At 39.1% G+C, this 71,032-nt stretch overlaps 10 protein-coding genes across 13 annotated transcripts; 8 read left to right on the top strand and 2 right to left on the bottom strand.

Annotated features, from left to right (window-relative positions):
* Nucleotides 1–469: 469 nt before the first annotated feature.
* Nucleotides 470–9,278, bottom strand: RB195_004499 (uncharacterized protein; the record flags this gene model as incomplete). Of its 2 annotated transcripts, none has more annotated exons than XM_064182365.1 (5): nt 470–602; nt 3,699–3,794; nt 3,904–3,979; nt 4,067–4,234; nt 9,257–9,278. In XM_064182365.1, the coding sequence occupies 5 exons, from the start codon at nt 9,276–9,278 to the stop codon at nt 470–472; spliced, it is 495 nt and encodes a 164-aa protein (XP_064033631.1). The 2 variants fall into 2 exon arrangements, with proteins under 2 accessions (XP_064033631.1, XP_064033632.1); XM_064182364.1 differs by lacking the exon at nt 9,257–9,278 and adding an exon at nt 6,736–6,793.
* Nucleotides 9,279–12,822: 3,544 nt separating this feature from the next.
* RB195_004498 (uncharacterized protein) lies at nt 12,823–18,865 on the top strand (the record flags this gene model as incomplete). The annotated part of the gene is made up of 5 exons (XM_064182363.1): nt 12,823–12,850; nt 12,912–13,050; nt 13,301–13,445; nt 18,659–18,737; nt 18,786–18,865. 5 exons carry the CDS (start codon nt 12,823–12,825, stop codon nt 18,863–18,865), a joined length of 471 nt encoding a protein of 156 aa, XP_064033630.1.
* RB195_004497 (uncharacterized protein) lies at nt 18,684–19,317 on the top strand (the record flags this gene model as incomplete). The annotated part of the gene is made up of 3 exons (XM_064182362.1): nt 18,684–18,737; nt 18,786–18,853; nt 19,206–19,317. 3 exons carry the CDS (start codon nt 18,684–18,686, stop codon nt 19,315–19,317), a joined length of 234 nt encoding a protein of 77 aa, XP_064033629.1.
* A 3,140-nt stretch (nt 19,318–22,457) lies between these two features.
* On the bottom strand, nt 22,458–28,367 carry RB195_004496 (uncharacterized protein; the record flags this gene model as incomplete). 2 transcript variants are annotated; one of them, XM_064182361.1, is made up of 8 exons in its annotated part: nt 22,458–22,650; nt 22,722–22,820; nt 23,589–23,667; nt 23,734–23,883; nt 23,944–24,170; nt 26,591–26,671; nt 27,506–27,560; nt 28,346–28,367. In XM_064182361.1, 8 exons carry the CDS (start codon nt 28,365–28,367, stop codon nt 22,458–22,460), a joined length of 906 nt encoding a protein of 301 aa, XP_064033627.1. The 2 variants fall into 2 exon arrangements, with proteins under 2 accessions (XP_064033627.1, XP_064033628.1); XM_064182360.1 differs by lacking the exons at nt 23,944–24,170; nt 26,591–26,671; nt 27,506–27,560; nt 28,346–28,367 and having other exon boundaries at nt 23,734–23,875.
* Nucleotides 28,368–29,850: 1,483 nt separating this feature from the next.
* RB195_004495 (uncharacterized protein) lies at nt 29,851–35,589 on the top strand (the record flags this gene model as incomplete). The annotated part of the gene is made up of 19 exons (XM_064182359.1): nt 29,851–29,893; nt 29,967–30,145; nt 30,410–30,607; nt 30,665–30,853; nt 31,301–31,438; nt 31,496–31,572; nt 31,708–31,831; nt 31,894–31,989; nt 32,045–32,188; nt 32,322–32,458; nt 33,609–33,678; nt 33,732–33,840; nt 33,915–34,006; nt 34,070–34,144; nt 34,286–34,337; nt 34,493–34,593; nt 34,673–34,840; nt 34,925–35,014; nt 35,455–35,589. 19 exons carry the CDS (start codon nt 29,851–29,853, stop codon nt 35,587–35,589), a joined length of 2,217 nt encoding a protein of 738 aa, XP_064033626.1.
* Nucleotides 35,590–41,528: 5,939 nt separating this feature from the next.
* RB195_004494 (uncharacterized protein) lies at nt 41,529–57,881 on the top strand (the record flags this gene model as incomplete). Its single annotated transcript, XM_064182358.1, has 33 exons — nt 41,529–41,563; nt 45,646–45,703; nt 45,802–45,995; nt 47,251–47,335; nt 47,418–47,551; nt 47,608–47,709; nt 47,763–47,846; nt 48,050–48,160; nt 48,215–48,331; nt 48,422–48,479; nt 48,532–48,645; nt 48,703–48,813; nt 48,907–49,032; nt 49,864–49,938; nt 49,994–50,086; nt 50,207–50,306; nt 50,373–50,479; nt 50,603–50,683; nt 51,443–51,557; nt 51,636–51,772; nt 51,834–51,980; nt 52,072–52,173; nt 52,244–52,405; nt 52,554–52,706; nt 54,160–54,308; nt 54,792–54,932; nt 55,037–55,193; nt 55,310–55,399; nt 55,625–55,729; nt 56,219–56,422; nt 56,481–56,627; nt 57,609–57,735; nt 57,802–57,881. The coding sequence occupies 33 exons, from the start codon at nt 41,529–41,531 to the stop codon at nt 57,879–57,881; spliced, it is 3,801 nt and encodes a 1,266-aa protein (XP_064033625.1).
* A 1,821-nt stretch (nt 57,882–59,702) lies between these two features.
* On the top strand, nt 59,703–60,249 carry RB195_004493 (uncharacterized protein; the record flags this gene model as incomplete). The annotated part of the gene is made up of 2 exons (XM_064182357.1): nt 59,703–59,721; nt 59,783–60,249. The coding sequence occupies 2 exons, from the start codon at nt 59,703–59,705 to the stop codon at nt 60,247–60,249; spliced, it is 486 nt and encodes a 161-aa protein (XP_064033624.1).
* A 270-nt stretch (nt 60,250–60,519) lies between these two features.
* On the top strand, nt 60,520–60,786 carry RB195_004492 (uncharacterized protein; the record flags this gene model as incomplete). Its single annotated transcript, XM_064182356.1, has 1 exon — nt 60,520–60,786. One exon carries the CDS (start codon nt 60,520–60,522, stop codon nt 60,784–60,786), a length of 267 nt encoding a protein of 88 aa, XP_064033623.1.
* Nucleotides 60,787–61,956: 1,170 nt separating this feature from the next.
* RB195_004491 (uncharacterized protein) lies at nt 61,957–66,971 on the top strand (the record flags this gene model as incomplete). Of its 2 annotated transcripts, XM_064182354.1 has the most annotated exons (16): nt 61,957–62,019; nt 62,072–62,132; nt 63,224–63,292; nt 63,375–63,422; nt 63,540–63,629; nt 63,755–63,808; nt 64,217–64,270; nt 64,679–64,732; nt 64,833–64,886; nt 65,293–65,346; nt 65,482–65,517; nt 65,616–65,669; nt 65,769–65,822; nt 65,922–65,975; nt 66,045–66,124; nt 66,708–66,971. In XM_064182354.1, 16 exons carry the CDS (start codon nt 61,957–61,959, stop codon nt 66,969–66,971), a joined length of 1,143 nt encoding a protein of 380 aa, XP_064033622.1. The 2 variants fall into 2 exon arrangements, with proteins under 2 accessions (XP_064033622.1, XP_064033621.1); XM_064182355.1 differs by lacking the exon at nt 64,833–64,886.
* Nucleotides 66,972–69,681: 2,710 nt separating this feature from the next.
* Nucleotides 69,682–70,280, top strand: RB195_004490 (uncharacterized protein; the record flags this gene model as incomplete). Its single annotated transcript, XM_013450021.2, has 3 exons — nt 69,682–69,684; nt 69,741–69,770; nt 70,002–70,280. 3 exons carry the CDS (start codon nt 69,682–69,684, stop codon nt 70,278–70,280), a joined length of 312 nt encoding a protein of 103 aa, XP_013305475.1.
* Between the last annotated feature and the right edge of the window lie 752 nt (nt 70,281–71,032).

Below are 71,032 nucleotides of genomic sequence, written 5' to 3'. Positions count from 1 at the left end.
CCATCGAAAATCCTAGAAAGGAAATCGCCTGAATTAAGAATAGTGGTAATAGTGCTCAATTAAGTGTGATATTTCAGGACTTTGTACTGTTATGGACTGTTGGTTTCTATTATGGAATTTCAAACAATATTTTGGTGGGAGTTCTCGGATTTTTAGTGCAGTAGTTAGTCAAAAATTACTTTTTTCACAAATCAATTTTAACATTTGTAGTAAAATCCACTATGCAGGACAGATGGAGTTTTTTTTTCGAAAACAAAATTACAAACGAATCTTTGCTGAACAATGTATTGCACAAAGTTCATTAACTTGAATTCTCATCATAGATAACTTGAGGCAGTACATATTAGCAGTAATAAGTATAACGTGTACGAATTGGAAAGAGTAGTATCATTATAATGGTATATTACAACGTGACACTAAGATTGTTCAGTTAACACAAGAGGGTGTCGAATAAAAAATAATGAAAATGTTAGGGGAAATCATTCTTCAGGAAGAATATCCCCATCACTTCTGCTTGATCCAACCATTCATGTCTGCACAGTGGGCATTGTCCGTGGTGTCTTTCACCAATGCGAGCCAGCAGATACCAACGATTCACACACCTTTAAGCACTTTCCTTAGACAGAAGATTTGAAAAATTAAAAATGCTATATCGTGTTCAATATGGTTGCTGTAGGATCAGAAAAGCATTATTCAAGTTAGCTGCTAAAAGTCTCTGGCGTATTCACATGAGATGTGCCAACGCGTCCCACTGCAATTCGTAATCGTTGAGGTTTTTGGGACGCGTGTTGGCCTATACAATGATTTGCTGCGGCCATTCGGTGATCAAGTCAGTGATTTATCCTCCCAGAGAAGTCTGATACGAATCTGTCGATCCCAGAAGGATTAAAGGCTCGGTCGGTACTAGCTCGGTTTCGAACCATCAAACAACCAGCTCAAGGGTGACGCGTTGCGATTGAAATCGCCGTAAAAAAGGCGTCTTCCACTCCATTTTTCACAAGGATTAAGGAGGGATGAGCAAAACCACCCCAGATTCCGCAATCTACAACCCCATCTCCAGATTTTAGCTCTTTCACCACGTCGTGGCATGCTGTTTAAGCAAAAGTCACGACAACAGACAACAGACTCGGAAGAAAACAGACTCAAAGTGGAAAACAGATTCTTCGGAAGAAACCGTAGCCCCTTAGCAAGTGAACGAAGATTGCTTCACTTTCATCTAAAGAGTTACTTCATATTTGTTCAAAAAGCGTGCACCTGTATTTGAGAACAAACTTTTTTCTAGGTCCACATGTCGAAATGATATTCTGTCAGTATAATGAAATCACAGAGCAAATATAGCACATTGTCAGCGGATAGAAAAAAGTGAACGGCGTCAAGCAATCACTATGGAGGTGCGCCACCACGTTCGACTTCAATTCATAATCGTTTGAAGCTTATGAACGCGTGTGCAGCCCTACAATGACTAGCGGGGACCAGCCGCGATGTGTAAAATCAGTGTCTTTATCCTCTCAGACATGTCTGGTACGAATTTATCAATCCCGGAGGGGAAATTCGCGGGTTTTGAACCATCGATCATCCACCCACGGTATGTGTTGTGCTTGGCACGACTCACCCAGCCGACGTGATGTCGCACGGGAACCGTCTTACAGTAGATTTCGCGCGCCAGCGTATATAAGGGCTGGTTATCAACGTGCAAGGTCAGTTCTTTTTGGTTTCTGATTGGTGTACGTTCCATTTCGTGCTTAATTCGGCACTTCTGCATTGTCACGGTGAAGAGCACACAAACAACCGCGTCAACCACGGATGTATGCACGCGGCGGGGACCTAAACGCTAACCTACCACTCGCAAGCCGAGAACCATCAGAACCATCCGTCTGACCATCATTACATGACTTGATTGGTACCATTTGTTTTATGTTGTATTGTGTATATGTATCTTTGCCTTGTATTGGTGCTTCAAGGATAAACCACATTGTAATACTCGTGTACCATCGAACACCACATCCCATTTGAGTTAGAGAAGAGGATTAGGTAGGCACAACTAGGGCTTCCGAATGGCGATTGATGAGACGTGATCTTGGGTGCGACCCCGCAGTGTGGTGGTAGCCACACTGTGTGTGTAGCCGAGTGCGAGTTCCTCCGGATGCAACTAGTCGGCTCCGGGTCCTGTCCAGTGATGCCTGCCGCTCCTCTCGGGATTGGGCCCAAGGTACGACAGTGTGTGTGTGTTAATAAGAACCTTTACAATTCTGAATTGAAATCCAATTTTTAATCAAATCCAAGCGACTACTCGCAGCACTGTCTGCAATTACGACGTAACTTGAACATTGCTTGAGGCATTTTTGATGTGATATTAACTTTTCCTCTCATGCACAATATTTCCTTGCTTAGTCCCGCCTGCGCCCCTCCGAGTCTTTCCTCGAGATCAGATTTCATCTATAGCTTACACAATGGTATTAACAGTAACACGTCGCGCTGGCGATCATTAAGCATCGTTTCGCTCACAAGATCCAGAATGCCTCCGTTGTTTTTCTCGCTGTGATTCCAGTCTTATGCGCCCGTATCGTACATGCCACATTAAAGGCAGCATACCACGAATCTGGGGTGGTACGGATTTTTCAGGTGGAGTATCCGTACACAGGTCGTGGATTATGGAGGGCGGGGTGGTTCCGCTCATCTCTTCCTGAATCACTGCAAGCAGCCGGCTCCTGAATGCTGTTTTGTACGATGCCTTCTATTGCAGCGCGCCACCCTTGCACGCGTAGCGTCCCTTACTGCCTATCGGGGCAGTCCGAATTGATTTTTGACGAATCGCAGGGCTGAGGCGGCGCTAGGGGTGGGGCGTTGCAATAGATGGCGTCGTACAAAACAGCATTCTGGAGGCGGCTGTTTGCAGTGATGCAGGGAGAGATGAGGGGAACTACCCACGTCTCCATAATCTTCGATCCCGTATACGGATACTCCACCTGAAATTCGCACCACCTCAGATTCGTGGTATGCTGCTTTTAAAGTCACTACCATGGTGGTTTTCACCCCGCCACTTTCCGACCGCCTAGATTTGATTTCCTTTTCCTTCACTGTCTAAATGTTTTTTGCTTCATAATCTTGGTTCACGTCCTGTTACGACAACACATAACGCTACAGCTCAAACACTTGACTTGGTACATCAACTGCATCTCTTGTCATAAAACAACGGATGCAGCGCAGGAAGTTCAGCTGGCACGATCGATCGTTGATTCAAAACCACTCTATCAGGCCTTTCGTCGTTCCATGGTCAACAAATTGTTGACTTGATTCATCCGCTAGCCCTGCAAGTAGTTCGCGAACCTCAAACGATTCTGAATTGAAGTGAGCGTCGATGGCGCATCCCATGCGGATTAATTAACGCCAGACAAATTATCTTTTATCTTTTGTTACTTGCTGGATACCATTGTTCTCGTTGTTTCTTTATGTATATTTACTAGGATCACATCGAAGTTTGATTGAGCTTTCGCCAACCAAACAACTTCATAAATATTTCAGACGGATGGATGGAATTTGGTCGGATGAAAAAAAAGACAAAGCGTGAGCTTGCTCATTCGTAAATCCTTCATCTTTTCTATGTTATGCGTTAATTTTCGACTCATATCCGTTATTTTATGCGATGGCTAATTGTACTGACTTTTATACAAAACAGTAGAGTTAAGAAAAAGACTAGCCTGCGACAACCGACTAGCTGCTGACAGTAGATGCATCCTACTGGATCCAATGGTTCTTCGTCCAAGCAAATTGAACATTTTCCGTAAGCGGAACTCCTAAGTATCAAGAATTGGTTCTAAATGTTTGCTTTGCTTTTCTTTCTTTTCTAGGAGGATGGCTGAAAGGAAATCATGTGTTGTCTAACATTCAAAAAAAAAATCCTACCTTATCAAAGACTCATTTTCTTTGCTCTCCGCACCAGCTGCAATCTCACTAAGATGTAGTAGTCTTGAAATTCTTACTAAAATTGTTGATGATATAAATAGGATGACTGGGGAGCAAAGATACGCATGTAGGGTGCTTATATGAAAATGATATAGAATCTTACCTCGAATAGCTTCCTCTTCTACTTCCCTTAGTCGAAATTCTATTAGTCGTTGAAGCACTTGAAGCTCTTCGGTTCTCCTCTCAAGCTGTTCAAGTATATCAGCAAAGCGTTCATGGTTTCTTTCCTGTCTCTCTCGTTCCTCGTCCACAATCACGTGATCGGTTCTGTCTAAGATTACGAGGTAGCAAAGATCGAAAACATTGCAATAACAAAAGTGCGTCTGATTGATAGTAGCAAAACTAGTCTGAACTCTTATCACAAACATAATATTCATATGAAAAAGGTTGGTGATTTTCGCAGTCAATTGAGGTTTAATCGGGCTGTTGACCACAAATATTTTATTTATTCTGAATTGTAACACTAATTCTGAACTGCAGCTAATAGAATCCCATGGAAGTTAAAGCAGGAGATTTCAGAAGATGCACAGAGATTTGTGGAATGCAATGAGAACCCGTCGCCAGACAAAAAAGTATACTTTGCCAATATTATACTCTTTACTTTTACCACAAGTAATACCGTAACACCACAACCTGGATGGAGCTGACCTAAATCTTGAACAATGTTTCGATTGGAGCTGTGCTCAACTGCTCAAGAAAATGCGCTATTCTCTATAAATGGCAGCTTCGGCTGAATTTTTCTTAAGATAGCGGATTTCTCGCTGCAGGAGATACGATTTGGGACATACAATGCAAATATCACATATTGAACTCGAAAATTTTAAAGATCCAGGAATACATATGGAACAGAAGCACTAGATTGACCAATTTATCGAACTCTTGACACTTATAAACAAAAAGTTATTTTGTTGTATAATTGTTGCACATTCATTTCACAACATCTTCAGGGGGTAAAGAGTTGCCTCGTTGGATGAGCTGAGAGCTCTGGGTGTGCTTTAACCATACCGAAAAACCCAACATCGAAAATTTCCTCTGACCCCATCCTTAACCCTTACAGGCATCACCCCACGAATCTGAGGTGGTACGCATTTGAAGTGGAGTATTCGTATTCGGGATCATAGATTATGGAGAAAAGGGTGATTCCGTCCATTTCTTCCTAACTGCCGTAAATATCCTGGGCGCTATTTTCTACAACGAGTTCGATTGGAGCGAGATAGCCTTTTGCACACGCCACACCTCCCGGGCCGTTTTTTACGGCAATTAGGAAGAAATCGACGGAACCCCCCCCCCCCTCTTCATAATCTACTATCCCGTATACGAATACTCCACCTGAAATCCGTACCACCTCAGATTCCTGGGGCGATGCCTTTGATCTAGTATTCTGGTGTTTTGAAGATTGGATTCGGTAGGTGCTACACTTCGCTCACATGCTTACGTTACAACCTAAATCTTTTTCTAGTCCTGCATTGTTTGAGCACCGTTGAGCGCATCTAAACATCACCTTATGGATGTTTGTAATTACGTCATTAATTAAACCATTACGAAGTGAAAAATCCTCGAAATTGATAATTCGATCCATAGCGTGTTCTGCCAAGAAATTCCTTGCGAAATCACACTTTTAACATCATAAGCCCCTAAATAAATAGAAAAAAAATAAAGATTGAACGCTCTTAAGTGGGTCGTGATTACTTATACGCGTACATATGACTTTGATAGTCGTGTCTTTATCAGTAACTGTATTATTACAGCTGTCATTTAGAGATGTTTTTTTTTTCGCAATTTTATGGATGGTCGAATTACTGGTTCTTCAGATCCACAGCTTTCTCTTTGAACTTGTCATCCCATACGTAACGTTAACCTTCACTTCGTGGGATTCGAAGCTCTGTCCTTCATTAGCTGTTCAGGATTGCGGACGCCGTCGCATTTTCCAAGATCCGTCAGCCAACTTAGTTAACATTTTTAAAAAATGAAAATAAAAAATAAAAGTTAGAGCACAAAAAGTGCGCTCGTTCGATTGATACCGTATTTAAATGTTAATTCCGTAAAATATGACGGTGAAATAGATAGATACTGCTTAACTATACCCACTTGGTTCGACATTTTACGTAATCCCAGATGTCGTGAGCTTTTTTTAAATGGACCATGTGATGTAGTCACTAACAAAATTAATATAAACTTCTAAATGTTTGCTTGTGACGCTCAGGGAGGAAAACAAACGCTTACAGCCAAATCAATGGCTGTAAGCGAAATCAAATAAATCAATCAGTGTTGAAAACGCCCCCCCCCCCCCCCCGTCCGATCTGGCTAGTTAAAAATGCAGGGAAATCATAATAAGGTGGTCCGAACACGTGATACATCTCAGCTGGGCCACTTGTTTTAGCATAGCTGTGAGCGACTGGGTTCCGCTTGGCATCAAACGCACTACAGGGAGGCTGTCGAATCGAATGATAGGTAGGCATCTTTCCAGAGTTCTTTGAGCAAAACTTTTAACGCTCACGAAAAACCACTGCCCGATTCCCTTGTACGCGATCGGTACGAAGCGAGAAATTACTGGCGCCTCGCTCGATCAATTCGAAGAACAACGAAAAATCAAAGTATGACAAGCGAGATTCAAACACTTATTTAATTGTTTCTCGGATGTATTAATTCCTTTTAGTAACCTATTTTGTACATTTTTTTTCTTCTAGAACTTGTACAAACAGCGACAGCGATACGACATTTTTTTTGGACGACCAATTCCCTTTTCAATACAATTACCTGTCCTGTACCTACCAGAAGCAACAGCAACGACTCGTTTCAAGGCCACATCGTGGCCAGTCTTTGGGAACATTTCTGGATTATCAACAGGAAAAACTGTACGAAAGGGGTCTGACCGAACTTAAGAAGGTTTAAAAGGAAAAGTACAAAATTCTGCTGTTGAATTTCTGCTCACAAATAAAGATGAGAGAGTGAGAAGAAAATGTAAAAAAATATTACTTTGATGAGAAGTAGATAACGTATCGCTAGTACTAAAACTGTCGTTAAACAAATACAAAAAGAAATCTGAAGACGTGTACGTTCTTTTACTTTCCTATACCTTTCCTATACGTCACAATTCAATAAACCGAAAGAAAAATCTAAACCGTTCACGACCACCGACAATTTATGCCAACTAATGCGGATATGGGAAATATTAGGCAGAATTGTGCTTGGGAGGAAAGGCTAGAATAAACAAATTTTTCAAAAATAAGCATAAATAAATGCTTACTCCTACCAGTTGACTCCCGGTGGGTTACACCGTGTCAGCATTCTGAAAGGCTTCCATATCTGAAAAAGACATAGAAAAAAGGCAAAGAAAATGTTTTAATTACAATACTTTTCGTTAAAGTACCCATTTCTCCATATGAAAAATCATATCAAACACTTCTCATCTCTGTTTGCGAGTTCTTTTTTCTTTTTTCAACATCTTTTTGGTGAAGACACGGCCTTTAACCTCTTAGTTGCTGTTTGGACGGATTTTTCCAGAAACGAACAGGAGACTACGGAATTAAAAGGCGGAACAGCGCGCAATTTGTGATAAGTGTACTAACCACGCACCGTAAAACACAATTCAGCATTTCCTCAAACTTGAAGAAGAAACGTCACGGAAATATGCCAGTATTATCGTGTTTTCTGTATAGTAACACATTAAGCTCGTCACAGACACTGAGATGACTCAGAAACTTCCAGTTTTATACATTCATTTCAGTGCTGCATCCGGTTTAGTGCAGAGGATTTTTTGTTAGAAGAATAGAGCGCATACTGAGAACAAGTAAAGAACCTGCAATCATTGAACATCACGAACAAATTATAGGAACTTGCTCCTGTGATGACAAAAAAAGTGCCAAAACACCGAATAAATTCGCTCAATTAGAACTTATTGAACATTTCAGATGTTAGAGAAACATTCTTCCAATGTTGCATATGAATCATAAACAGAAATGATTTCAGATACTGTAAAGAATGCAAAGTATATGATCCTAGAAATCTTTGTTAAAAATAAATGAAACTGAAAAATATTCATAAATCAGAAAAGAGAATTTTAGTTGCTAAAAATCGTGTTTAATGTGTATTTCATCTCTAAACGACGATGTTGGGAAAATATTTGAGTACTGGACATCAATTACGAGTTTGATTGTGGTCCCGGCTAATTATCCCTAATCGTCCTTGGAAGAAAACTAGCGTTTGTTCCTTCCTAGAACGCACCACATTTCCACACGTGTCGCATCCATGAGCGAAGCGGTTGAAAATCAATAAGGTCTCCTAGTCAAGAGATCGTCCAAGTAAAACCAGTGAATAGGCTATGGAGGGATCCGTAGAGTGTGCTGCAGAGGTGGCGCATTTCAACGTAGAAACGAACAAACGTTTGCGACGCTGTTTTTCTGAACGACTCCGAAGAGGGGGAGGGGGAATGAAAAAATGGATTTGCTGATCACTCCTTCTTTTCTTTTTTGTTTCTTAGTAGCTGGTTGCAGTAATTTATTGCAACCAAAAAAATAGAGATTAGAGTGAATAGCTCTGAAATATTAAAGAAAATAAAACATTTATTACTATGAAACTTGAATGACTTATACGAAAACCTTATTGACGTGGCCTCTGAAGGAAACGAGAATGTGCGGACGGAACCGCTCTTCAAAAATGAGCATGTCTTTTTTGATACGTTTAGCCTTTACTAATTAATTTCTGGAATAGATTTACGTATCATTCCTGAATTTTTAGTTTCCAAGTTCTAACGAAAAACTAGGAGGGACAACTCTCAATTTAGATTTTTTTAAACATTTGATATTGATTTCTTCTCTGATTGCACGTCATACTTGGCCATTTATACAAATAATAAAACTAAATTCTGTCAAAAAGTTACCACAACGGAGAACAATACAATTGTTTTTTTTTTCTCAAAGAAAGCTTATTATTTTGTTATTCGACTAATCGAGGACACTCATTAAACACCATCACATGCTTACAACTGGCTTAGGGAGACTGATAACCAGACTAATGAAAATGATTATAACCGTACAAGGGTTCGTACGTAGGATATGAAGCAAAATTATATGAATAAAAATGCTAAAAATAAAAAAATAAAGGTGAAAATAGTATTTCATGGGTAATTTTCTTTCCTGTCTATCAATTCACCTTTTTTTTTCTTCAAACTTATGCAATGCATTACATGTATACAAATCAATACCCTCTCTAATAAATCCTGGAAATTTCCTTTAATTTCTGTTCAAAGGATTTTTTTTTAAAGATTTAACGTAAGCAATCTCTAAGAACTAACCGTCGGAAAGGCGTCGTGACATTGACAGAAGTGCAATAAATGATTGACCAAAGTGCGTATCGTTTGCAAACTGCAGTCTTATTTATACATCAGAAAAATGAGTGTTTCCTGAGTGACGACCGCCCATTGATAAGCACAGCAGAGTTTTACAACAGGAAGACTGGAAGCTATAAGGTGTTTGCAAAAGATCTTTCGGTTCTTTTTATAATACAAAAATGCACAAAATTAACGAAAAAAAATAAAGTAATGAGGGCAATGATAGTTCATGTTACGAAATATTACTGTAGAAGTGTCCCGAAGAAAAACTTATTTGAAAAACAAAACGCTATGGTTAGCTATATAGGCCAATACAATAAGAAGAAAAGTATACCTTGTCAAGGTTCTCGTTCCACCGCTCGCAAGTGCACGAATTACGTCGATCGATCGATTGAAACTGTGCGTATTGATCTCAGCGCGGTCACCAACGGGGTGAAAACGATTTTAAACGCAGCATATCACGAAATTAACGACGTTGACATCTCTATCAGAGACATATAGAGGTCGGTAGATACGTAGATTACGTGCACGTGTCCGTGCCATGCTTAAATCCCCCTAATCGTATTGAAAAATGGCGTGCGAGACGGTCTTAGTTCGTACGAGGTACGTTAGAACCCGCCATCCCTGTACACCGATCCATTTACGAGCGGTCAAAAACTTGAATGTTCGAAGTAAAACCAATGAATAGGCTGCTGAGGGAACCTGAACACGGGTGGCGCGTTCTAACGTATCTCGTAGGAAAGAAACCGTTTCCCACGTTGATTTTTTCCCCCGGGACGATTATGAGGAATTAACCACGGCCACGCTCATACTCATAACCCTCGTGCGTGGAACCCTAAACAAGTGGATCAATCCCAAAATCTGGCACTGGCCATCGTTGCCGAAAACTTTACCTCCTACAGTACACCTCTACTGTATGGACAGAACAGTTACCAAGTCCTATGACTCTCTTCGATCCTAACTGCGACTGGTGATGACGAAGTTGAGCCGCACGATGCAGACGCGTTATTTTCGTTCGAGAATCCTCTGGAAGAAATGTAAGCTTCAACCTCGCCAAAATCATTTCCTCGAGATTTATTCCAACTCCTAGTTCTATTTCTAGCCTATCGGGAAGATTCAGATCGGTCACTACTAGTAAGGACTACTTCGGGTAGTTTATGCAATCAAAGGAGCGTTCAAGAAAGAATTTATGAAAATTTCACAACTACTGCAATCCCTGAGGTGGTCGATGCAGCAGAGTGGACATAGTTGACGCCAAATGTTTTCAGCCGGGTAACCGCGACGCATCTGCGGTAAAACAAGCACGCTCGCTGCTTCACGCCCACATAATCCTCCTCCATTTCTCATGCATCCCAATCGAACACGCACCGTCATCACGTGGCTGGAGATATCTGGCGGCAAAAGATCAATCAAACTTCATATATTAATCAAATGAACGTGGAAACTCTGCCGCTTTCTTCATCCAATATTTACTTACTATGAGGCATTCGCATTGTTATCAACCAATGACTGATTCGTCATTCCTTAATGCCTTTAAAGCCCTGTTATGGTCACAAACTGAAGTACCGGGTCATTAATCGCATATGTTGAGGAACGGTTATCGAAACATCCTGGCTGACTCAAAATGTGCTATTTAAACTCGTCACTCATCAAATAGACGCTTGTTTGTTCAACACTGGTCATATAATACAAAGATTTCTGAGTGATGGAAACAATCGAAAGTTGCTGCTCCTCAGAGTTTCGAGGGGAATAGAAAGAACTTTGGATTTTGATTTGGAATGCAACCGAGAGGAAATCCAAGTAACGAAGTAATGATGTGAAATATTTCTACTGGGGCAAGAAAGAAGTCCTACATTAAATTCTCTTTTTTTCTTTGGAATTTTTCAGGAGCCCAATTAAAATAAGTTCATACTAGAATAGCAGAGACAGAAGGTTCCCAGTATTACCTTAAAGGGTATCTAATCGTACGCCTGTCAGTGTAAAACAACCATGACTTCGATTGACGGAAATCATCTATCAGCCATCTACTATGAAATCCTAGAAAGCCATATCCTGATAACCGTCGCCGCCGCCAACATCTGTGATGCATCATCTCTCAACCCATGATGGTTCATCGTTGACATCAACGGTTCCAGTCAAAAGAAAAACCATTCGAAGGATGACCTGGACGCCCCACTGTTATGGATAACGAGACTCTGCGTTTTGAAAGCAAAGCCAATGCTCAGCAAAGCAATACCTTGTCGATGATGCTTGAGTACAACCAGAAAACTATAGTTAACTACCTTCACGATTTTCACTGCAGTAAAGCTGTCTTGACATCGACACCACACGAATTACATGAGAGGAAAAAGTAACAAGGATCGATGTTTGTGGATCATTGCCTCCTCTCCCCACAGAGAAAAGCTTTTCTCAAGGAGATAGTTAATGGGGACGAATGCTGAGTCCTGTATGTACACGCAACCGCGCTACAGGCGGTAAACTACCTAAAAATGTTTCAAACATGATCTACACCAAAGAAAGATTCTGTTTTGTCGTTTGGAATCCCCAGAGAATGCTCTAATTCAAATTTCTTCCTGCCAGACCCGAAAATTATTCAAAAAATTGTAGAGGGTAGGCAAAGAAGGGGCAGGTTTCGGTCAAAGGCATCGTGTCACGGAACAGACAGTGTTGGGATCTCTCCACGACAAGGTGGATGTAGGAGTATAGTTCACGACTATGAGCGTCATCACGCTCATTTCTCTTCAGTGATCTACAAAAGGCATTTAAACCGACAAGAAGTTTGGTGCAGTTTTTCGAGCGGTTCGCTCGAAGCGGCGCGATGAACCTAACGATTGGGATAGATGTGGGACCCTAGTGGACTGCAGCGATGAGCGTGACTAGTAGGCGTCCCCTTCTGCTGCGCTAGCTGCTGCGCTTCAATACAGCGCTTCGAACACCGATTTAGCGATTGTATCGAGCTCTGTGTCGTTTTGATCCGACTATAACCCAAATAAGCAGTAAAAGTAAAGTAAAAGCTGCTCTACCCGCACAATCACAGACCCATCACGCACAGCTCTCGTTCTATTATCCGTAAGAAGTTGCATCGTTGGTAAGAGGAGAACACATAAGGCTGTATCTTTCTTTTTTCGCATTATTACGTGAAGGAGTGTGATCACACGTTCATAACTGTGAACACATCCGTACCTTATTTGTTCGCCATGAGATCCCAGCACAGTCAATTTCCTTATACGCTGTCTTTCATGGAGAGAAATTAATGAAAGCATAGAATTGAAGAATTACTGCGCTCGAATTTGGACTTTGGGAGCATCGAAAATTTTTATCAGTTACCAGCGTAACTGTTGCACTAATATATAAGGAAGGTGTGACCTAAGCGGAAACCCAGTACGGTCACACCATTCATCCAGTCAGTGCCACAATGTCTACAATTTATGTAAGTAAAATACTTCTCAGTTTATAGTTTAGCTATTTTTCAGTTTATAGTTTAGGCAACCTTATACTAAACGTTCTTAAAATTCAATTTACAGATTCTAATGCTATGGCTGGGCGCAGTGGCAGCACGTAAAACTATTATCATTAACCGCAGATCTGTCATATTCAACGAAAATGGTATATATTTCAGACTACAACTGTGGAGGAATAATTCCAGCTCCGATGAAAAAACAAATAGTTGATCTACATAATGAATTGCGTGGAAAACTTAAAAATGGTGAGGTAGATGGCGAGAAGAGAAAGTTACCTCGGGCAAAGAATATGCCTCAGTTGGTCGGTGAAGTAAAGTGTTTTTATCATTTTTGAGTTGTCTCAAGCAAGCATTACACACTACAGGAATGGGATTGCGGGCTGGAATCGGAGGCGGTGAAAAGGTGCAGCAATGGACGTATAAACGTTAATCTTCTTGGTACGGCTGGATACAACGATGATACCATCCTCAGGCAATCTTAACCGTTTTTTTCGTCATACTCAACACGATATATCACATAAGCAAATCACATATACATATTTTTTTAGGCCTTTCTGTTTCCAAGAAGCTCTTTCATTTAAACAAGATCTTGAAAGACCAATTAAAAATTGGTGGAACGAATCGAGAAATGTCACTGAACAACAACGAGCAGAAGTCCGCCTAATGGATAATAGTACAATACATTTTGCACAGGTAAATGGAACTATTTTAGCAAGAATTCAGCTCATAAATAATGAGGATTTCCTTATTTCATATGGCATTCGCTAATGCCACAAAAATTGGATGCAATTTTGATAAATATGGTCGATTTGCATTTGTTTTATGCTTGTACGACAGGTTTGTTCCTTGTAATTTGCAGGAAATCATTCGTATAATTAAATTATGCTTCCACATTGCAGACGCGTACGAAGAAACACCGCTATTTACGAGACTGTTTGAGATCTCGTTCAAGGATAATTTCATAAACACATGCACATCACATCGCAAGAAGAAGAAACGAAAGAATAAATTGTGCTGTAAATTTGTGTGCACAACATACCAGGATTTGTTATTTCAATACTCCACTCGTCTCGAAAATATTATACAGACACGCCGAAACTACCTTAAGCCTAGTGCGCGTGCGGTTGCGCTCAAAACGACGCGATGGGGGACCCTTACTCATCTCTCCCATATGATTGGAGCGAGCGAACGTCCCAAATCCAGTGTAACTGCTCACAAAATTCCACTACGCTTCAGATCGTTTTGACCAAACTATAGATTCCTGAGATTCCATCTGCTCAACTGAGGTAACCTGCATGTTATTCACTGAGGTTCTACTTCCACAAAAAAGCACAGAAATGACCATAAAGTTCTAAATAACAATTGGCTAATTCAATATTAACTAACGTTAACATTTAGAAACCGCTAGTCTAGTAGGTTAGACAAAAGAAATTGAAATAGTACTGTAACCTCAGACCTTAGAAAAAACGTACAATTCGGGTAGTATATTTTGGAAACGAGCGGGGCTCCGTTCATCTGCTCCTAATCGTCGTAAAAAAAACAGCGCGCAAGACGGAGTTTTTTTTCTACGAAATCAGTTGCAACGCGTCACGTCCACGAGCGAGCAGTCGAAGATTAATGAGGTCTTCTCATCAGCCTACTCAAGTTACACCAATGAATAGACTGCTGAGGGAGGGGACAGGTGGGGGGAGGGGGTATTTTAATGTAACTCGTAGGAAATAGAACGGTTCCCAATTCGTTTTTAGGATGAGTAGGGAGAATTGAGCGGGGCCACGCTCGTTTCCATGATATACAACCCAAGGTCTATGTTTTCCCTGAGTTTCCGTAGCACATCAATCTCGTGATGCGCTGCCTTAAAAGTAACGAATTATTCTCTTTTCGACAGCACGGGTAAAAGCAGCAGAAGTTAAGCAACATGTCCCTAATACATTTTACTTTTCCCAAAAATGGAATAGACAAAAGATGATTCGACGACAACAGATGATTAAGTTGGAAAAGTCCAGAATACTTCCTGGACCTAGTCCTTTGATTTTATCCTCATAGCTTTTACAGAGTGTAGAGTGCAGTCTGGAATTGTCAACAAAGAAAATTCACGAGCGCCTTAGACGATGTTTGTAGACGAAGAGGAATCCAACCAGTATCTCTGTTGACTTCACTTGATTGCTCTAAAGGTTTTTGAACCACTGATCAAGGTGAATTAGTCTTTCCTCGTATTCAATAAAAATAAATAGGACTTGAATATCTATTTTCAAATAAAATGTCATTATCCATAATCATTGGCCATCTTGAACGATAATGAACTAAGCAGATAAAAATCTTCCGAACATGGTTTAAGCGAATCACTACTGACACTTATGAGATACTTTTAAATAAAACCACAAATGTTAATGTACCGATCAAGGGATCTCGTGACGATGGTAATATTTAGTCCGAACTTATAACGATACATTCATCCTTATCTTGCGCACTTTCAATTCAATATCAGCCTTTTTAAATGTCAATTGACTATATCTAAGCGTAAAAACAGTTCCCCTATCGATCACCACTGCTCGTTTCATCTTCTGTAGAGATTCAGAAGAAGGCATTCAGATAGATTCTGTAAACCGTGAGAAACTACTTCAGATTCTGAATAAACCTGAAATATTCTTTGTACCGGTTACAAAAAAGCGCGTTTCACCCTACTTAAAGGCATCACTCCACGAATCTGAGGTGGTACGGATTTCAGGTGGAGTATTCATGTACGGGATAGTAGATTATGAAGAGGGGGTGATTCCGCTCATTTCTTGCTAATTGCCGTAAAAAAACGGCCCGGAAGATACGAAATCGTGCGTTCTGGCGCACTATTTTGTACAAGGAGTTCGACTGGAGCGTGCCAGCCTTGTGCAGCGCCGCATCTTCCGGGCCGTTTTTTACGGAAATTAGGAAGAAATGGACGGAATCACCCTCCTCTCCATAATCTACTATCCGTTATAAGAATATTCCATCTGAAATCTGCACCACCTCAGATTCGTGGGGTGATGCCCTTAAGCTGCTTTTAATCCTGAAAGTAGTCGCTCAAAGAGTCTCCCGAAGGTTATCGTTTGCAATATTCCATCCTCGAAAATTGATCAAGTGTTTTATATGATGAGAGAAAATTAAAAATTAGAAGATGACTAAGAGCGGCAAGCAATATTCGAATACGGTCCACAAAAGTCCACAAATTAAAACTGACAAACTCGAAACAAAAACTAAAGAGATTCAGCAAAAGAACACAGATTTCATCGGAAGGGAAAATGAATTTTCTATCAAGCAGAAAACTTTGAAGACCACTGAATTGTATTGAGGAATAACGAAGAAGTTGGACGCAGATCACATAACTCATATCTCGAATTAGAACTACGGGATTTAGGAGAAGATTTTGAACAGAGGTGGAAGCGCCAGACATGAAAGCAATCAATTTCGACTGTAGTCCAAAAAAAAATTCCGTAACAGTGAACGTTATTTAGGTCACTCACACTCAGTCAACAACTATGCCAATGATAAACAGCACCGTGGACACAGTAAAAAAGAAGAAGGGATTGACATGAATTACGAAAAAAAACCTCTTATCTGCAGTACAGGAATAATTTATCTCCAACCGTTTCAGTGGAATATAGTTCAGCGAAATGAGCGCTTAAAATAAACAAGTGCAACAGAGAAAAGGAACACCTTTCTTGGAGGATAACTGTGACATCTAGGCACAAAAATTTGTAGTGCCACTGAAGATGTCTGCTAATTTGCGACATCCACCCACTGGCCTCTAACAGACACATTCGACGGGATCGACTGGTTCGCCGTCGAGGCAAATCGCCCAGGAACCTCACTCAGCACTCTTTCTATAGTATGCGGAGCAACTTTACTAGAGTTGATGAAAGCGGAGGGCTGGTGACACACATTTCAAGGTTCTCGTGCTCAAAATAAAATATTTTTGAGGCTGGCCATTGATTTCTGAATAAATGTTGTACTGGCTACAAGTCACTTTCAAAATTATTGTCCCGCATATTACTATTCCGTCACACTTCGAATGTCTGTCATCTACTGATCCCACAGATCCCACAGAACCGCATCCTAAACGGAGTAACAAACCAAGAAATCACATCGCAGGTGAGAAATATAGCTGCAACCAACAAGCAAATTCGAATGCCGTTTTTCTCAGGAACTCCAAACGAATGGGCACACATGTTGACAAGAATAAAAGACAAGATGGTAGTAATTGTAATCGCAGCCATCACAGTCAGTGATCCACAAAACAGTAAACAACAGATCATATCGAGTTTTCAAAAAAGGGTAGAGATTGACATAGTATGTCTGAACCCATGTTGTCATCAATAAATTCTTACTCCCATTACTCTCTTATTAAATACTGCAGATATCTCCGGATTCGATACTCGGTAGGCGTCAGGGCCTCACTAAGAGATTTACCTGCTTTCGATACGACAACATAGAGATCTACAGAATGTGTTCATATTTCATGAAAAACAAATGTCGAAAGTATTGTAAATTTCCCTTCCTTCTCTTCCATTCTCTCTCTTGTTCCTTTTTTTCACTGCCGTGATAAGACTTACCTGAAAATTATGTTCAGTTCAGTAATGCACAACTGTGGCTTGGATTATACAATCTCAGCGTCCTTTGTAACCTCCTCTATAGTAGACAGCCTTCCTTCACGACAACAATGCTCACAGTAATTGTTAGCCTCTCCATTTGGTTGCGCTTTACTTCAATCAGGATGATACTGCTTTTTCAGGATCACATTACGTCAGTACTCCGCCTTTAGGCGGTCATCTGATAGGTACACTGTTTTAAAGAGGCATGGAGCACAAGAATGGAACCTATCTTCACATTCCCGTCCAGGTAGTACTCTATTACCAACGACGCAGTTTCGCCATGAATGAAGCGAATGTCATGAAAAATGAACGTCATAATGATAATGATAACGATAATGACTTACTTGACTTATTACTTCGTCGCATTTATAACTTGTGTATTACTGTTACTCACTTGGAAGTATCTCGTTATGAACGCTTATATTGTATGCATTGAAGTGTGGGACAAATATTGAGGATCTTGCTATGTTTAAAAGCTCCATTTCATAGTGATTGTCACGAAAAGGGGATGTTTTCTTCGTAGGACTGATTTTTTCGATTTATTTTCTTCTTATCTTTTCAATAATGATTTGTTTTGTCCGATTCACTTGATTTAGAGACGGCGTCCATTTTTTCTGTTGGATGACTAACAAGCACATGCTTTTTCTACTTCACGTGGGCTCCCTCCTCCGTCTACTATTCCTCAAGCGAATACGCGTCCCGTCGGAATCAGCCATTCTGCACTTTTTCGATCAGGTATGTGAAGTCTTCATGAATCTTTGTTGTTCTTCTTTATTTCGTCACAAATACATTAACATTTTTGTGTTAAGGAATTAACTTGACATGTTACTGTAAAGAATCGAATTACGTAGTTTTGAACGGAAGTACTTCGTCGCCTGGCTCATGACTTAGTGATAATAGTAGCGTCGGAAGCTGACTTTCACACCTTCCTACGGCCCTTTTTGTCTCTCAAGCTTTTGTTGACAATTACTTCGTTTTTAATATAATCAAAGCTATTTCCGTGTAATTCGGGTGTCTTCAATAAGTTCCATATTGTACTTTACTCATTATTTTTCACACAGTATCTTATTAACACACTCAGAACATTCGCAATGTTCAAACCTTCTATTATGCAACCGCCCTCTAAAACCGTAGCTAAAATACACCTAACAACTAATTTCCAAGTACTTTTATTGCCTGGTAGATTTTTATAATCGTATCGACATTGATTTTTCTCAATGGAACTTGTTATTCAGAACACCAATAATCAATAGCGCTCACTGTCTTCTGTGACCTCCTCTACAGTTGATAGCTTTCCATCACCACAACAATGCTCACAATAATAGTCAGCTTGTTAAATTGGCTGCTCTTCATCTTCGTCAAGGTACTACTGCTTTTTCGAATTTCCATCACTGTCATATCCTTCTTTCAGGCGACCAACCAAAACACCACTTTCAGTGTTCCACACGAGTGGACCACGATCTTTATGTTTCCGTTCGGGTAATATTCTAGTTCCAGCGGTGAAGTTCCGTTATTTGAAATGAAGGTCATAATGAAAACGATAACGATAATGAGTTACCTGACTTAATCTGTGGGCTGATGTCATCGTCTGACGCAGTTAGCGGCATCACGATAATCGCGTCAACATCATTAATTGTTCTCAATAGAAATTGTTGTTCACAACAGCAATATTCAATAGCTCTCATTGTCTTCTGTGACCTCCTCTACAGTTGATAGCATCATCACAACAATGCTCACAATAATTGTCAGCTTGTTAAATTGGCTGCTCTTCATCTTCGTCAAGGTACTACTGCTTTTTCGAAGTTCCATCACTGTCATATCCTTCTTTCAGGCGACCAACCAAAACACCACTTTCAGTGTTCCACACGAGTGGACCACGATCCTTATGTTTCCGTTCGGATAGTATTCTAGTTCCAGCGGAGAAGTTCCGTTATCTGAAATGAAGGTCATAATGAAAATGATAAAGATAATAGTCCTCGGGTGCTACTCTTCGAGAGTACCATCAGAAAAATACATGGGTTTCTTTTTTTTTTCATGGTCCCCTTGGTTGGCGAATTATGCAATCTGCGTAATACCTTGCTCGAAGGATTCCATTCAAACCATATTCGTGAACAATAATAATGCCATCTTCCTCTGAAAACAAAATGCCACAAATGCTAAAATTTTCTTGCTCCTGCGAATCTCCCTCGTTATGGAATCAGTCCTATTCCATTCTACAGCCATGCGTCATCTTGTGGTCTCCTCGGCAAAACCATCAGTTGTTCCAAGAATGTGCGCCGATTTTCTGACACAGACGATGAAGAAGCGCTTGTCTGCAAGACGCTACGAGCCGCCTCCAACACTGACGTTCCATTTCCTCGTCTTTCACTGCGCTGCTGAGAACTCCTTTTTCTTGAACCGCCGTTCATTCTGGAGACACACCAAACCGCACCGTAATGAGGGCTACTTCAGAACTTTTGTTCTAATGATCCTCGACGGAATTACAGTGGGAATGAGAGGAATCTCGCAGACAAAAGAATTAATCTCACTTGGTCTTCCATCTATCTTTAATTTCGTTTGCCATGTTATACTTATACATGCATCGCAGGCTTCCTCTTTTAGAGTGTTTGTTGTGTCAAACAAATACGTGACTTCTCTCATGATGTTTGTCGTGTTACACTTGAAAAATGTATTTTTATGCACCCCGAGCGGTGGTCTAACTGTGGTTGTGGTGTGGCAATGTAACCGTGAAGAGCTGGTGGAGAATAATCCAAAGTTCACCTGGCCTGAGCCATCATATTTGCCATTTTGAGCGAAATTCACCGCAGAAAATAAGAAATAAATGTAATTCCAGTGTACCTGTCGTTAATGCCAATATCAATCTAAACTTCACTTTTTGTAAATTCTTAGGAGCTAAATAGCTGTGAAGTTGGATATAGTATGCAGTTCCAAGTATCAATTCAGTTCCATGCTTCTACTTTCAACTCATAATATTTTGAACAAGCATTTGTTCATATTTTGGCTTCCGCATTTTATTCAAAATTGTAATTATTTCTATATCAGTGTTCTTTTTTTTCTCCACCTACCCCTCGCTTACAAACAAAAAAGAACATTAACATGAAACCAAATACACAAACAAAAACAATAGAATAACATAAGAACAATCCAGACGCAGTGTAGATTTGCACAACAAAAGCAAATATAGCAGACATAACAAAAATACGAGAAAAAGGACTGAAATATGGAAAACCAGAAAGAAAAGCAAAAAAGTGAAAACAAACAGAAAATTGTGTGCAATATTGATCCAGAAGACGTCACTTCACGTCACTTTGACAAATTGCCAAGCAGAACGCTGCGGGCGGCTAAAAACCGTGTTGCCCCAGCGCGACCGCCTCGTGCTTCATGTCGTTATGACCCGCCAATATATACAGTGTCCGAAAAGTCATGATGCACTCTTTTTAACCGAAATAAGATAGAAATGTGAAGTCTTCACCAAAAAAAGGTCTTCAGGTTTCTAACTTATTCCGTTCGCTTCGATATTGTCTCTATTTCTTCCTCTACACAAATCTAAGCGATTCTTTCAACACATAGTTAAGGTGGTTTGGTGTAATAGAATAAATAACGTCTGTGATTCTCTGTTTTGCATTATTAATGTGGTCGATACGTTCATCATACACATATTACTTCACACAACACTACAAATGAAAGTGTAAGGGAGTTATATCCCGGCCATCATGGTGGCCAACAAACTGACGGTATCCTTCAACAACTTATCTCACTGATTAATGCTATTCTTACATGTTAACGCTTTGTACACGCGACGACATTCACACATTGCACTTTGGCCACGGACTTGAACTTAGCAGGCCACAGGACACACTCGACTTCCTTCTGCACCATCCACATCTCGTCTAGGGTGGGCGAGGGTTCCACAGCTCGTGAATGTGGCATCACACGAAAATTTAGAGGGTTTTCCTCTTATGCGATGAAGTTTTTCATCCCCATCTTGTTTTTTTTTGTTTTCCTGTGACCAGTCGAAAAAGTACCATGACATTACGAACACATTGTATAATGGCTCGGAAGATTCGGCGCGTGCACACGGCTAGTGCGCTCCAATCGAACTCTTTGTAGAAAATAGCGCTCCGGAACGCTCGGAGCCGCATCTTCCGGGGGCGTTTTTACGGCAGTTATGAAGAAAATGGACGAAAATCAACCTCCTCCCCATAATCTACGATCCCGTATAGACATAACCCACCTAAAACCCGCACCACCCCAGATTCATGGAGTGATGCCTATAATAGCAATCGTGAAAAATATTTATGGTGGAAAGAAATGAGATCATCCTTTGCAACATTTCACAATAGAAAATAACATATTTTTAGTGAAAGAAGTATGTAAAAGAATCAGTCGAGAAACTTCCTCGACACCGTAAGAATGAGTACCCTACTTTGCAATAATACTTGATCCTAACTAAAGAAACGTGAATGAACTTGTTCGATCGTCACCACTAGAATACGGAGCTTCACCGAATTTCCTGTGATTGCCAGGATATGGGATTGTGCCGACCCGAGTTATCAATCACTTTACGATTTGAAAATTGCAGCACCTTCTCTCCAGCAGAATAGCTATTCCCAATGAGAAATAGCACCGTAGACACAGTATAGAAGAAGGAATTGACCTGAACAACATAAAAAACTTATATTTCCAATACAAGAATAATTTATCTCCAACCGTTTCGTGGAATATAGCTAAGAGAAATGAGTGCTTAAAATAAGCAATTGCAACAGAGAAAAGACAACATTTTTCTTGGATAATAATAGTGACAACTAGGCACAAAAATTTGCAATTCCTTAAGAGGTTCATTTAAATGCGGATGGTGGCAGTGGGGTCACTGTGGTGCAAATGCACGTGCTATATTAATGATCACGAACGGAAGTGGGAAAAAGGATCACCGTATCGGCGTCGCGGTAATGATGAGGCAATGAATAATGGAGCAACAAATCTGGAGACCTAGATTTAATGCGGCCTCGGAAATGAGAAGAAAAAAAGCAGAACAGATAACATTCAGAACAAAGCGCCAAAACACGAAGCACTAGTTGTATCCCTACTTATTCTTCTTGTTCTTCTTTTGATCCTGGCTATTCTTGAGACGATGCATTTCTTTTACCTCTGGGTGCACGCTCCACTCATGACGACACAAAGGACAACGTTCATTATTCGTTGGAGGTCTATTTACAGTAGAACGCTCACGAGGACTCGGCAGAAGGTGGCCTGCATTGTACCAGCGATTGGCGCAGCTTAATTCCCAGAGGTAATAAGAAAATCATTGGTCCGAACTGAAAAAGTAGCACTGAAGAAGTCTGCTAACCTACGACATCCAACCAGTTGCCTGCAATAGACACATCCGACCGGATCGACTGGTTCGTCGTCGAGGCAAATCGCGCAGGAACCCCATTCAGCACTCTTTCTGTAATATGCGGACCAACTTTGTTAGAGTTGGTGAAAGCGGGTGAGCTGGATACGCATTTCAAGGCTCTCGTGCCCAAATATTTTCTAAGAATCTTTATTAATTTCCTAAAAAAATGCTGTACTGACTACTAGTCACTTTCAAAATTATTATTACCATTCCACCACACTTTGAATGTCTGTCATCTACTGATCCCACACAACCATTCTTTACATTTACAAAAATTACATTTTACATTCTTTACATTTACATTCTTTACATTTACAAAATTGCATTTACAAAACATTCTAAACGGCGCAAACAAACCAAGAAATCACATCCCTGGTGAGAAGTATAGCTGCAACCGACAATCAAACTCGAATTCCGCTTTTCTCAGGAATTCCTATAGAAAGCACACATGTTGACAAGGGTAAAGGATAAGATGATAGCAAGTATCATCGCTGCAATCATAGTCAGTGATCCACAAACGGAAAAACAAGAGATCATATCGAAAGTTTTCGAAAAAGGATAGAGATCGACATAGCATGTCTGAATCCCCCAATCAATTTTCATTCCGACTACTAGCTTTTTAAACACTGCTGATATCTCCAGATTCGATATTTGTTAGGCATCAGAGCCCCACTGAGGAGCGAAAGAATCTCTGTAAGATAGTAAAGTAAGTAGCCAAATATCGGAAATATAATCCATTTCTCTTCTTTCCCCCTTCCATTCTCATTCTCTCCTTCTCTCTCCAGCTATCGGCTCCTTTATTGTTATGATTAGGCTTACCTTTGTTTTGTTTTCGACTTCTTGGAGGAACCTATCTCAAATGACAACCTTGGCTGGCTGAACCAAAAACGTTTGAGTTCTGAACCAATAAAGTCAAAAATAAGAAAGAAATGAATAGTTGTGAGGGATTATACCAAAGTATTACCGTAAAAACAACAGGAGTCCCACGATTTTTTGAAGATGTTCGGAGGTCCACAAATCATCTCCCTACTCACCAATTCTACCTTCATTCCGACTACTCGGTTATTAAACACTACGGACATCTCCACAGCAAACGGCGGAGGCATTTTCACACCTTAATGTTAGTTACATGTAATCTTAAAGGTGCATTAGAAAAATACGACCAAGTCGAAACTTCCAATCCCCATATCTCGTTCTGTTCTAAAAGCCTGATCGTTTCCAAAGAATATACAGTAACTGTCCGCAGTGAAGCTTGACACAGCTGCGTAAGCCGCAGCGCTCGAAGCGGTGCGGTAGAACGTAGCGGTTATGATCGAGGTGGAACCCTTACTAGCACCAATCTTCGGTCTTCTCGATTGTCTTCCAGCTGCTGACTCCAAAGCGCCGCTTCGAGCGCAGTCACTAAGGCAAGTGCACCGAGCTTCGTCTTGTTTTCAGTCGACTACACCTACAGTCGACATAAAAGGCGTTGCAACATGACGAAACAACAAAATGCCAAATCTTCTCCTTTTACTTTCTACGGTTTCTCATTATTTTTCGTGTAATAGTACATGGATACGATCAAGTAGTCTCAGAAAAGTCTTTTTTCATTAGTGTTATCCTTTGTTTCCTCCTTTCTTAAGCCACCTATAAGATATTAGTTCGGAGTAACTCGATTTATGTCCAATTCCTTTGTGTCATTGCACACAATTTTATTCTTCGTAGCCGTAATACGAAGTTTTTTGTTAATAACTTTTCCGGAATCCAGGGCGTCTCCTCAAAGACTTCGTAGGAAGTGGGTTTTTGCCCCGCTTTGTGTTACCGCGCCTCGTTAAACTTTTCTAGGACGAATTTTGGGATCTTACTATGATTCTGATTACAGGAAACCCCAATCGCGCACAATTACACAAAAAAGAAACAGAATACAGAATAGAATCTCTACAAAATAAGATCTTAAAGGTTTCCTAAGAGCAGAAACAAACAGTAAAGCTAGTGTTTACAAAACTCCGTTACGACTACGTAAGTTTATTCACGCATTGTTATTCGAAAAAGGTGAGAAACTATAGAAAGTAAGAATGGGAGAGGTCCGGGGAGTTTTCCCCATACTGTAGAGCTGTAGGGAGCTCTGTGCCCGTCTTCGAGGATCGAGAACGTCACGTTACAACACGTTCCACGTCGATTGTATTCTCTCTTTTTTCTGGGTAGTTCTGCCTCAGGTCCCGCCGCCATCGAGTACGTAGTGCGCCAGACCTCCGCGATGCGTTCGGGGATGATTATAGGTAGCTCAATACTGATTGCGTCATTCAGTCTTGAAGAGCGTCTCATGTTCGCCGCCATTAACATCTCTACCATTCTCCTATCGAAGCCGGACTTGAACTGTTCTTCCTACGCCCGCTGTCTCTTCAAACCAAATAGCTTGGTTATGACTTTAGTCTCATCAATCTTCCCCCTATTCATGTCGATCAGTTCCCTTCTTAGTAAGCCCCCCACTCTGGTGACGACGGAAATCCCTATCCGCCTGGGCTGCAATGAAAGAGGAATCAATTATTCCCTTAGGGGCTAGGAGGAATCAAACGGACGAAAATCATCTGATCTAGAAGGTTAGGTCTCAAATACGAAGTAAGCGAAAGCGCGCTGTTTAAGCAGAGGATTCAAATGAAAACAAGACGTGAATGAAATAAACAATGAATGTGGGGAAAAGAAAAAGAAAGAGAAAAACAGAGAGAAATAAGATGGTAAACAGCAAAGTAGTGTCCTGTAAAAAGTAGTCAAAAACGATAGAGCAGGAGTAAAACAGTAACCACTCACAACCAAAAAAAAGATGTAATGACGATAAAGATGATGTGAAAAGAAAATGTAATGACACGTAGTAAAACGTGTATACAAGTGCTAACATGTTCTGACAGGAAACAAACTTGAAGAACATTAAGAGTCCATCTTTGTCACTTTTTTTCATAGACGGTAATCTCCTTAGGCTTTTATGCGATTTTGTTTGAGCTGTTAAAAACCCATTAGTCCCACGTTATGGTTAGATCACAAATTGTTTTGATGGATATTTATTTGGTTATATCCGGCAGAACGTGATCATCCGTCCTCTGACCAAAAACCGTTGAATAACTCAAAGGTGTTACTCGGAAAATGGTGTAATGTAATGATTACTTCAAACGGACAAATTCAAATGATTTGACAAATGACAAATGAGTTCAGACAAATGACAAATGATTTCTTTAAGCGAACACAAATATATACCAGTATCCGAAGAACCCACGAGTACTGCTCAATTTAATATGTTTACTCAGTGTATGATAGTCAACACTGCTTCTTGTTGAGATCCACATTTAAAAAAATGACAAAGATTGTGTGGAATCAATTTCTTGTTACCCTGATTTTAATTCACCAATTGGTTTGAGCCACTTATAAATAAATAGCGGTAAGCAGGGAGAATAGCTTCGTGAAAGAACAAAAGCGCATAATTTGATGAAGCGAAAACGAATATTTCACTAAGCACTCGAAAAAGAACAAGAGCAACAGGGAGACTGATGAAAGCAGAATACTTGATGACGATAGATGTGAAAAAAATACATCTAAAATTTAGTTACCTGAAGGAGCATCCGTAATAGGTCACTACCAATACTAGCACATATTGTCTTTGACAAATAGCATGCTCAACACCTCAGAATAGTCCTCCCCCTTCCTGACTACATAGCGGAAAATGGTGATTATTCTTTGAAGTTGACTTTGCTTTGATATCACGTGCATGATACCAGCGAGTGGTACAACTGTAATTAACATTGGGAAACAAACAGAAAAAAAGATTTGAAGTAGCGGGAAGAATGACGTACTTGTGACATCCAGCCAATTGTTTACAATAAATACATCCAACGGGATTCATTGGTTCTTCCTCGAAACAAATGAGAGTACACCTAAATTCATTGCTTCTGCGCAAATGAAAGCATAAGACCACGGAAACGTTAATTAAAATTCCAGAAAAAAAGTTCTAGGGACGATAAATTCGCATCGTAAAGAGTTGCGAAGAGATGTGAAAAGAAGAAAAGGATGGTCCATGTGTTTAGTAGCATATGTATAGTAGGCCCCAAAAGGAAATGAAATGCGGTGCAGTTGCGGAAGCGGCTGAGCTCGAAACGTTGTGGCAGAGCGTATCGGTTAGTATTGTGGTGGACCCTTGTTAGCAACACCCATCGCTGCAGCTCGCGATGGTCCCACTTTGATTCCAACTTACACAACTCCAACTTATTCACAGATTTCTAATTTTGAAGACTGAGCATTGGTGGGCCATACGAGGCCAAAAAGGACTGACTCACTGTCATCATCGCATTAAATCTGCGTATTTATAGTTGAGTGAAAACGACGTGAAGCAAGTACGCAATTGCGTACGGTCCTACCTCGGTTCCAACTGCCGCCTCCAACGCGCCGTTTCGAGCAAGTACGCGAATGCACTGCAACTACACTCGTGATTCATGTCGTTTTGACCCGACTATACATCAAATTCGGCTGGGTAGTGCACTGAAACCGGAAGGGGCGATGTAGGTGGAAAAGCAGGATTTAGGTGCGGCAATACAACCGATCCAAATAGGAAGCCTCATTACAGGACTCATTCAGAACCGATATTTTCAACTAAAAGGCGGATATTAAGGAGATCTTGCATGAGTTGAGAGCAATAGTTAACAAAGGGCTCGATTTGGGGTAAGGATCATTAATCGGAAGTCTTCGAAAGTGATTATGTAAAAGAATCTTACTTCATATTCGGCAGATTGGAGACAGTTCCGTTCAGTATGTGGGGTATGTTCTCATCTAAAAACACCAAAATAGCAGTGAAAAGTGATAGGGCACTGTTTTTCGAAAGAATCCTTCTTCCCTATTCCGTTTTACAACCACAAAAATTTTGAAAAGCAAAATTCAGGAAACTTCCGTCTCCTGCAACTTTGTTTTGAAAGAAATTCAAACGCAATCTGAATTGTTGCTAATTCTTCCTTGCAAGAATACAGAAGAACAGGACGAATGACGTCCGCTTCGCACAAAAGCATAAATTTAAGGAGAAATTTAATGTCAAGTATTTCAATCCACTATGCTCTCGGAAAGCGCTGTGTCTGGTTAACACTTACATATCTTAAGCTTTTTTAGAGGCAGCAGACCACGAAATTGACGATGTTGTGGTCTCTCCATGAAAAGGTGGGGTTAGAGGTGTTGACTGCGATTAATTTGATACCGACCACGCCTTATTTCCTCTGATCGTGCTGGAAATCGGCCTTTTTGTGCGTTTTTTTTTCTCATACGATGCACGTTACAACGGCCCACCCCTGCACACGCGCCGCGTCCGAGCGGGCGGTACTCAATGAAGTTTCCTTTCAAGAAACCGCCATGTATACAATGGTGGCGTTATAACGTCTCTCGTAGGAAAGAACGTGCAAAAAAGCGCTTCGCTCCCCGTTTTTCAGGACTATAAGGGGGAACTGAGCGTATCTTGTTAATGCTCACAATCTGGATCCCTAACCTTATCTTTTCCTTGAGAAATCTCGTTGTCGTCAATTTCTTGGCATGCTGCTTTTAAATGAATTTAACTTCTCATCTTCATTTACCTCCTCCGGGATATCGATCCATTGGCGGCTTAAAAATAACACTGATCGGTTAAATGAGCTTAGTCGCATCACTGAACCTTCCAATGATTTCACAATCCATCTCTACATTCGAACTACTTATTACTTACTGATAAAGTGAAATTACTGAAATACGTTCTCATGTTTTCAAACAGACAACCAATAAACACAAACATTAGGAACGAGGAAAAAAAAACAACAGCAACAACTAAATCTTAAACGAGGAGCACCCTCTGTTGAAGGCGAACGACTCTTTAGTGGGTAAAGAGGATGCAAACTCGTCTTGCTTATACTGCGCTAAAAATCATCAAGTAAAATGACGAGAAAGCACAATATTCATCAAGTCTAAAGCGGAAATGTTACCTTGCGGATCGAAACTTCTCGAGAATGTGTTTGGCTGCGTGCGCTTCTGTGAACTCCGCGGGCAGCCTTTGATCAAAGAATTACGCATCTGATTTGATATCCGGGGTACACTAACTTACTATAACTCTTTTCATTCCTATCTTCATCTATAGTAACCACCCCAGCTGTGTGTCGGACGTCCGAGTTTGTCTCTAACTCCCTATTCGCCCTAATTGAAGACTCCAGAAAGGAAAGGAAGATGTGCGTGCAAAAATCGCTTGTCATGCTTCTACATTTCATTTTCTCAGAACCATTCTTACGAGTTTTTGTGATGAAACTCGTAAAAGTCGGATCAGTAGTCGTTTCAAAAGGCAGTTTCGTTATGGAATGTTGAATTCAGCGCGATTTTCGAAAGGGTTCTTGACAGACATTTAGGGATTGCAAGGGCCAGGCGTAGGACTACGTACTCGAATGATGTACTGTTAGCTAACTCCTACAATTCCCAGGAGATTAGCTGGGATATATGTAAAACTAGAGCATTGTCAGGAATGTTTGTACGCTTTCCATTTGGATATTTGGAAAATCTAATTGTCAACAATGCTGAACAGATGAGGTGGTATGTTACGCTCTAACATCTCTACAGTATGAATCCTATTTTGATATAGTTTCCTCACAAACTCGTTTACAACTTGGTCTGAATGTTTGCCGCATCCCGCGAAAACTCACCAAGGAACTGGTCCCAACACGATAATCACCTATTCACGTCACTAAGGGTAACTACAGTAGTACGACATACGTTATGTTTTTGCGCTATATTTAAAGAATATATGTTTCCAACAGCTTCTGATCCACAGTTGGAAGGGATTTGCGGATTCTATGCCACCAAAATCGCGCCCAATTACCACCATGCGCGCCGTTCGAATTTCTGGCGCGGAATTTCAGCGAAGTTTCCTAGAAATCACCTGTACCTGTCTTTTTCCAATGTGTTGTTAATGATTTCTTGTCATTCCTTTCTTGAAGTTTACCTCATGTAAATTCAACATTTCTTCTTTGCTACTTCGGATTGATTTCCACCGAAACGAGTGTTTTTATCTTGAGTTCTTACCATTCTTTTTCACTTTTTTTTCTTAATTTCATATTTCAGAATGATTGATGACGTAGAACTTCTCGAAAGAGATATCGCTTGCGGTCGGTGTTCTTTCTATTTCTCTTGCGGTTATTTCTCCCTCCAATCGTTTGCTGAATGTATACTTATTTTCAGGACTTGAAGTGATTGCTAAAGGTCTTCAAGAGCGATATGAAGAATTTCAACAGATTCTTCCGGTAGCAGAAGAGGATATTGTCATAAGACTTCAAGATCTTGGGAACAAAATTGAAGAGAAACTTCAGCTTGCTGACAGTTTCATAAGGGAAAGCAGTGGTATGGATACTTCGGGGGAGGTACGGTTTTAGCTGGAGTTTTCCTTCTTTTCATCTTTCTTTTTTGAATTGCACAACGCAGAAATTACTTAGAAGTGGTGTTAAATCCTCTTCTTCTGCTATTCAAGTTCGTTAATTTTGATTTTGTAAGTGTTGACAACGTTCTCATTACTGTTGCTGCCTAGTACCTCACCACATCCTTAAGTTTGAAAGGATGCAAAGTTTCAGTTTCTTTCCCGATTTTGATGGATTTGACAGATCTTCTCATTCTCGTTCGCATTGCAGAAATCACGTCTTGCAATCAGTGCGCAAGACAAAATATTGCGGAAAAAGCTGTCCGAATTATCAGAATGTCGTCAGCTTCTTGACAAAGTCCAAGAAATCGAAGGATTGTTAGTTGCCTCCCGTTCTAACTCGATCAGTGAAATTGTGCAAGCAAGAAACCTTCTTGAATGTGAAACACAACTGAACGAAATCACTAAGGTTTATTTCGATTGTTCTTCGGGTTTATATGATACCAAACAAAGTATTTTTCTTTAGGATGATGGATGGCCAATCCTGACGGGCAGAGTTCGTGATATTTTACGGGAAGAGGTTAGCTTTATGATGAGCTCGCTCAAATACAAGCTCTCTTATGGATTTGACGAATTTGTTTCGTATCCAGCAACGGAAGTGAAGGGAACTGTTCATATGCGCGTTTGCAGCGAGAGTCCGAATAATGTTGGTGAGGTAGGCGGTCGATTCGATTCTTCTTCTTTTTCCTTTTTTTTTGCTCCATGTTAAGCTTCATCGACATCCAGTACATAGTATTTTAAACTCATGGATTTTCTGGGAATGATTTTGCTTGGTGTCACGTGGTATTTTTGGAATTGCCGTGCTTGTAAAATAAAGCCTCAAAGGTGGTATCCAACCTGAGATTATTTGCTTGTGAGATCTCAGCACTTTGTGAATCCCTGTGAAGATTTGGTTCCAATGCAATGCATATACGAGAAGTTTCAAAACTTCGGGATTTCTACTTCCCTCTTTCGTAATAACAGTCGTAATCGTCATGAGGGATAAAAACAAGGGGTAAAAATCGCCGTCGATCTTATGATTCCCCGGTTTTGCCAGCAACAAAGTACATTGTTTTGTTTGTAATTTTGCTTAATATCGCTCCTCATTTTACTGCCATTTCAGTTTCTTACCGCTATGAGCCTGTTGGGAGAGCTAGACGGTCGACTGAAAAAATGGGCTGCCTACATCGTAAATAATTTTGTGCAACCCATTATTACTAGTGGAGATGGAGTTGATCCGTACGAGCGTTTTGTAGTGACTGTAAGTAAAATTGTTAAAGCGAAGTTATTTTTCAAATGCTTACCCTGTTTTCTACAGAATGGATCGGCAGAGTTCACTGCAAGTAGCAAAACCAAGCCTACTGTCAAAGGGATTTCCGTTGCTGGAGTTGTTAGGTACTTTCCTTTGACTTATTCTAACATTAGTAATTCATTTCATTTGTTTCCTTGTTAGAGTATGTATATATTACATACATACATTATTTTACAACATTTACTTTACATTGTATTTATTACGTAATATATTTGCAGTGGATTACATCGATTTTTCTCCAATCTTGCTTCAACCATAGAAGGTATTGACGTGAACGGTAGGCCGCTTCCTTTGTGTCTTGGCCAATTCTTTCAAGATGATCTAATGGGCATGTTTTTGAAGGTATTTTTCTTCACAACATTATATTGTACCTAGTGTAGCCTAAAGTATTTGGCTAATTCCAGCAATGCATTGCTGCTTCCGTACCAGTGCCAGATCCAGATGGTTCGAAGTTCAAAAATGCTATGGATCTAGCGGAGAAATTCCGAGAAGATATGATAGTGTGTTGTTGTTCCTTCTGTTTGAAATCAAATTATGCAATGTGTCCATATTAAGAAGCTCGGTTTCTTCAATGACGCCACTCCTTCTTTCCAAGAGTATTCCGAACAACATTTCACAGTTTTTATCGATAGAAGATGTCTGGAAGTGATCAGAAGGGCTAAAGAATTGATTTGCATGCCCTATTTAGAATTAGCTGAGGTTCGCTTACTTTTCTATTCCAATCTGAGATTATATTGATCTTATCTTGCTCTTACTGAGAATTTTAATCGCTTCGTAATTATTTCCATTGTCATCGCTTGTAATTGTTCTCACTCAATTATTTTCTGTTCAGGTAGGGTGTGGCGAAGAAGTCAGTGAAGAAACTATTCTTCAATATAAGGAAGCTTTTGGAAAACCGCTACCTAAGTCATCAACATCATGTGACAGTTTGTACCCGGTCCTACTGCAGCTTCCTAAATGCAAAGTCAGGTACGAAACTGGAACTAACACAAGGGGAACGCACAATAGGAGGAGGAACAAGAATCAGAAACAAATGTCCTAAATGAAGGTAGTTGTACGGATTGTAGCAAATGACGATCTGCTGGTAGAGCATCATAATAGAGATGGCGAACCGCACAAGATCAGTGCAACCCTCCAGATTACATGGATTAATGGTCCTTTCCAGTTTGTAAATCTCAAAGGGATCTGGCTTGCAGTACTGTTTTCCCTTGTGTATATCTCTCGCTATAATCTAAAATAATGCCTAAAGGATAAAGTTTTCTGCGTTCATCAATCTACGGATGCGTTTGCGGCCTATATGGGGACTTGTGGTCCACTCAAAGTATCAAGTCAGTGTTTTTATCATCTCTTGCAAGCTTGGTACCTGCTTATCGTCCGTGGCCTTGGGGAAGTAAAGGTCTCTGTTGGTTCAGTGTGGTTTCGACCAGACGACCATGCAGAAACCTATATTGCACTACAGCCCCTCCATTTCATTGTAATCTCGCTTATGAGCGGTAAATAATCGTTGCGCGTAAACATGTGTTTTATCGACTAAACACACACTCTAACCAGTAGAATAATTTGTACTCCATGCTAGAAAAACCATGGATTCTTCGTCATTCTTTTCTGATAAAATGGAGGGAAGGAGATTGTCTGCTAGCTAGATCTGGAACTGCCAGATTTGTTTCGAGTCCGTGAAAATGAATAATATCACGGGTTTGAAATGGCCAAAGTTTGGAAAAGGATAATTTTTCTTTTTTGACAAGTCTAATCAATAAGATAATGGTAGAAGCAAAAGCAAAAATGCTGATGCTCTATGGTGGAGCCTTATCGGCTTGATTTCGAAATGGGGTCACATTTGCAACACTTAACTCATATATTTGTATCTAACATATTGGCTCGAATTTTACAAAATCTGGAATTCGGAAGCATGGGATATATTGCGGTACTGTGCTTGTGTGAAATCCAGTAGGGATTTATCTTTCGGGTGATTCTTGACCATTTTATCCCGAAGGTTTGTCTTAATGTACAGTTATCTGCTGTCATCCATCTTACTCCGATACCTCTGATTTTTTAAAAAAAGAGTTGTTCCGCTTATGTGACTCTTATCTTTCTACTTTTTGCTTGTTTCTGATTTTAGCAAGTCTACAGTAGACCTCATGGAGTTGGTCTTCTCCACCCTAGAAGATGCCATCAATACTGACAATGAAGTATGTGCAATGTAGCTAATTGTTTTAATCATCTCAATAACAATTCGCTTCAGAAGTTATCCGGCCGCTTAGCACTAACCGCTCGAAATATTCTGCAGTTATTTGAGCTAACAGCCCCACGACATCACGGAACTGCGATTTCGTCGATGCCTCAGATGGCTGGTGAACTTTTGCTTTAACGTTAATTTCTGTTGCACTGTAATTGGTGGAATGACAGTAGATATCGGTATTTTCAGCAATATTTTACAATAATTGCTATTACATTTGCCATCGACTTATGTTGATACCATTTGGTATACTTAAAGATGTGGAGAAACACTCAGCCAAGGTTATTTTGATGTTATTTACATTCATTTGGAAATTGGCCTAGATTTGTTTGTTTTTGTTTTAGTATGCAAGTTTCCGCCCAATCTTTTCTGATTCGCTGTGGAAACTGAGGGAGATTGCTGCGGATATGTTGGAACAGGTTTGTAACATAGCTTTTATTTTTCCATTTGGGTTTTTTTTTTCTCTTGTTGGTTGGGCGGACGAAGGCGAGGTTGTCCAAGATTTACTTTTTTGGCAGTGCTTCGTGATTTTGTTAAGTTATTAATATTCTGCGTTTTAGACTATGAGACGGTGTAGGCGTGACATCAGTGTGATGTTGAACAAAGATGACTGTGAGTTCTCTTTTTGGTATTCCCCTTCATTATTTTGATAAACAGTGGTATATTGCGAACTTAAATAGATTTCTTAATATGTTGTAGTCAGAAGCTTTAGTTTCAAGTAAGCACAAAGGGTTCTGAGAGCATTCTAAGTGCGTCTTCTATTTCAGTATTTATCAAAATTGACGATCTTGAACGATGTGATGAAACAAAAGACGTACTCAATGCTTGTCTTATGCATGTACAAAGCATTTCACATCAACTTAAAGAGGTAATACTCCGGTTCTTCCTCAGGTTATTTCAGTTTATTTTTTGACCTTATAGCTTTTCCCCTCACTGCATGATTATAGGTGCTGGCCGAAATGGTCTATTCGCAAACCATGGCTAACATTGTCTCATTCCTCCTTAATAGTATTTGTGATGTCATATTGAGGCTAGAAGACATCCGTTCGGTGGATGCGGACATTTCAGCGAAGATGATTGAGACTTTACTGGATCAGTTAGGTCCGATTTTCATGGTGAGTGTGTGTTTGGGCAAGTATAGGAACTGAGCCTTCACAACAGTTGTGTTCAAGAAAATGTAACAAACGACTCCGTCTTAGGTTAATGGGCGATCTTCCATTCACGAAGTGTGTTCCACATCATACTTCCGAACAAAGGAAATCATATTCTGCTTGAAGGGAAGCTTGCAGGTTAGTATATTGTGCAGTTTTTTTTCCAAACCAACGGAAGGAGATCCTGAAGACTATTTGGGATAGTATTACATGGTTTTAGCGAATTAGGACTTATGGTCAGCTTTTTTTTTGCTTTTGTATCTTTCATTGAAGTAATAGTCGACTGTACATGAATTTGCTTGACTGATTTTAACTCGAAATTTCGTATCAGGGTTTGTTTCTGAAAAGGTTTCCTTGTTAACAACTGAAAGATTTTTTCTATTACAAGAGTTCTTTTGAAAAGTGGTGTATGCTATCCGCTATTCCGTGCTATCCGTCCGTCAAGTTCTTTCGAATGGGTTGCTCTTGTTGAAAAAGCAATTTTTTATCTGTCATCGGTCATGGCATATTCTTTCTGCAAATTTGTGTGTTTGCAATTGGATGAGACATAATGTAGACATATTTCTTCCTTTTTTCAGAGCATTGATGACCGTTGGTGCAGCGCCAAAGGACCCCTTGCGCAATGGCTTCAAGCGAGTGAAGTTCGTTCTCTTATCAAGGCGCTGTTCATGAACACAGAACAGAGGAGGCAATTACTTGACTCGATTTTCTGATCTCCGATCATTCAACTCACTTATTTCTGCATGTGTTTTCTTCGATATTCGGTGCTTTCCGGTATATTCAGTCGGTATTCAGTCAGGTTTTCGCACGACTGGCATTTTTTTTATTGACTTATAGTTACGTGTATTTACGATTTTCCTGCATTATTGTTACTTCAATGAGAGTTGTGCCCCGCAAAGTGCCGGTATCCTAGTTTGAAGAATTGAACTTATAAATCAAGTATTGCAGGAGAATTTTCCTCTATTTCCGACCTGAAGATACTGTTATTCCACTTGGTTAAATTTTGCTAGTTGTGTTGGTTTCCGAGAGGTACAAAAAAGTGAAAAAAAGAGTAGAGAGAGGAAACAGTGAGGTAAGGAAGAAAAAAATGAATAATGTATTACCAGGAAGAAGTGTCGGTGATAAAAAAGTCGAAAGTTAGTCGAAAAAAAAATCGGAGTTGGTACAAAGGTAAAGTGAATTCTGGGAAGTGTGGTGATTAGATTAGAGTTCCTCATTAAATCTTTGAGAAGTTTTCCTCGTTCCTCGGTAGAAGATTGCTTCTAGGGGTAGTTGGTTCGAAGATGAACCATGTAGGCAACTTTAAACCATTTGGAGAAAAAAAATCCAAAACAATTCCAGCAACCACACCATGTAGAATTGGTTCAGTCCCACCTTTCAACTCTTCACATTCGCAACGTCTGTACAAATAGTACGATATTGTTCTTCCTCCGTATAAATGTGGTAACTGCTTACGATGCTTAGAATTTTAAAGGAAGTGTCTTTAATCGCTATGGAAAGTGTAGGAAAATGAAAGATATGCGTTATAGTCGTAGATAGGAGGAAAAAATGTGCTTAAAATCTATTGAGAATGCATTTCATCGGTTTCGGGTGCTGGAAATTTACAAATTATCAAGGTTTTTTCTAGTATAAGAATAGTAGGTCTCCCATTTTTCATTTATTTTTTGGTGAGAAAGTAAGAAGGACATATGGAACATGCATGTGTTAAATTATTGACTTTTGCGTAATAACTGAAATATGAGTTTCATAAAGATCCGTCGCATTTTGTTTATTCTTATACACCTTCCAGAAGCGAGAAAATTCGACCTTTTTTGAATTTTGCCATAATAATTGCAAATTGTCGATTGTAAATGGCAAGAAGGAGATAAGATATGACAAAGAGTGTTGACAATCTTGGCTCATTTATAACCATTGACAATTTGCATTCCTCCGTAGTTTTATTTCGAAAGAAGGGTTTTTTTTTTCCCCAGCGCATCCTTTCTACGGATTTAAGTTTATTATTTACTATTTATCACTTAGCTCTGAGACAGTAATCTGAGAGACTGATTTTTTCGACGCGAACCTTATGAAAAATTCCCAGAGGTTCGCTAAGAAATCTCAGGTTCTCTTCTGTTATTCACGTAGTCACGTAATTTATGTGGTTTGTAGTTTGAAAGGAAAAAAACAGCACTTATCTCTGCTTCCTGAGGTCATGCATGGAATGTGGACTGAAGGTGTGCAGGATTCAAGGCGTACGATAATCTATCGGTGTGGAAACGATAAGAATAAGAGGAGAAGCGTATGAGTTTTGGAAAATTCCATAAGTTTTTTGTTCCTTGCACTTCTCAGGATGCATCAAGCAATTTTTCAATCGTTCCTTACGTTACGCGCTTATTTTCAGTAAACATAATTTTGGGCAGATTTTAGTTCAGTAAACAACCTGTTGAACATGTAGTAGCTAACAATAAACATAGCTGTTTTCAAAGTACCCAAATCGATAGCGGTCACTACTATCTTATCGGTGTGTTGTGCTTGGCACCACTAGCAACACTGATTGATTTGATGACCGTACGCGAGAAAAAAACGTACGGAAGCCGACCTCGGCGGCTACTTACCATATCACTTAGAGTAACCGTATGGTGTAGCGTCTGGTGCTCTTTGGTTGGCGATCGTTCGTTCTTTACTCGGTTTCTCTCTGCTTCCACAATTACACGTGAAATTTTCTGTAGTTTTCTTACTTTTTCTTTCTAATAACAGTCTATTCATCATTTTCTTCTGTCTCGTTAACAATTTTGCATTTTCCTATTCTTATCTGTTCGAATTCAACTCCTATTTGCATGCAACTTTGTGCTTTTTCTCTCATTGATTTAGTAGACATTTTTTTTCGAAATTTTGCAAATGCACGAATTGCTGCGTACGCGTCGCGGTCGCTTGAGTAAACATAAGTGTCGGACATGATATCCTCCCCATCTTGACTCTATTTTCTAAGTCTAAATTCTTTTCTAAATCTTTCTTTTTCTTTCTTTTTCTTTTCTAAAAGTAAATTTTTATTTTCGACTATCTTCTGCTCTCATTTTGGAGAAAATTTGTCTTCAAAGTTCTTTTTTTTGATATTTTGTTTCTTCTTGCAATTTTTTTAACTCAGGATTTGTTTCTTTGAAATATGATCCAACATATTTTATCATATTGTTTTTCCTCAATAGTAATTCGATTTATATTGCTTATTATTGTTTTTTTTTTTCAAGAATCATCATACAACATTGAATGGGGATTCATTCCGCTAAAAATGAAGAACGTATCCCTTTGCTATCTTCTCTGTCGAAGACAAGGTGAGTAACTGTTTACTATACGCGTCAATAATTTTGTTGTTATTTATTGCCAATTTTTTGTTTATTTTTTGTTTCTACAGGTGGGAAAAAGTTAATTTTCGTTCTCATTTTTTTCCAAAAAATTTTGAAAATCTCTTTTTTTTCCACACCAACTTGGATTTTGTGTGGAGCTGGAGCGATCTCTTCATTGAAAAAACTCTCTAATAAATTTTATAGATCCCGAAGTCATCTTTTTATAGCATTGAGAAAAAGAATGAAACTCACTAAAAAGCAAAAAAAAACACATTTCCATTTTTTTCTTCTCACTTATGCATGCAAAATCCTTGAAATGCATGGGTGATTAGCGACGATACGATAGCGCTAGGCTGAACGGCAATTAATGAGTCAGTACTACACTACAACTCGCAATTCTTGAGGTGTTCTCGCCGTTTTTATCTGCTTTTTCCAACTAGTGGAATTTTTTGTTCGATTTTGATGTTTCCATGTTTTGTACTTTTTTTAGAACGATGTGTTTTTTTCTAATGTTAAAGTCAACCTCAATTTCCTGGTATTTTCTTTGTTTTCATGGAAAAAATATGTTATGTTGGTGGAAAGTTAGTTTCCAACGATTATTCTGAGTTCTAGATGATCATTTATTATTTAATTATTGTTATTTGCAGTTATTATTTACTGTTTGCTTTTTTTAAAATTACAGTTCATGATTTATTGTTTTGAAGTCTAGGATAATTAATTCTTCCCGATTTTTCTCCTTTGTCTGAAAAAAAAGAAAATCTTGTTCGAAACCGTATATTCGTACATTACGGAAGCATAGACAGAGAAAAAAAGTTCGAACTTTGTTTTTTTTTTCAAAGTTATTTGGTTAGGAATGATAGAAGGTGAAAAACAAAGGATTAGCACCGCAATAATGCAACCAAGCCTGAATCCTGATGAAACGGTTTTTGCGCATATGAATTGCGTAACGATAGAGAAATTTCTGTTTTTTTATGACGGTCGACGAGACAAAACGATGAGAATTTCTCGTAAATATATGTATACATTCCCTTCCAACTTTTTATTATTTGAAAAAAAAAAAACACAAAACAAAAAGAATTCGCATTGGATATTTTATCGTTATGTATTGTGGTGTACACCTTTAGAGGTAATTATGTAATGGTAATAATTTTGGAAATTTTGGAAAAAAAAAGCCATCATGATTGAAATGATTTAATAATATGTGAGAATTCTTTATCTGAACTTTTTCCTTCCTCTAAGAAAATAATATTTTTGGTCATTTAAGTTCGATTCTATCCTATTAAATACGTTGGACCGTTTCGATTCTCGAATCAAGTTAAAATAAATAAATAAAATAAGCTAAAGTAGAATAAATAAAATAAAACAAATAAAATTGAATAAATAAATAAAATAATGATGTGTTATATTTTACTACATTCCTTTTTTTTTTGTTTGTAACGAAGATATATTTTATTTAAAAAGTTGCCTAACTTTTACTGACACAACTAGATATTATTAAACATACACTTTCTTTAAATAGTACGTCTTTATTCCAGAAAAAAAGAAAATAAAGTGATAATAAAGCGAGGGGGAAAAACACTAATTCTTCTGACGCATTTTTCTTTCTACTAAAAATTAGGAACGATATTGTGCTATGATCATGGAAACTCTTCTAATCAGACAACCGATCTGTCAGTCGTCCGCTGAAGAATCGAAGAAACGCACGCAAAGCATAAAGCACAGTTTTGAATTACGATGATAGGAACTGTGGCTTTAGATCCGAACGAAATTGTCACAATATTTTACAATTCTCTTCGAAAGCTCCACAGAAATCAGGATATGTAAAGAATGGTTTTTTTTTTTGCCGAAAGGGAATGATAAGAAAGAAGGAACAACATCGAAGGAAAATATTTTGTAAAATCTCTGGCGGATCAATCCGTTTTGGTCCAATCAAGGCGTTCGATTTCTATCGGGAATCATTTGAGATTCATGGACAAATATCTGGTTTATAGAATAATTTGACTATATAGAATAATTATATATAGTTTATAGAATAATTCATGAAGAGAGGAATTAGAAATGTCCTGGTGAATAATTCAAACCTAGCAAAGTTCAACGCTTAGTTGGCCTAGACGGGGTTTTGAACTAGCGACCGTGCAGTCGTAGTCAAATCTCTCGCTCTCGTCCTGGGGAGTGACGTAATTGCTAAGAGTTGCGGTTTTTGTGAGGTAGATCTTGTAACACCCCCTATACCTCACATCAAAACCTCAAACATGTGAGATTACGGCTCACAGAGGAGTTATTTGGGTTAGATACAGTCTTAGAGCTGAGTTATACAATGTCACTAATCCTCTGATCTGTGCTTGAAACAGTGGCAAATCCGCAAATGTTAGGACTCATTAGGAAAATCCAGCATATCTTCTTTAAAGGCATCATCCCACGAATCTGAGGTGGTACGGATTTCAGGTGGAATATTCGCACACGGGATCGTAGATTATGGAGAGGTGGGTGATTCCATCCATTTCTTGCCAATTTCCGTAAAAAAAACGGCCCGGAAGATACGGCTTCGAGCGTTCCGGGGCGCTATTTTCCACAACGAGTTCGATTGGAGCGCGCCAGCCGTGTGCACACGCCGCATCTTCCGGGCCGTTTTTTACGGCAATTAGGAAGAAATGGACGGAATGTCAGACGACCGCACAAAGACGTCTGAAAAAATCAGTGAGGAGAACAATGATTCGCTTATTCCGGACCTCAAATATTTTCAAAGAACGATGATTTCGGTGGAACGTTGCGTGCGATCGGGGATATTTGTTCGGTTAGTAGGGTAATGCAGAAAAAAAGCACAGGTAGAGCAAATAGAAATTGGGTTTTTAAGAGAAATACTGGTTCTTGTGACGTAAAACCATTGAGAGAATGAACTCTACTGAGGCTTTGAGAACTCATCATGTGAACTCCTTGACTGTACTGCTCCATTCTGTGTATTCCTAGAATTTTCAAAAATTCCACGATCGATTATCCTGTAATATTTTCCCTAATATGACAAAGAAATTGAAGAAGGGAATTCTTGTCCGACCACTGCACTCACATATTCCAAGAGCACAGAATAGGTGTGATCAGATAAGCGAATCACCACATTTAGTCATAAACTTGCACAACATAAAAGAACATCGGACGGCGTCCGCTTTTCTTTTTTTTTTCTTCACGCTGTTGTTTCTGTTTGTTATCGAACACCGACTCCTCCCACTTGTCAGAATTTTCCGGTGAAGACGCCGTAATCTTTCCTTACTAAGTATTCTCTAACTCTTACTGGTGCTCTTTTTTCGTCATCAATTTTCTGCTGCTGGTCATATCTGATGCCATCCGTTTCGGGAAATTTCAAGCCGAGGAGGTAAATCTAATTTCTTTTCCACAGCATCCATTTCAATTTTTTCGTTTATCTTTTCGGCCTTATCTTAATGAAAAATCCATAAGTTGTTTTAAATTTCAAGAAGAAGAAGAGTTTTTTTGCTGTTTTATACTGCGGATTTAAGAAAATTACTATTCGATTGAAAGATGGAAGAAACGAAGGAAGAAATCAGTAATTCATCAGCGCAACAGTATTATGAGATGAGAAACCCTTCATCCAATATTTTTCTTTGAGATATCAAAGAAAACAGTAACTGCAAAACTAAAAATGGGTGGTTCGTTCACAATTTTAGGGTTAACCGAGATTAGAACACAATAAAGACTGACAAATAAGAAATTTTAAATTAATTTACTTAAATTTAAATTTTCTTTTAAATTAATTTGCATAGTAGGAAAAAGTTTACACTGGAGCGTGGCCAACACTACATACATCTGTATGTACAACATCTTAAAATGTTGTTTGAGAAAAAAAAGACGGGAAGAGAGGTGAATGGTCTGAAGTTTGCCACGTCTTTTTCCATATAAAAGAAATCTTCAGTAAATTGCTGAGAAAATTCAGAGTATCCTAACTGAATGTAACACTTATCACGCAATAGACACAAAAGATTACCAATTTTTCCATGATACAGCATATAAAGGGTGTTACACAATTTTTTTGTGTGCTTATGATGGTTTGACTTGAGACGGGTGTAGCACAGTTGGGAAGAGGTTCGGCTGTTACTTCACGGCCCGACGGTTCAAAACTAGCCTGAGGCAAACTAACTTTTTCATCTTTCTGTAGTCGAGAATTCTTTACCGGACTGGTCTCGGAGGGTAAAAGATTGAAATGACTGGTACCCGCTGGTCCCCTCCAAGTCATGGTATGGGCCGAACACGTGTTCTTAAACCTCAGAGGATTCTGAATTGAGTTCGAACGCCTCTGTGACGCATTCGAAACGGACTGATTACCGTGCTAGACACATCACTTTTCCTTTATTCATAATCTTAGTCGAGATCTTATTTCCGAAGGAATCCATGGATTATTCGATTATTGAACTGAGAAAGCGCACCGAATTGCTTACTGGTTCGTCGTTCCTCACATCTCTTCGATTTTCTCGTAATATTTCTACATATTGCACAATCTAAAGTACGTTTAGAATTCAGGATTAGCTACCACTGAATTTGTGATTGATGCTTCCAAGAAATCACAATTAACTCATCATTTGCTGAGTTTTTTCCCGCTGAAACTGATATGGAACGATACAGAAAGAGATGGCAGAGGAGTTCCTATCGATGCCCACCTCCATTTAAAAAAAAGGATTCACGATTAGGACAGTAGTGATTTATAAGAAAGAAAAATCGAATGCATGCTAACTGTTAGGAACGCTATTTTATAGAAATCCTACGAAAATGTTTTTTCACTCATTTTCTAGAGTTATTTAGTGAAATACTCAATAATTAACGTACAATGTCTAGAATCAATAACTAATGTTTAAGAAAATTGGTGTGATTGAGCTACATAACAGAAAAATAGGTCTAGATGTCTCAAATATACATATTTTTCTTTCTTAAAAGAAATGAATGATGGAAAAAGTTAAATGATCGAAATTTTTACCTCTATCAAGAGGAGAAAAAAATTAAAAAAAAAGAATTTGAATTGGATTCCAGCAGTTCAGATTCAAGTCATCATTTTGTTTTTTTTTGTAACTGATAAGAAGCAATACAGAAGAGTGGGGAGTGCGTAACGATGCTTTCTTCAAAAAAAAAGTAGACATTTAATCTTTGAGGTGAATAACGAGAAATTTTGGAGCTGAAAAAGTGGAAAAAAATTCAAACTAGGATTAGCTACAAAAAATAAATAAATTTTAATACGTTGAACCATAAACCCTGATTGATGGAAAAATGAAAAAATAAGAAAATTTCCACGAACTTGTTTTTTTTTTCGGGATGAAATCTTTTTTCCAATTATAAGTGGCCGGTATACTTTTGTTCAGATTCTTTATATTGGCTAGGTCAGTGATTTTCGCTGAATTTACGATAAAACGGCAACAAAAATGTACTCTGATATGAATTGTCGCGGGATAGTTCAAAATGTGTTTCTGCATTGCAATTTTCAAAAAACAAAAAGTGCGAGGAATAAAATTCTCTACTAATTTTATTTTGTACAGTTTACCATCTTCAATAATGTTGATGAATGCAAAAATGACTGGATTGGGGCATAACGGATATAGGTGATGGATTTCTTTTGTACTGCACTCATTTCGTCGCTTTTGCCTCGTCCTCCTACGTGTAGACGTCGACGGAGATCAACAGCTTGCCACATTCATTTCCATACTTCCTTAAAATAGTGTCTTTCATTCAAATGGCTCCAATTTAAGATCCTTCTACTTCGCTCCAGATTTAGATTCGCTCCCATTCAAAATATGTTTGAAAAAAAAACTCTAAAGAAATAATAATTTAATAAATAATGATAGTAATAATAATAATAATAATAATAATTTGCAGTTATATATCAAATTGTTAGCGTTTGCAATGCAGAAACACATTTTGAGCTACCCCCGACAGTTCATATGAGAGTTCTACTCTCATTGAATAAAATTCTTTATTCTGAATGAATAGAATTTGAAAAGAAAAACCTAAAGGTATAATCAAAATCGGAAAGAAAAATCGTGTAATGCGATTATACTTTGTCGTAGCGGTTATTCATCACGATGTGTTGATCCTAATTCTATGGCGATGAACTGTGAAGGAACAGGGAATCGGAATAAATTTGCATAGTTAAATGAACAAATTCATGAAATATGAAATTTTATGACATAGAAAGTACAACATTGGCTGTTTTGCATTGTTGATTGAACAATTCGATAAACATTGCTTTCGACTGGGTCCAGTTTAAATGGTATTCTTCTTGTTCTCCTGGCACAATTCTATTTCTAAAAATGGTTAAAATCAAACCTTTTTGTCTAAAAATAAGGTAAGAATTTTGGCGTATTCATCAGCTATTCGCTTATATTTTTTTGTGCCTTTACAATTTTTCGCTTTGGTTTTTCTTTACAAGTTCTTATATTTCATAGGAAAAAAAATCATCGTCACACATACATATTCTTTTCTCAAACCTTGTAGACACTGCACTTCTCCTTAGATGAAAATCCATATAAGTCTTCGGTCCTGCTATTCGCGTTTTCTTGCAAACGGTTCTCTTTTCATTCGAAAATTTTTTGTCGAATGATAGTGAATCAATACGCGGACTTATTGACTATTTATTCATTTTTATATCTTCATATTTTACGTGATTTTATTTCATTTCTTTATTTATTTATCTTTCTTTTATTTCCAGAAGTATCGACACTATTTTGCTGTAGTGAAGATGAATTCCCAACAATCACTTATATTTTCAATATTCTTACTTTTCGCGCAAAATTTAAGTGTACTTGTTTTGTATTCTCAAATTTGTGGGTTCTTCCTATTTTTGAGACAGAAAATAGGAATTACTTACAAACACGTGGGCGCCTGTGTTGTAGCGGACGACCGCGTCGCGTCTAACTGGCGGCGCGGTCACTTCAACGTCTTGAACAGGTTGAATATGCGTTAGGCAGATAAGGCGGGACAGAGCTACAGTTTTCTCGAAAATTTTCTTTTCCACGAGGAGAACTGCATTGTCGCAGACTATTTATTGATTTATTTGTTTACGCTCGAAGGCTGACGTCAAATGATGCAGCAGTGTTTGAGTGTCAATATAGTATAAATCGATAGTGGAACATCAGTTTGTTGTTCTTTTGTGCCGATGAATATGAATAATTTCTTGGAAGAAATCCTTTCTTCGGGCAAAACATTTAAAGGGAATGAAGGATTGAAGGACACGCGATAAAAACACTAGGAAGGAACCTTCAACGAGAAACGGTAGGTCGAGAGACGGTAGATCAGTGTTTGTGATCCTTGAATTGCGTGATTGTGACCTCTAGAGAACGCTATCTAAAATAAGCGGATTTTTTAAACTTTGTTCTCATGGAAAAAACTCATAAATTCAGCGCAAACTGTTTAATTATTCAAATATTTATTTATTTTAACTCAAACACCTTTTTTCAGCTCGATCTCTAGTTTCACGAAGGATGAAACTCCGATCCCACCTGCCACTTCCAGCATAGTAAGTCCAGTTTTTTTAACGTAAATTTTAATGAATTCAAAAAAGTCTGAACGTAATGCAAGTAAATTCCATGAAAACTTCATTTCATCGCATTTCAGTTCTCTTTCGCCTCACCGATCGATTATTTGTTTCTTGTGATCGGCACCATAGCATCTTTTATCCACGGTGCAGGTTTTTCTGTGCTCGGTATCGTCTTAGGTGGAATGACAACGATTTTTCTACGTGCACAAAATTCGGAATTTGTGTTAGGGGAAGGAAAAACGGATCCAGGTGGATTACCAGGAGTTACGAGGTGGGCGGAGCTTATTTGTTGATGGAGAAGTTAGGTAGGCTCCAGTGTGATCTAGTAATCATCGTTAAATTGATCAAATTCGATAACACGTAAGTGCAGAAGGAAGGAGACGTGTAACAGAGAAAAAGAGGGAAAGGAGAAAAACAAAGTGAGGATAAACAAAATAAACATGCAGACGGCAAAAGTAAATAAAAAGAAAAAAGACTACATACATAAAACAGATTAACAGATTATCACCTCCAACAACTCCTGCTAATTCTTACCTTGTGGATTAATATAAAGATGAAGACAAGGATCAGTGTGGAACGTTGAAGGTGACTTATCATTTGAAAAAAGGAAATGAAAAATTTGAGAAAAAAAACTCCAGGGTAAATGATAAAAAGGTCGGCCACCATCGCCGAAAAATTCCTTAAAAATTCCAAAAACGATTTGATTTAGTGACTAGATGGAGGGTGAGGTTGATCACGAGAAAATAAGATAGCCACCATCACCATCGAAGATCACAGAGCGAATCGGTCACGACACCCATATAAAAGAATTAATCATGTTTAGGAAAAATCTGAGAAAAAAATGGAAATATTGGAAATAATGTTGAAATTTAGCTATTAATTTATATAATATTGAAAATTTCTCCCTCTTTCTGTCTCTTTAGAAGATATTCGATGAATGTTTTCCTTACGTTGTTCGAATTACAGATATAGGGACTAATTATGAAACATACATACGTACATAACTACATATACAAAATGGGCGTGGCCGTCCCGATCAAAATTGATTCACTTATTTGATTAATTGCACCAAGCGTTGGTGTGTGTTCATTCTCTGTTTTCCGTACCATTCATAGACGATCAATTGATTAGAACGTGATCTGAACAATGTCGGGTTTGATTTGAATAATTCATTTAGTATACGGTAGTGCGACCAACCAATATGGGGGGCGAGAAAGACGAAGTTGTACAAATAATGTCTATGTACATTTTTGTTAGAAATTAGAAGAAAATTAAATTAGAAGATTCTAATTTAGAAGATTTTTAAGATTTAAATTTATTGGAAGATTTTAATTAGAAGAGTTGTAAGATTTAAATTAGAAGAACTCCCATGTATACTTGAATCCAGAATTTGAAATATTCCCACTTCCTAGAAAAAAGAACTAAATATGCGACATTTGATGACAAATCTAGATGTAGAAAGTTTTTTTTCTTTGCATAAATTATAAGCAGTACTGTAATTGTTGTTACCTAGTAACATTTTTCAGGGAAGAGTTTGACAATGAGGTGAAGAAATTTTGCCTCTTTTATCTTGGACTAGGTGTTGCAATGTTCACAACTTCATATATACAGGTATGAAGGAAATCCTATCCTTATGAAGGAATCTATACAAAAAATTTTATTTGTTTGAAGCATTGGGTCCCATCATTTACAGATTGCCTGTTGGGAAACCTTTGCCGAGAGGATCACGTACAAATTACGTCAGATTTACCTGAAAGCTATTCTTAGGCAACAAATTTCATGGTTTGACGAACAGCAAACCGGAAATCTGACCGCAAGACTAACCGAGTACGTCCCATATGTCACGCATCAATCAATAACGGCGTAACAATATCGATTTTCAGTGACCTTGAACGTGTGCGAGAAGGACTCGGGGACAAGCTTTCGCTATTTATCCAAATGTTATCGGCGTTTCTGGCCGGATTTGGAGTTGGATTTTTTTACAGGTTGTTTCTAACCACGGTCCACCTATTTGCAGGCAACAAAAATTTCATTTCAGTTGGTCAATGACCTTGGTGATGATGGTGGTTGCTCCATTCATAATATACTCAGCCAATTGGATGTCAAGAATTATAGCAACAAGGTCAGAAATCAATATTTTGAGTTTTTGTAACAGTTGTCCACAAACATTTGCCTAGGAAAGAGGGCTTCCGGTACATTTCATTAGTTTATTCCATTGACGGTTCATTTCTTAAAATTCTCCTCTGAAAACTATTGGTTTATTGTTTACCTGTCGGTTCATGCGCGATTTTTGGGACACAAATCCGTTACGGATTGCCGTTTCAGGACCCAAGTCGAGCAGGAGACGTACGCAGTGTCAGGTGCTATCGCTGAAGAGACTTTCTCATCTATACGAACCGTGCACGCCTTATGCGGACATAAACGGGAGCTGAACAGGTCGGTCATTGTTTTGGAGTACTGTAGTAGGTTCTGTATGTGTGTCCTTTGAAGATTTGAAGCATCGCTGGAAAAAGGACGAAGAACCGGCTTGGTAAAGTACTTCTACATGGGTATTGGTGTTGGCTTTGGGCAATTTTGCACCTATTTCTCATACGCTTTGGCTTTCTGGTAAGTGGCGTTGACAGCTATGTACTGGAACAAACAAACGAACAAACAGACAAACAAACAGACATATTCCAGAAAATTTTGTGGATTTAGGTACGGCAGTGTCCTTATTATCAACGATCCGTCTATTGACAGAGGTCGAATCTTCACGGTACGTCAAATTTTGGCAATAATTTTTAAAATCATGGTTATGCTTCGTGAAGGTGTTCTTCTCTGTAATGTCCGGTTCAACCGCACTTGGAGCCTGCCTTCCTCATCTTAGCACAATTTCTATAGCAAGAGGAGCTACAAGAACCGTTTTAAGAATAATAAACAGTGTAAGTTAGGAGGTGATATCAGATATGAGGAAGAATTTGTACGATTTTCTTTTATAGCAACCAAAAATCGATCCATATAGTCTGGATGGAATTGTGCTGAACAATTTGAGAGGTGCTATTCGCCTAAGGAATGTGCATTTTTCATATCCGTCCAGAAAATCGATTAAGGTTCGTCTTTTGCCGTTTTCATACATATTGATTGGTGCCAGATTTTTTGGATGTCTATGATAAGTCGTTTTTGAAATGAGACATAGTGTCCAGGTCCTGAAAGGTGTTTCCCTGAACGTAGCGGCTGGGCAGAAGATCGCCTTGGTTGGTAGCAGTGGATGTGGAAAATCGACTATTATCAATCTTTTGCTGAGATTCTACGATCCAACTAGGGGAAAGGTGAGTTTACCGTTTGAGTACCGTACTTAGGGGATGTTTTTTTTTTCGTTTCTCGTCATTAATAAACGCAGTGTTCGAAAAAGTTCTAAGTTTTGTTGTTTGTAATAATGGCATGGGACCTACGATTGCCAAAAACTGCTGCTAGATTAGTGTGAATTGTGCGCTTAACAGCTTATTCCTGGCTTTTTTTTTGGGTCCCATACATAAATGTAAAGAAAAATGAAGGCCTGAAACTGAGCGTGGAATTCAATGCGGACAGTTACCGACAGGTGCAAGTCAGTCAGTGAACTGGTACCAGCAAAATTGCAACAAGTACATATCAACATAGGGATCCGGATAATGTTTTGAGAGACAAAAAAAGGATTTTTCCAAAATTTTAATTTCCAGCGCATTTTTCAATGAAAAACATCGCGCTGTGCATTCATAGGTAATCTTCACTCTGTGTGGAAAGCAAGAGGTTACAGGCAATGGGGTAAAATTAGCAAGATTTTAAAAAAAATCAAGCTACTTTAGCGAAAGAGAGTCCTAATTTCCTAATTGTGGTGTGATTTTTTCTAAAGTCCTCACTTCCTTATAAGAATGAAATTATGAATTGGAAGAACATTTTTCTTTGTGTGGACACTTTTTTAAAATTCTTTCTTTCTCCACTTCTGTGGATGTATTGAAGAGAACAACAACTTTACTATTTTCAGTAGAATGTGGACTCTTTTAGCGATTAATCTGTTTTCCTGTGTTCTTAATAATTCTGATTTTGATCACTACACTGTTCCTTCCATTGTGAATTATCAGCGTCTCCAAGAAGGGGTTGTTCGTGGATTTTCTCCTATTTAGGTTACAATTGATGATATTAATGTATGCGATCTTAACGTGCATAGCCTCCGAGATCAAATCGGTGTTGTCAGTCAGGTATGGGACCGATCAATGCATGCATGATGCAAAATCCTTGAATCATCATTTTCAGGAACCAATACTTTTTGATGGAACTCTATACGAAAATATTAAGATGGGGAATGAGAAAGCAACAATGGAGGATGTGATAGAAGCGTGTCGCTTGGTGAGTTTATAGTTCTTTGTTGCACAGTTTCGCAACTACTACAGCAGTAAATGTGACCTGCGCTGCTATTGGTCAGATCAGATCAAAATGACACGCCCATAACCATTCGATTCATTCAAGGCAAATGCAGCGGATTTCATCAAACGTCTACCCGATGGATATGGAACACGTGTGGGAGAACGAGGTGTTCAACTTAGTGGCGGACAAAAACAACGTATTGGTGGGTGAACAGCAATTGATCGGTGATCGATTAGACGTTCGTCTGGGCTTAATTATTGATTTTTAGCAATAGCGCGCGCTATAATCAAAAATCCCAAGATCCTATTGCTCGATGAAGCCACTAGCGCATTAGACTCAGAAGCTGAGACAATCGTTCAGGAAGCGTTGGAAAAGGTGAATTTTAGTAATTAAGCGTGTTACTACGATATTAACGTGAATACTGAATTCTGCAATGTAGCATACCGTATCCTCCTTCTGCTATAATTTTACGATTAGTTTTTATTCCATTCATTCAAGGCACAAATGGGTCGAACAACGGTGATTGTGGCCCATCGACTTTCCACAATTAGAAACGTGGATCAAATTTTTGTGTTCAGGGTGAGTTTTCTTCATTTTGTGCCATGTACGGTAAATCAGTGGAAATAGGTAGGTAGTGAAGTCAAAACGACCTGAAGCAGTTGCGTGAGCGACTGCTCTCAGAAAAAATAAGCGAAAAATAGAACCTTAGTCATTCGGCAATCCGACAACAGCCAGCCAGCTCAGCTAGTCCCACCTGGGACCCAATCAACTACGCAATTGCGCCGTGCTTCTGGCAGTTTCCTCCCATGACCTGCATGACTTCTTTTATTTTTTCCGGATTTATTTCGAGGATTTTTCTGTTGGTTTTTCCGGTTTACTGTTCATTTTTGCTACATACTTTTTTGTTGGTGAAATCCTACCTTTTTTTGACTGGAGCGTTCTTTGTAAAATTGTAGGAGTTCAGTTTTTGTTTTGTCGATTTGTTGATTTAACAACTACAAAATTAAAAATAAATAAATAAAATTGCAGCTCTGGATTAAAGTTAGTTGATTCTGTTATTTTATTCCTAAAAAAGTCATTGTGGACATTAGCATTCAATGCATGGTACGATTTGTTTCGCCTACAGATTTTTTTAAAAGATTATTTATCGCAGCAATTTACACTTATTATATAGTTTTAGCACTATCCTGTTGATTATTTATGTTAGTCATCCATGTTATGATTGATTAATTATAATGTGCAAAAAACTACACGACCGACCCTTTTTTTTAAAAAAAAAAATAAATTCGTTGTAGTAGTAGTGCAGAACTAATTATCCTCATTTTTCCTACTCTCCAGAATGGTGAAATCGTCGAACAAGGCACTCATACAGAATTAATGGAAAAACGCGGAGTGTTCTATGAAATGACCCAGGCTCAAGTGTTAAGAGAACAAAAAGAGGTGGAACCTCAAGGTCAGTTGTCCACGAATTTTTTCTCTTCATAGCAACAATAGCGCAACAATAAGTCCCTTATTTTACTATTCTTGTTAGTTTCGGATGAGGAAGGATCAGACATATTCTCGGGTGATGGATTCAACAAACTCGAATCATTGCGATCCAGAAAAGCGTCGACTAAAAGTGGTACTTCCGTCGCTACATCGATTCAAAGCATGCAACAGGAGATGGAAGTGAGCTGATCTGATTTTTCTGGAAATTTCTGCACTTTCTCATATTTCTTCGCATTCGCAGGAGATTCGTGCCAAACCTTCGCCGATGTCAAAAGTGTTCTATTTCAATCGCGATAAATGGGGTTTCTTCTTTCTTGGACTTGTAGCTTGCATTATTTCTGGAGCAATTACACCGTTGTTCGCATTAGTGTATGCAGAGATTGTTAGCGTAAGTGCACATTCCATTTTTATACAAATCCGAGACCAGGACCAGGAAAAGACTCTTTTATTTATATTATTATAACTATTAACTATTTTAGGTGTATTCCGAACCTGTAGATCAAATGAAAAAAGATGTTTATTTTTGGTGTGGAGCGTTCATAGTGGTCGGATTGATACATGCTGCCAGTTTCTTTTCATCTGTATGTGGAACTCCACTTTCCTCTCGGTACTCATCCACTTACTTGACGACAATTTATTTATTTATTTTAGGCTGTTTGTTTGGGTCGTTGTGGCGAATCACTAACGATGAAATTACGCCTGGAAGCGTTCCGGAATATTCTTCGACAGGACATTGGATTTTTTGATGATTTACGTCATGGAACTGGGAAGTTGTGCACCAGATTCGCTACAGATGCACCGAATGTTCGATACGTATGTTTTACGTGTGTTTGTGGAGAGAGTGTACTGCTAAAATCATGTCACAATGAGCTTGTGCCAACACTTCTGTCACTTGATTTTTCAAAATGATTTTTACAAACAGTATTTAGTATCGGAATGTGATCGAAACTGCTTTTTCTAGGTATTCACACGTCTTCCATTAGTAATTTCATCAACGGTCACCATCGTTGGTGCGCTTATCGTTGGATTCGTATTCGGATGGCAACTATCGCTTATTCTCATCATTTTAATTCCACTTATCATTCTAAGCGGCTATTTTGAAATGAGGATGCAGGTACGTACAGAAATACATTGATTTTACTCGGAGGCTGTGGCCATCTTCTTCTTCAAATTGAAATAATCGCCACCGGATTTTTTTTTTCGCACGGAAAGCAGTAATGTGCGTTTAGTTGGTGTATGGTTAAGTGAACGGAAAGTGTAGGTCAAGCAGGGAAACCGCGTGCGACGTCGCGACCACCTAGGCGGAAAATTCTGTGACTCATCCGTCCTGAATCTCAGAATCCAGGACGCGGTACAGACGAAGCGGAAATACGCAGCACTTCATTAAAGGCAGCATACCACGAATCTGACGTGGTGGGCGAATCCATTGCAAAAGCTGGAGATGGAGCTGTGGATTGGGGTATCAGGGGTGGTTCCGCTCACCTCTGCCTAGTCATCCCCAAAAAAAACGGCGTGGGAAGAGCTTAAGTTCCTACTAGGAACGTTAGAACGCTCCTCTATGTATACGTTCTGGTAACCTCAGCAACCTATTCATAGGTTTCACCTGGATAGACAGTCGAGGAGAACTCATTGGCTTTTGACCGCTGCGCAGCTGGATGCGACGCGTGTAAAATGGTAGCGCGTTACAACTGAAATCGTCGTGAAAAACGGAGTCTTCCACGCCGTTTTTTTCAACTACGATTAGGGAGAGATGAGCGGAACCACCCTTGATCCCGCAATCTACGACCCCTTATAGAGTTGTTCCATCGGGATACCGTACCACGTCAGATTCGTTAAATGATCCCTTAAATAGATGAATTATACGATTGGATTGTAATGTTCGCCTGAGCCTTCATATATTGAAATCCAAGAAGCCAGAAAAATTTCAATTGAAATATTTATTTTGAAAAAACACTCATAAGAGTACCGTAAACAAGAACGAAAAAGTACAAAGTTCATTAGAATTTCACCTCTACTGTATAGTGCAAGATTGGACTTTTTTGCACTTTACGTGGTGGATTGACAGCCCATCTTTCTGCTATAGAACTTGGGAAAACGCATGAAAACGAAACGAAAATGAAAACGCTTTCCTCCAAATCCGGGACGGTTTTGTGGACCGATTCACAAATCACCAGTTAGGTAGGGATGATCCGGAAAAAACTCAGAGCGAACGAGATATTCATCAGAGATTGGCCGATATTACCACCAAAACTTTAGCGTTAATAAAAATTTGTCAAGCTTAGTATTTTTTTAAAGTGCTTCATATTTGTAACCAAATATCCTAGAAAACAGTTAAATTTTTGCAAAAACAAACAAAAAGTTTTTTAAAATTTTTCAAGCAAAAAAACAAACATGGTGGAACATGAGGAACACATCTTGTTGCGCCAGAAAAACCAACATATTAGAGGATTTTTTCGCTTTTCACCTTGTTGCGCTACGTACCGTTTCATAAAAGTTTTGTAAATGTTCTCTTACGTTTTTTTTTCCTTGAAAACTCCGCAATTAATTGTTAATGAATGCGTTTTTAGTTCGGAAAAAAGATGCGAGACACAGAACTTCTGGAGGAAGCTGGAAAAGTTGCTTCACAAGCTGTAGAACATATACGTACAGTACATGCGTTGAATCGACAAGAACAATTTCATTTTATGTACTGTGAATATCTTCGTGAACCTCATAAGTAAGTCTACATACATAAATATATACAATATTTGTTGAAGATATCCACTTCCAATAATTGTTCCATTAATTTTTAATTGGGATTTAACTCCGAGTTCTGTGTTGGTTGCTCCAATTCAAGTGATCACGGAGGCACCTTTCTTGGTTTTTTTTTTCAATATTTAGAAAAATAAAGCAGTACCATGCAGTATATGTAGCTTGTATGGGACGTTTTTTAGTTGATTTTATCGTATTTCATTATTTGATCATTTATTTATTTTATTATTATTATTTATTTTATTATTTATTTTTATTTAAATTTATTCTACTTATTTATTTTACTTTAATTTTTTCCGAAATTATTTTCCGATTATTTATTTTACTTTAATATTTTTCGAAACCACACGTTAACTCGCAGTTGCCGATTACTCATGGAAATATCTTCACGTTATAGATTCAATTTATTTGATCAATTAATTAAATTTCAATTTAATTATATTTACAGGGAAAATCTTTGCCAAGCGCATGTTTATGGTGCAGTGTTTGCATTCTCTCAATCGTTACTCTTCTTTATGTACGCTGTAGCATTTTGGATAGGTGCTATTTTTGTTGACAACAAATCGATGCAACCTATTGATGTATACAGGTAAACACGACGTGACATGCGGAAGCGTTGTTTACGACGAATCGCTTACGCTAACCGCTAGAACAGAGTATTCTTTGTATTATTTAGAGTAGTAGTTACTTTAGAGTATTCTTTGCGTTTATGTTCTGTGGTCAAGTGGTCGGAAATATTTCATCGTTTATACCTGACGTAGTGAAAGCAAGATTAGCCGCATCGCTGCTCTTCTACCTCATCGAACATCCTAGCGATATCGATTCATTGTCCGAAAATGGTTTCAAGAAGGTGGGTCTTGTAAAGTGCATTCTTTCCTTTCTTTTCAAAAGTCTTTCAAAAATTTTAATTTATTTACTTACTATTTATGAGGTCATTTCTAGGATCTTGAAAATGTTCTATTCCAGAAAATCAGTGGGCACATCATTTTCCGCAATGTTTTCTTCAACTATCCCACAAGACGACATACACGTGTCCTGCGAGGATTGAATTTAGAGGTAAGCATAAATAGAAAAAGAAAGATTGCGTACTATTCCTCCCCAGCTTCTAAGCTGCAAGTCATTTGACATCGTGAGCGAAGCCTACTCCTGCTATGATTGGCTGTTGAACTACGGTACTTCTGAAGAAGCGAAAAAACTGAATGAAGCAAAACTTCAAAAACAGCATCTGCTCCCGCTCTCAAATGCACCCTCTCTTTATCTTTCTTAAGTTTTCCTCCTCAGGTCAAACCAGGAACAACAGTGGCGCTGGTTGGAAGATCAGGTTGCGGAAAGAGCACAGTAATGTCGTTGTTGGAGCGGTTCTACAATCCTGGAAAGGGTACTATAGTAAGTGTGGTACAGTAATCCTAGAAAATACTCCATGATGCTCACCTCGAAAAAATTCCTTCCAGTTGTTGCCGCAGAAAAGTTTTCAATGGAATTATTGGGTGAAAATTAAAAAACCACCAGCAAGGTGCAGTTAATCGTTGTTACAGCTACTTTCATTCGAAAAAGTTGTGATGTACGGTATGTACGGAAGCGTAGATTAAAATACAATTCAAGAATAAGAAGATACGAATAGTGTGCAACCTAGGAAGTAAGAAAATTGAGTAATTAGGAAGGTGAATAAATTAAATTTGCAATTGAACTGAATTGTACCTATGTAAACTGAATAGTACATACACATGAAGTCGAGTTGCATCGGATACCAGTCGGGTCCCTGCTTCAGAAAACTAAAGCTAAGCTGTAGACGAAAGAAAAAAGACGTGTGATTAAATTTTCTTTGATTTACTATAAAATGAAATGAATAAAATTTCAGTATTAATTTTTATTTAGCTGGTAGATGGAGACAACATCAAAAATTTCAACATCCGTAGCCTTCGCGAGCAAGTTTGTATAGTTAGCCAAGAGCCAACGCTTTTCGATTGTACGCTTCGAGAGAACATATGCTATGGTTTGGAGGAAGAACCTGTTTACGAGCGAATTGTCCAATCAGCTAAGATGGCAAATATTCACAATTTCATTCTAAGTCTTCCACAGGTAAATTCACCGCACGTGAGGATGTAGAAGTTCTATTCGAAAATATGATGAAATTTAGGGTTATGACACACGTGTCGGTGAGAAAGGAACACAATTGTCCGGTGGACAAAAACAGCGAATAGCGATAGCACGAGCACTAATCCGAGATCCTCCTGTGCTTCTTCTCGACGAGGCCACCAGCGCTCTGGATACTGAAAGCGAAAAGGTATGTCTTTTCTTTCCATAAGTTCTAAATAAGTTATTCTCTTCAATTTTGAGCTGAGATCATTAGTAAGTAATCAGGAGTCAACCTGATATCTTTGGCCTGATGCTAAGAATCCAAAAAGACCGTAAACAACAACAAAAACCAGTAATACCGTAAAAGCGACTATCAAATCCGGTTAATCATTTGATTCCGTCCCTGTTTTCACCTCAACGCTTTGCAGCCTTCGTGAAATTCACAATCCGATATTTAAACCTTTCCGAATGTGTAAGTATTTTCTATTCGTCATTTTTCTTCCCTTAGCTTACTGGTGGAAAACGTAAGTAAGGCCTGATTGATGACTGGAGGTGCCTGAGTACAGTATTTCAAACGTGATGGATTTTAATACAATTTAATACATTTTCCAGTGATTTGTTGTCTCTGATCGAAAATAAGAAAAATTAGGTCACATCTTTTTAATTTTAAAGTTTTTTAATCAATGCTATAACACGAATGACATGCAGCGACAAAGTATAATTAGGTTTTTTTTCCTTTTGTCAAGTGAATAGACTTTTAGAGTAATATATTTGTTTATTAAGACTAGAAGGTATTCATTAATTCACTTGTGCCTTCTATCTAAAAGGTGCATCTCCCAAATTTTCCTCGCCCCTTCTCTTTTCCTCATTTTTCTTAGTTCCTGGCATTTTTGATCTACTCTTCTATGCATGAAGTCATGGCTGAAAAAGTCCCTAACGGTATTGAAACTGGTACCTTGGTGAAGAGTTGACCCGAGTGACCGCGACGCATCTCCTGCATCTCCTCCTCATTCGCATTCTCTGGTTAGCCGCTCTCTTTCTGGACGCCTACATCCCGGCATGTGTTCTTCCCTATCCTATCCGTTCCGACCGTATACCGAGTAGAATACGCATTGATCGAATAGGCACAAATTAGAGAGCTTGTATGTCTGTGGTACGTATTTTTGCACAAAAATTATTATAATTTTAGATTGTCCAAGAAGCACTCGAAGTGGCACGTCAAGGCAGAACATGCATCGTTATCGCGCATCGATTGTCAACAATACAAAATAGCGATGTTATAGTTATGGTACAGGAAGGTAAATCGACTGAAAAAGGTGGGTACATTCCAGTCGAGACCAACGATCTCGAAAATTCCGAAACACACGACTGACTGATTTCAGGAACGCATGAACATTTGCTGGCCAGAAGTGAACTGTACAAAAGGTTATGCGAAACTCAACGACTTGTCGAATCACAATGATTGACAGTATCTGGTGTCTCGCATTTATTGTTATCGTCTTGTTTAGATTTTGTTTACATACATAGAAATACATTGTGTACATAAAAATAAAACATAAAACATAGAAACTGTTGTGTTCTTGCGAATAGCAAACGTCCTCGTTTAGTGTTTTCGTTTTGAATGAAATTAATATTTCTGCAAATAGTAAATAAGTGATGACTCAATCTTGCCTGTTATCGTTTATTTTGAGATTCTTCCCTTTCGAGAAAGAGCTGTCTGTATAGTTTTAAGCGAGGAGTGAAAATGAAGAAGGCTAGCGTCTAGCTCTTTATTTCATTATTTCCGTCCTTAGAAAATAACTACATCAAATAGGGGAAAGAAATACAAAAAAAATTTAAGTTCTGTAGAAGAAATAGAGGAAAAACAGCTATAATCTCTGAAAACGTTTGCCAGTTTATGGTACGACGTTAACAGCCACTTCCAGTATACCTAGCTCTTTCCTAGAAGAATAAAAACACCCAGTTAAGTATAGCTTCCAAGTCACTTGTGAAAATAGGGTTCTGCATTGAACACGCCTACTGATACAGTATCATAATGGTGGTATAAAAAGAATAAAGCGCCTGGCGTTCACAAATCGCTTCAGGATGCGCCAACACATTCGACTTCGACTCTTAATTGTAGAGGTTTTCGATATTTGTTCACATTTATAGTGTTTTTTTCTTTCTTTCTGTTCTTTTGTAACACTAGCTAGCTGCAATTCCGCCTTGATATGCTTTTTTTCAAGTCTGTCCCTATAACTGGTCCTTATTCTCTCCTAGTGGTACTTAGTTGTTCAAGGATAGCCAAGTTAGTGAGCGCTTCTGCTTGATGTCCCGACACCAGTTCGCCGAGACACCCACTCACTCCCCCCGCACTCATCCGTTCTGCGTTAGAGGCAGCATACCACGAAGCTGAGGTGGTACGGATTCCAGGTGGAGTCCGTATCCGTATACGGGGTCGTAGATTATGGAGACTGTGGTGGTTCCGCTCATTTCTTCTTGAATCACCGCAAGCAGCCGGCCCCTGAATGCTGTATCGGGGCAGTCCGAACTGATTTTCGACGAATCGCAGGGCGGAGGCGGCGTTGTACAAAACAGCATTCTGGAGGTGGCTGTTTGCAGTGATGCAGGGAGAGATGAACGGGACTATCCCCGTCTCCATAATCTACGACCCCGTATTCGGATACTCCATCTGAAATCCGCATCACCTCAGATTCGTGGTATGCTGCCTTGAAACTGACCACCCAAACCCTGGTAATCGTTGTTTCTACAAAACAAAATTACAAAATTACAGTCTACACAACAAAATTGTGTGTTACTAATTTATAAAATTTATTTATAAAGAAATGAAACTAACCAGAGGTGACTTCGTATTGAGTACCATAAAAGGCAATCTTCATAGCTTGCACAGTGCTTTGGCACTCTTCGTCACAGCCAATTCACTGTAGTGTCCTAGGTTTGGAAAAAGGATCTCGTTTGAGGATTTTTCACCTTCGGCAGCAGCAGAACGACCTGTCAACTCACCACATAATGTGCCATGAAGGGCGAACCTTGCCGTATAAAACTTAGGCGAAATTTCAATCAGGTCTGTTCCTACTTGTTTCTGTTTCAAGGCACATCTATTATTGTTTTCAAATGAGAATGAACAAAAAATATTGATGCGGAATATACAAAATCTTGCGCAGGTCAATTATATGAGGTTGAGTCGAAAGTTCTTGGACAATGTGGTAGTGATGACTTCTAGAAATCATCACTCAGCAAAGAGCTGACAAAAATGGACGTGTTAGCTACTTTTTGATAGAGTATGAAATTCTCTTCAAAGTGTAGGTTAACAATTACACTGAGCTAGTTCCTTGCCTGCCATCCTTGCCGCACAATTTCAAGCCGTCGTCACTCCACCTCGCAATGTCATAATCTTTCTCCATCTATGTGGCCAAGAAACCGCGGATATCGGTACACGTCTGAAGGAAGTGTACAAGGAGCACGCCCCCGCTAAAAGTCCAGTCTACAAGTCTCACTCGAAGTTCGCGTCTGGCGACTATTCCATCGAAGATGAAGACCGTTCGGGACGCCCGATGGAGTTGGATTTTGACTTGCTGCGGAGACAGGAGGAAGTCTACCCGTATCAAACCACTCGCGAACTGACAGTCGCTCTTGGGGTGAGTCAAACCACAGTTGTTCGCGGATTGAAGTCAATCGGCAAAGGGCGAAAACTAGATCGATGGGTACCACATGCTCTGTATGACATGGACTGCCGCGCTGATACCGCACTTTCTCTCCTCCCGCCCAAGCGCACCCACACGTGGCTTGAGCACCTAGTCACTGCGGATGAGAAGTGGATTTCCTTCTAACATTCACCGGCGTGCCCAGTGGGTTGACAAAAGTACGGATGCAGAAGACGTCCCTTAACTCAACGTATACGCCAGAAAGGTTATGCTCTGCATCTGGTGGAGCGTACACGGCGTCGAATACTGGGAGCTGCTCGCCGAGGGATGTACAGTGACCGCAGACGTCTATGTTGAGCAACTGAGGAATTTGAAGACAAATCTCGAAAATGCACGCCCACAGCAGCGCAAAGTCTATTTCCAGCACAAAAACACTCAGTCACTCACACTGGAAAAATGACCAAAGCTGAAATGAAGAAATTCTTCTGCACCATTTCACCACACCCACCGTATTCCCCAGATCCGGCTTCCTCGGATTACCACCTTTTCTCCTATCTCCAACGTCATCTGGATGGTCAAGACTTCCAAACTCGCGACGACATCAAAAAGGCACTCGAGCAGTTCTTCAAGGAACAGTCCCCAGCGTTCTGGAGCAAAGGCATCTATGATCTGCCCAGACGTTGGCAGAAGATCATCGATGCCAATGGGGTATACTTCAAATGATTCACAGTTATCGTTTGAAAATTGCAAAGTAAATAAAAATATTGTCAATTTGTCCGAGAACTTTCGACTCAACCTAATATCATGTCGATGCTTTCATCTTCCCAAACAGTAATATCCGCACCAAGGGATGAAATGCCAGGTTGGCTCGTTGGGGGAAAAATGTAGTCGGAGGGGTTGAGGGCACTCAACCGCGCTCTTACTGTTGAAAGCTCTGTTTTCCTTTCTTCTCTTTGTCATAGATCCTCTAAGATTGATGTCCAGGTCTTAGAGTCCCGGTTGAGTGCCCCTCCCTCCTTCCCCTTCTCTCACAATCGGTGTCTATCAAAAATGAAACCGCAGTACGGGAGCAGCTTATCAAGCAGAGATGTCAGCTAGTGTGGTTCACTTGAAAGAAAATGTATATTCGACCACCACCTAACAGCAAATCAACTATTGCTTTGATATTCACGGCAGTAGCCACATTAACCGGATCGGTATACTATTTCTACCTTACAGAAGTGGTGAGTGAAACTCTATCGATTGATCACTGGTCATGATTATTTTTGAAGAAAACCAAATTTTCCAGCTTGGAGAAGGAAATCAACACAGTGAGAAAACAAAGAAGAAGACCAAATGAAATCACAGTTTTAGTTTCAGTTTCAGTACCGATCATCCAAAATGCTATAACTGTGTCTTTCAAAAATAAACTGTTGAAAACACTGCTTCTTGTGAACTTTGTATGAAAAAACAGCAAATAAAACAGAAATAACTATTGGAAATAAGCAAACAAAACAAGTTCAGAGATTGCAATCACTGCAGTTTAACATCTACATAGCAGCTTCAAGTGTACGGACGTGAGGTGTCGTCCGTGGCGTTACGCAGAGTCACGCACCACAGACACCCAGTCCTCTTCTATTTTTATTATTTGAGAAGACTTGTATGGTGAATAATGTTTACTTCATTAATTACCAACTCATTGCTCTCAATTGATACATGTTCACTGCACCAGTCACGTGTTCACTAAGGTCACGACTCTTTAGACCAACATTTAGGGAGTTTGTGTGTGAGAATGCTTCCAGAATACTTGTTGTTTTTAAAGATAATCCATTGAAAATAGCTACAAAACAGCTGAGAGTCTCCGAGGTTTCTCATTTATTACTGACTGAGTCTCGACCACAGTGGCTACTCGCCATGCTCACTTGCACAGTTGCCGTTGCTTCTGGATTTGCTGTGTACTACTACTGTAACGAGACGGTAAGTAATGTATCCACAAAGGTAGCCCTATCTAAGAAACGGATTTCTTGAGGGCACTGATACTGTCGATGACGGAACACAGTATGGTGTGAATACCGAATCTATACAAGCAGGTAGGTAAAAATTTTGCAACAAACGTACACACTCCACCCGTGCCTGTTCCTAATTTCTGTTTCATTTGAGGTCCTGTTTGTGGCAGTTAAAGACACTATGACTTTCAGAATCTAGCGTTATCAGCCAACTTCACATAGCTGTGCGATGAGCATAAAAGTCTGCACTATTGATTCCTTGGTCCTTCTTTACATCCCTTGATGTAGTACGGTCAAAACGGTCTGAAGCGCAGTGCATTTGCGTATACAACTGGACTCGTAGTGCTAATGTAACCTAAGAGTTAACAGCTATGATCGAGGTGAGACACGCTACCTTTACGGCGGTATTTCTAGCGCAGCCATTTACGCAACTGCCCTAGGTCGTTTTGACGGCTATACTGCCGAGTTCCGCCCAGTTCGAGGTGAAAATGATTTTGAGGGACGCAAATACAAAAGATATTAAGCAAAACCGACTCCTATCACTGCAGTTATCTTGAATGGTTCTCCATATGCATTCACAGAGTGCACTCATCTGTGCGGTTGATTACCGTTTAAAATCGACTAACAATGACTGCACCCCATGCATCACTCATGCACGTGGATGAAAATTATTCGACGCAACTTGTTTTTTCAACCGCTTTCATAATTTTAGCTCCACGCTCCACAAAGCGAAGAGGCAAGGTGGAGTGGCAAAAGTGAAACGACACAAAGAGGATTTTTAGAATCTTCCCGGTTTGATTTGAGAGTTCGTACAGCGAATAAAACGAACCGATTTCGCGCGTGTTCGCTCTCCGCCCAGCCAAGCGTCTGAAAGGCGGGAACCTGGTAATCCGATGTAAAGATACTTTCGCGTTCTTGTCCGCAGAGCTATCATGTGCGCTGACACTTCTCTGGCTTCCATTATGATGCTCGGATAAAGCCTTCTCCAATCTGAAGATAAGCTATAGAGATGATTTTTGTTGCACCCGATGTCACCACGTCAGCGTTACAATTTCAAGTGCGAATTGGCCTTCAAACGAACAATACTTTGTGTTTGCTTTTGTGCTTTATAATGTATTAAAGATATCCACCGATATTAATACGCACAAATTAAAGAAAATAAAAACCTGTTGCAGATTGGATGGATAGTATAAGTAAAGGATCGAAGTCGGAAAAAAGAGGTAGTGTCATGGCAGCTCCAAAGAGTGAGTTTTGAGCTTTGTAGCGTAAATGAAATGGTTCCAGCAATACTAATACGTACCACCTAAAAAAATAAACTTATTGCAGAATCTCGTAAAGGTACAGGTGAACAGCAGCAAGGGTCGACGAAAGGAGGTACACTGTCATGGCACCAGTTACATAGAGTAGAATGATTTTTGTGCCTAAGAGGAATTAAACGATTTTAGTGATAGCAATATGTACAAGTTAAAAGAAAAACCGAAGCTATTGCAGGATTGGGCGGATTTATCGGTGAACTGCTGCAAGGTATAGGGGAAATGCTGCAAGGTGCAGGTAGACAGCGGCAGTCCACAGCAAACACAGGTACTGTCATAGCGCCATTTTCACAGACTTTCCACAGACCACAGATTTTTGTGATTTATACGTGCATGAAATGATTCCACTGGTACTAATTTGGACAACGTAGAAGAAATAAAAACCTGTTGCAGGGTGGGTTAAAGTTACAGGTGCACAACAGCAAGATCAGAGTTCGATAAACAGAGGTACTGTCATGGCGCTCAGTTCCACTGGAGTAGAATGATTTCTGTGTTTTGTAATTTGAATGAAATGATAAAATTCAAAGGAAATAAAAACCTATTGCAGAATGGATAAAACGTGCAGGTGAACAGCAGCAAGATCAGAGCTCGATAAACAGAGGTACTGTCATGGCGCTCAGTTCCACTGGAGTAGAATGATTTCTGTGTTTTGTAATTTGAATGAAATGATAAAATTCAAAGGAAATAAAAACCTATTGCAGAATGGATAAAACGTGCAGGTGAACAGCAGCAAGATCAGAGCTCGATAAACAGAGGTACTGTCATGGCGCTCAGTTCCACTGGAGTAGAATGATTTCTGTGTTTTGTAATTTGAATGAAATGATAAAATTCAAAGGAAATAAAAACCTATTGCAGAATGGATAAAACGTGCAGGTGAACAGCAGCAAGATCAGAGTTCGATAAACAGAGGTACTGTCATGGCGCTCAGTTCCACTGGAGTAGAATGATTTCTGTGTTTTGTAATTTGAATGAAATGATAAAATTCAAAGGAAATAAAAACCTATTGCAGAATGGATAAAACGTGCAGGTGAACAGCAGCAAGATCAGAGCTCGATAAACAGAGGTACTGTCATGGCGCTCAGTTCCACTGGAGTAGAATGATTTCTGTGTTTTGTAATTTGAATGAAATGATAAAATTCAAAGGAAATAAAAACCTATTGCAGAATGGATAAAACGTGCAGGTGAACAGCAGCAAGATCAGAGCTCGATAAACAGAGGTACTGTCATGGCGCTCAGTTCCACTGGAGTAGAATGATTTCTGTGTTTTGTAATTTGAATGAAATGATAAAATTCAAAGGAAATAAAAACCTATTGCAGAATGGATAAAACGTGCAGGTGAACAGCAGCAAGATCAGAGTTCGATAAACAGAGGTACTGTCATGGCGCTCAGTTCCACTGGAGTAGAATGATTTCTGTGTTTTGTAATTTGAATGAAATGATAAAATTCAAAGGAAATAAAAACCTATTGCAGAATGGATAAAACGTGCAGGTGAACAGCAGCAAGATCAGAGCTCGATAAACAGAGGTACTGTCATGGCGCTCAGTTTCACAGAGGAGAATGATTTTTGTGTTTTGTAATTTGAATGAAATGATAAAATTCAAAGGAAATAAAAACCTATTGCAGAATGGATAAAACGTGCAGGTGAACAGCAGCAAGATCAGAGCTCGATAAACAGAGGTACTGTCATGGCGCTCAGTTCCACTGGAGTAGAATGATTTCTGTGTTTTGTAATTTGAATGAAATGATAAAATTCAAAGGAAATAAAAACCTATTGCAGAATGGATAAAACGTGCAGGTGAACAGCAGCAAGATCAGAGCTCGATAAACAGAGGTACTGTCATGGCGCTCAGTTTCACAGAGGAGAATGATTTTTGTGTTTTGTAATTTGAATGAAATGATAAAAATCAAAGGAAATAAAAACCTGTTGCAGAATGGATGAAACGTGTAGGTGAACAGCAGCAAGATCAGAAGTCGACAAACAAAGGTACTATCGTAGCAATAGTTTCACGCAGTAGAATGATTTTTGTGCTTTGTTGTGTGAATGAAATGATTTCAACGTTATTAATAGGTACAATTTAAAAGAAATAAAAACCCGTTGCAGGATTTGTTAAAGTTACAGGTGCACAACAGCAAGGTCAGAGTTCGATAAACAGAGGTACTGCCATGGCGCTCAGTTCCACAGAGAAGAATGATTTTTGTGTTTTGTAATTTAATGAAATGATAAAATTCAAAGGAATTAAAAACCTATTGCAGAGTGGATGAAACGTGTAGGTGAACAGCAGCAAGATCAGAGTTCGACAAACAGAGGTACTGCCATTGCGCTCAGTTCCACAGAGAAGAATGATTTTTGTGTTTTGTAATTTGAATGAAATGATAAAATTCAAAGGAAATAAAAACCTATTGCAGAATGGATGAAACGTGTAGGTGAACAGCAGCAAGATCAAAAGTCGACAAACAGAGGTACTGCCATGGCGCTCAGTTTCACAGAGAACAATGATTTTTGGGTTTTGTAATTTGAATGAAATGATAAAAATCAAACAAAATAAAAACCTATTGCAGAATGGATGAAACCTGTGGGTGGACAGCAACAAGGTCAGAAGTCGACAAACAAAGGTACCGTCATGGCAACGGTCCCACTTATTATAAATCAAGTGACTTCACATACAGCTGTTGTTGTTTCAGATTCAAATGTTCGCTCTGGAAATTTGACAACTTCCGGTACACGAGTGGAAACTATAAAAACTGGAAACAACTCTGGCAAGGTGCGTTATATCATATTACATAGTAAACACAAAGTTTAAAAACTTGCCACACGTGGTGAACAAAATTTTCAGAAATTGTTTCAATTTTTTTCAACGTTTTTTTTTTCAAATTGCTTCAGCAGTAGCAAGGCTAAGAGAAGAATAGGGCACTTATTAAAATTCACAATAAAATTGTCCAGAACAGTCTTTTCGACTAGTCGCGTACTCCTGTGGTTGGCGATAACGATCAAGATTGGCCATTTCATACTCAGACGTGTTGATTGCGTGCACGTAAATCGCAGCGATCACGACGATTTACGCTTTCTCATCAGAAACTAACATCAGAAACAAAACTTCCATCACCGATGTTGCTTGTCATCGCCAACGACCACGAAGTAATGCCGGAACCTAAGTGTCTCAGTGATTTTAATTATGCGACTTCTAAAGGTTTGAAGGATAAAGTCACAATCTACTTAGAATGCATCAATGTCTTCTACTGCTTTTCGTAATCGTTAAGGTTTTGAAATGCGTGTTGACCTTTCGGCTAATCCTCGCAACGTTTAAAATGTTGGAAATATTCTTATTACTAATTCTTTTTTTGCAGACGAACACTGTTACGGTCAAAAAGGAGTCTTATACAAGGAAAGTCAAACAATCGACCACTACTTCTGACCCAGAACGACTGAAAAATGTCCCAGCGCTGTCAGATGCACGACTTCTGGCACCAATTGAAAATCCACAAGTGCACAAAATTGATGAACCCGCAGACAGTCTGTCTAAAGTCGACAACAACTATGTGTTAAGCCAACAGAAAAATGAAACGATGTCAAAGGAAACCAGAGAGGTAGTAGAACCGAGCAAACAATAAATGGAAGTGGAGGTTCTCTTCTGAAGAATAACTAACACAACTGAACCACCTGCCCGTCTCCTTTACTTGTCATCTTCTTTATGAAGCATTGAGCTGATTTCGCTTTCAGATTGCGAATGGAATTTTATGACTACTGAATAAAGATTACAACGAATTTGTAGTTCTATGATGTTTCTGTTATCGTTAATGTCTAGCTAAATGTATCAAAACCTAACAGAACTCTAAGAGAATTACCAATTGGGAAAAAATAGGACTACCAGTCGTTTGCGAGAATCTCAGTGAGATTTTACAGCACCGATCAGTTAACTGCATTCTTGACGAGAACATCACGGATAATCTTTTCGCAAAATTATGCAGTCTGAAGTAGCCATTGAAAAGGATAATGATAATAAGACCCGCATAGTGTGTAGTGGCATATGGAGAAACCTAAGTGTTCTGAGCTGTGTTGACGTCAAAGAGGGTAGGGCTGAAGTCTGTGGTAGACACTCTGCGAAATCATATCAGATTTGGCTCCATTTGTCGGACTCTGGGGGTGCTGCTACTGTTACCGGCTCTCCATTAGCTACCATTCGATTTTTTTTAAAGAAAAGGTTGCACTCTGCCGAATTTCATTCAACATCTACAGTGCACTAATCAGTAGGATATGAAGAAGATTAGAATGAAGGAAGCATTCATTGGAGACCAGACATGCTCATGTGAAGGGAGATGCCGCACCACTGATAGGTGCAGCTCAATGAAGATGGTTGAAACACGCTTCTATTGTTAAGAAAAGTCTCTTGAACGTTCTACTCTCCAATTAATTAATTTCCTTTTTGCAGATCTTAAACGCTCTCTTCTTTTGTATAGAGTGCACCGAAATTTACGCAAGATTTGATTTATATAGAAAACACAGTTTTTTTATTGTTTTTTTTTTTAAATTGAAACACCAGCCTGAATGTCCGGCTAAAGCCGGACTTCAGGCTTATTTTGGTGTTCGCTCCGCTCGTTTTCACCGACCAATAAGAAATACAGTAGCGGCATTTTTTGGGAAATTAAAATTGCTTTTTTATCAAAGCTTTATCCACTTTTTTACCCGAATACTTAAATATAGATGAATGATTTTATGGTTTTCCCTTAAACTCCCAGTTCTATATTTGGAGAGCAATCCAGCTTGATTTCACGTCTATGTTTTCCTCAAACTTCCACAATTTGAAACATTATTCGAAGTATGAGTCTGCTCCGTTCTCAGCTATTAGCAAGAATGATGTGCTATCATGGAATGACGTGAATATCACTACTGTAGTGATAAAAATAACGTTTTACGTCAGATCGCGTAGACTGCTGGTTACTACGTATTGCATTTAAGCAGTCGTTTGCACGTGTGTTACCTCCTTTTGAAAAAGGATGACAACAACGTTGGGGAGATATGCTGGGAAATACGAAGGAACCATGGAAACCCATTCTACTGCGTTGGAGCTCCCGCGGACTCCGACGCAATGGAACCCGTCCCTCCCCCCTCTAGCTTTCTGGCACCGGCGCACCATTTCAAGCCAGCAGGACCCGCCCCACCCCATTTTACATCTATCTGGCTCCGAATTCGACGAATTCGAACACTAATTCGACGTCTTAGTACACGTCTTACCCAACTTTACCGCGTTGAGGTTCCAGCGCACCAAACCGAAGCCATACTATTTGTTTCCCTGTGAAGAATTTCTTGACTGAGACACACGCATACACAGATGCAAACACGTGGCAGAATAAGCCCGTTATTGTACAGCAATTTTGGGAGTACATATTCACAAAAATGTTTATTTGCTCTCACTAACATATGAGAGAAGCTAACTTACCTTTTCGAAGCCAAAATACAAACCTAAAGTACTTTGGACAATGGTGATAAGGTATAGCGCTTGCCTATCAGGTGCATAGCAATGGTTCGGCACCCCAGCGGTGCAGAGTTTTGTATCATTATGAAGTATTTTCGTGACACACAGACGAACACACACATATACACACACGGGCTAAGCGCGTTATTATGTAACATGATAGAGTACATAGGATAGGGTTATGTATGAAATAGCACATCCAACAAATGACTTCCACGGGTTTGTTGGCACATACGGACTCCTTCGTTGATCTCCGAAACGAGAGAGTACACGACCAGGAAATTTCTCATGAAGTAATTGGACTGATTTACTGGCTGGTATGGCATGCCTCTCCAGTTTGTTGAAACCACATTTCCTTCACATCAATTTCATCTAATTTAAGGATTAAGAACTTGGTCATCACGGTCCGATATCGAGCACCAATAATTTTTCTAAAATTAAAACATAAAGCACATAGGATAACAATGGCTGCTTGACCAGCTTAATTTTTTTTTAAAATATGGTCCAGTAACGCTTCTAGCCTAAAATCCACACCAAACAGTGACACGTTGTGGATGCTATTCCATACATAACCCTATTCCATCGACTCTATGTTTCAACCTGAAAAATACAATTGAAAAAAAAACTATTTTTCATTCAATTTAGATCTTGCGAAAAGTTTGGGGCACCCTATATTTACGCTTTCTGAGCACGTGCTCAACCAGGTATGGGCAAAACGTGTGTGGAGGCTCGCATCGTTGAAAACATTCAAAGCAGCCAAAAACAGAGATGTTTGTTTGTCCAGAAAGCAACTTCAAAGGGTGGTACACTCATTTCTAACTGATCACACGAAGCGGTAGTTCCAGGATATGGTTAGTTCACAACCTAATAGTTTTGTAGTTATTGAAGTCTATGAAATATTTTATAGGGGAACGATAGCGATGCAAACAAGGAGAAGGTATGATCGACTACAACACATATTCGTAGGCGGCTCATGAGGACATCATAAGGAGTTGATGCAAGCATGCAATATTGGCGTAGGAGCACAGCTCAGTAGTCTGCTGGACTTCAGCATAGAGATAGCTGGCCAGATGAGCTGCTCCTCCACCAGCATGGACTTAGCATCTCACTACTGAATGGTGCCCTTCGAACTCTCGAAATCTCAAAATCTTAAAAAATCCTCTTTTAGGAAAAAGATTCAAAAGGCAAAAGGAAGGTAACTATTGCCACGAAAGACTCCTATACTAGAGTGACTACAATCTCTAATACGACTGATAAACCAAACACTCAAACTAAACCAACTATGGAAGACATCCCCCAAAGCCCTATACAAAATCCTCAAGTACATAACATTCACACTACTGTGGATAATAAAATTGTGGATGGGAAATATGTGAGGACAGAAACACAAGTCGAAGAAGCTCGCAAAGAAGACATGAAACAGCATGTGGAAGCGATAAAACAATAGGATACGATTAATTTATGTCCAGGCAACTGTAATATTGATGATACGGTTGGAATGAAGGCATCACTGACTAGATCCTGTCTTTTTTCCTTAACGTTTGTAATTCTACTTTGTGTGGCTAGTTAGTCCTTTGGTGGGAATTGAGTGCGACATAAATCGGTCGAGAAAGTTAAAGTTTGGCGTCGGAAATAAAAATCTGATCGGCTGACAGAAAACTAGGCGACACCACAGCCGATGTACTACCGAATGAATTCGTTGTCGTCAGTTGTGACACAGTATCGAGTTTGATATATATACATATATATATATATATATATATAACACGCCGCTCTTCCTCTCTCCTTTTCCTTTCCCCGGTTCTTCTTTTTTTTCCCTCCTAATACTTTTTTCTTATTATTACAATATGTTTTACGTCATTTAATATAAACATATTTGATAACTATATACACATTATATCTTTAATTATCTATATATCTCTTTTTTTCCTTATTTATAATATACTTTAAACATCTATTTTATTATTTTTTATAGTATATATATATATATATATATATATATATATATATATATATATATATATATATATATATATATGATATATCGAAAGGGCGATTCAATCTACAATTTAAACGACCAACCTCTCCACAACTAAAGTGATAAACTCCACGCCTACTTTCAATCACCAATTTAGCGACTACACTGAGTGCTCACCTTAGATCGGAGACGCCTAGCATGGACCGCTGACTGGTCGATCA

The sequence above is a fragment of the Necator americanus genome, chromosome I (genome assembly GCF_031761385.1).
Source record: "Necator americanus strain Aroian chromosome I, whole genome shotgun sequence".
NCBI lineage: Eukaryota > Metazoa > Nematoda > Chromadorea > Rhabditida > Ancylostomatidae > Necator > Necator americanus.
This window is presented reverse-complemented; position numbering and strand designations above follow the sequence as displayed.